Source organism: Thermobia domestica, chromosome 2 (genome assembly GCF_964235325.1).
Source record: "Thermobia domestica chromosome 2, izTheDome1.hap1.1, whole genome shotgun sequence".
Lineage (NCBI taxonomy): Eukaryota > Metazoa > Arthropoda > Insecta > Zygentoma > Lepismatidae > Thermobia > Thermobia domestica.
Genome location: NC_137455.1, coordinates 50,088,420 through 50,149,367, shown reverse-complemented (window position 1 = coordinate 50,149,367; position 60,948 = coordinate 50,088,420). Strand labels below are relative to the sequence as shown.

The following is a 60,948-nucleotide window of genomic DNA, read 5'->3' as shown; positions in this document are numbered from 1 at the left end:
ACACATGAATTGAAAATTCATGCAATCCTTTTTACAGAAATCCCTGTGAAATCCTCTGACGCATCTCCCATGTATTTTTGTGTGTTTCTGTTATTGAAACGAGCATTGGGCCGGCGAAAGCCGCGCACACTAAACAGTCTTCGGAAGTTTGTCTAGAACAATGATCACCACTGCACAGTGGTCCAAAAGGCATGATTGTGTGAGCGAAATTCAAATCATGGTGTATGTTGTTCCTATGTGGAAAACATGATACTATAACATAAACCCAACAAAAAAAATCGTAAATTATGTCCGAGAACCAGATCCGTAGCCATGGGGGAGGTACGGGGCACGTGGCCCCATATAGGCGAAATGAATAGAAATAAACAGAAATAGATATATATGTATTTAAGAAGTTTGGACCTACTTACTTTACCTTAATCACTCTCACTACTGTGAGAACTGTTTGCAGAGAGGTGTGTATCTATTACGTCCACAGAACTGGAACTACATGCATATGTACTTTTCTGCTGTGTAGGTGAAATTAGTAGCTGAAGGACATCAGAAGAAAGTGTAGCAAGCTTCTTATGGGGTAGCTTCCGAAGAATGGAAATAACAGGATCTGATGTTAAAAGCAACCGATGAAAGAGGTCCATATTTCCTTCCGTTCTTGATGTCTTTCTGATATGGTCTTCTCTGAAGCTTTTGACATCTTTGAGTCGCGCTGTCAGAAGCGTACAGATGATGGCCTGTGATTTTGCCAAATGATTGTTTTCTCCTTTGCGTTTGATGACGTAGCGTATAACAGCAACGGAACAAGAGATGTAACAAATATATCACTGTCAATTATAGTCCCTTCAACACCTTTCTGCTTGTACGCAGACTGTCCACTACTACCATCGAAGCCCCATTTACAAAAAATGAAATGAAATCTTTAAGTTTTACGTCCCACGGTTATGCCGGTTAGGCTAAAGGAGACGGTGATGATGAGAGATGAGTGAAATGGTGGAATGAAGAAAGTGGGAGGAAACGGGAGAACCCCGAGAAAACCCACGAGCGCGGTGTTTGTCCACCACAAAGTTCACTTGGCGGGGGCTGGGATCGAACCCGGGGACCCCAAGCACCAGAGGTGAACGCTCTACCACTGAGCCACCGCGCCCCCCGCCCCATTTACAGAAAAGGGTGAGATTTCTTACTTCACTCTCTTCCATCTGAGTGATAACAGCCATCTGAACTTGCAAAAGTCGATTAGCTGTGTGATCTAAAAGATCTTGTAGACTGACTTCAATTGCAGTGTCAGTTGCAGAGACAGACGGAGGATTTTTTTTTTCTTTCTTCGAGAACTTGGTGGTAGGATGGATACAGGTCAGCAGCTTTCGCCTTAGCTTGGGCCCGAAGTAAGTTGTATTGGTGTTTGGTGAGCTTTGCTTCTACTATTAGTGACAAGGCTTCATCTGTGGTATACGATACCATTCGCTGATCAGCCGTAACAGTCTTCCAAGCTTCTTTTATTTTCTTTCGGTCTTGTTGTCGATGATGGTGTTATTTCTTTCACCAGGTTTGATGGTGTGACCTTTCCTTCTTAACGGAGTTTCATTTGTGTTGCATAAGACAGAACGTCAGAACCATACGACTCACGAAGTTCAACGGTTTTCCTCCTCTTAACAGATTCACTACTTTCTTGAAAACATTTAACAGGTCTCCCGCTGCCAGACGTAGTTGCACTTTCTTCAGCTTCAGTTGCTAGCTCCAGAAATGGTAACTTTGCAGGTGCATTAAGCCAATCAGAATATCGTTCAAGAAACCAATCAACCATTCTGGAACAATTATCTAGTCGCTGGAAAATCTTGGTGCAGAACAATTTGCACTTTTCTTGCACTGGTCTTGCACTCCTTGCACTTTTCTTCATTATCCTGAAAAAAGTAGATAATAAACATCACTTTCTGAATTTAACAAGCACATTGGGTATAATCACAAAGGCTAGTGTGTACAATATCACAGCAATTAGGCCTGAAAAGAAAATCTGCGTTAGATTGCGATTTCCACTGTTGCACGTCCTATACATACTGTTCTCAGACCATTCTCCCTCGAAAGTACAGCGAACGACGTGCGGTTTAGTAATTCACCTATCTTCCTTCTGATAAAGACCAAATGAAAAGCGAAACGTGTCAAGACAGTACATAATGCGGATCTAGTATGGGTCCAATTATGCATTGTTTTATGTACTGACCCATGTTAACAGGTGACTAGTCTGAAAATGTGCAAACATGTGCAACAATTTTTGTTATGTACGTTACCTACACATATTATCCTTTACACCCATGCAGGAATCTTACTGGTACCTCTTGGTACTTTTTTTGTAACTCAATGATTTATCACCACTACAGTGCATTTCTCCTACTACTTATATGCTAAGATTTTATACGACATTATTCCTCCAGGTTTGTTTCTGGAGAGCAGTTATATACTTCCTCTCATTGCTACTTCCCTGTAGTTTCTGTTTCATGGGGTTTCCCGTTTCGTTCACTTGTGTTCTCAAACGGAGACGCTGATTGGTGCTGTAGTATTGCTTCCAGTTCCTGTACAGCAAACTTCTAATTACACATTACACAAACTTTACTTCTCTACATGTTCGTTCTATTCGTATTTAAAAAATACTTAATGCTGTTTTTGAATGCACTATTGTATGGACTAAACGTGTATGCTACTCCCACTCCATACTCCAATACTTGACATTTTGGATTTTTGAGCAGGTTTTGCGGCGTTTCGGACCACTGTGCACTGGCGTATTTACGATTTTGTTTCGGGGGGGGGGGGGGGGGCTTCGCTAAATTTATTCCTCGAAATGTGAAAACTATGCAAGATATTTTATTTACTTTAATATAGTAAATAAAATTTCGGGGGCTTAAACCAGAAAGTCACCCCTTAAATACACCACTCGTGATCACCAAACCGTGGAGCTACTAGTAGCTCGCGGAGACATTTTCGGTAGATCACGTTAATACTTCGGTTGACTAACCTTGGCTCCTTTAAGATGAATTAATTGATTAATGTAAGATTTTTTTTTTTCAAGTTGGTAGTTCTTTTGGTTGGTAGATCAAAGTAGGATTTTAAAACGCTACGGTAGCTCCAAAGCTTCGTAAGTTTGACGAACACTGGTCTAGAAGAATGAAACAGACTAGATCAAATTGTGCTTCAAAACAGTCTCTTTCACTCGATACTGTGATATAGGGCACTAGCCAACAGTCAAGGGTTGCACATCGAGCACAGCCGCTGGTGGCGCCCCAGTGTGTCTTAAGCTTATAAAAGTGCCAATTTCGTTATCATAAATCCGAAATAACCTTCTGTATATAGTAAATACGTCACTAAAGAATATACATAGACTAAGAACATTTCAAAATACTGTATTCCGTGTTTGAACTACTAAAGTAGGGGGCAGTTCGAAAGAGAACGAGAGCGGAAATATTCCTTGAAATTTTATCGTAAAACAAATTACATTTTTTTTCTATATCTTTGAAGTTGCAAGAGATGAATCCTCAAGGAAAAGAGAGGTAAATTTACCAGGAAAGGGAAGATCATCATAAAATTCTTGGCCATACAATAGACTGGCTATCAGCGATTGTTTTTAATTATTGAACGTTTTCTAGGAGTTCCATTAGAAAGCAATTTGTAGTGTATAGAGAGAGAGAAAATAATTTCAAGTTCAATTTTACAAATGATTTCCCTCCTGGCTCTGTAGATAATGTTCGCGTCTTTGGCGCGGGATACCCGGGTTCGATTCCCGGTGAGAGTTCATGTGGACCCACTAATCTGTAAATCCATGTCTCGTATAGCCTCGCTGATAAAAGGGACAATAAACTCAAATCTAGAACTTTGAAAATGTTTTGAGTGAAGGTTCACTACGTTACTGGCTTATGACTAAGACATTTTGTAGGGATATTATTGTTTACAATGGTGTATTGCACATTTATTTTGAAATTCGAGGAAGTATTTACTGTACTAAATACATATGAATAAAAAATTTTTCTACTTTCTTAATGGGTCACTAAAGCATTGAGCGAGGGGAGAGAGAAGATTTCCGAGTCCGTTTCTTCTCGAGTGTCGTATTTCATAATAATTAGAGACCGGATGTTTAGGCACTAAAAACCTGTAAAATAGGCAGGCAAATAGGCACTAAAAATTTTAAAAATAGGCAGTAAAATAGGCACTGAAATGCAACTCGAAATAATGAAGATAAATACTCAATACCATTAAAAATAGGTTCAGGTCATAGATAATGTTCAAAGAATATAGAAACATACCTGTTTGTTAATATCTTATTTTATTGTACATATAAAAACGAAGCTTGTTATGCATTCATACATACTGGGTGAACCTAAAAGATCTGCACATACTTCAGGAGGTGATTCCTGATATCAAAAGAAAACCTGTTACATGATGCATATCAAAAGAAGGCAAAAAGTCCTGTTGCATGTTGTGGAATTCCGCGTCGTGTACGAGTGACAGGGGTGCCATCTTAAAATTGAAAATCGTATTCTGACAATTGGAACGAGACATAAAAGTGTGCACATACTTCGGGAGGTGTTTCCTTACATTCAAGAGGACTTTTTGTCTTCTTTACATGTCACGAATCATCTGTCGAAGTATGTGTACGATTTTCGATTCCAAGTTGGCACCTCTGTCACTCGTACACGACGGGGAATTCGACAACATACAACAGGACTTTTTGTCTTCTTTTCATGTCACGAATCACCTCTCAACGTATGTGCACACCTATCTGTTCCGTTCCAATTGTCAAGATTTGATTTTCGATTCCAAGTTGGCATTACTGTCACTCGTACACGACACAGAATTCGACAAAATACAAGAGGACTTTTTGTCTTCTTTTGATGTAATTAATCACCTCCCAAAGTATATGCACATCTTTGAAGTTCACCCTGTATGTACATTGTAACGTAGCACGTGTTTGTATTTACAAACACTTATTATACGCATGTATGCGTCTTTATTTATGTTGTATAAATTATATATTTTCCCAATAAAGGCTTATTTTAAAGAAAATCCATAAAATAGGCAACATTAGGCACTAAAGCAATTATTTAGGCAGTAAAGGTCGAAATAGGCAAAATAGGGAAAATAAAATTGGCTTAAATCGAAACTATAACCCCCCACATAAACTTTGAAACGTTGTTTTTGATCATATCTTTAATATTAAAGAATAGGCATTTTGCCTAACATCCGGTCTCTAATAATAATCATAAATTTTCTGCGGAGACATTTTTTGTGTAAGGTCGTCTAAAAAATATTGAGCCTTTCGCACACGAGATGGCGTTATTATCTCAAATCTCTAGGTATGAGTCGCAGCGGGTTCGGCATAACACCATTTGACAGCGAAACCAATAGACGTGAAAAAAATTAGTATTCTCAGTATCAGCTATAAGATATTCCGCAGTGAAGTTGAGTAAATTTCTGAAACACTCCGCTATATTTTATAATTTTATTTCTTATAAAGGCACAAACGCTGTGCGGGTTTGTAAAGAAATTTGCGTTGTTTGTGGGCGAGATACCGTACCGATGTCCAAGATGCTTCTTGCAGCGGGCGAACAACCACAGCAAAAGTGAAAGAGATTCAGGTAAAAGTCGAGGAAGACCGGTATGTATGCATTCACGACATCGATAATGACGTAAACATTCATAATCAAACATTATTAAACTATTTGGAGATAGCTGACTACATAAAGAAGTTCGATGTTTGGGTGACACACGATCTACCGAAAACCATTAAATCGATCGAATTTCCATCTGCGAATCTCTACACTGAGAAAAATTCGTTATCCGGACAGCAGTATATTGTACAAATATACGGAATCCTTATGTTTACTACATAAATCAGTATGGAGTATACGATCCATATGTTACATACGCACTGCATTTTATCCCGCTTAGATGTTACATCATGCCATTGCAGGATGTTTCACAGCTAATAGTCTTCCGTATATTACATAAGTATACATATGTTACATACGTCAGCTATATGTTACGTCCATCTGAGATCCTGATCGCCTATACACAGTTCTTTTATTCGTAAGAAAAGTAGGTTTATTTGGAACACTTACGCGGAAAGTACGTATAAAATATACTTTTTTAGTTATACGTTTGCTGTACGTTAAGTCCAAAAACTTCAGGATTTACACATGTAGCCTAAGTTTTTACGTACGCCACCAGGGCCGTACTGCGCTCACCGGAAAAGTACTTTCCAGAGGGCCCACTCACATGTAAGTACTTCCCCCTCTACCGACAATAAAAGGAGTCCGGGAGTGTGACTCGGATCAAGTATGCTGAAAAGTCTTAAAATGCAGATTTAAAACCTTTTTTAGGCAGTAATTTCTCCCCTGACACTGACTGATCTGACGTAATGCCCAATCCTCCATTCTTCTGTTGCAAGTGTACAATCATCTGCACAAGCTCGATTACTTCATATCTCCCCCTAAAATAACAATGCCTTAAATTGAGGTAACATGACGGTAGGTTTCAAAGCACCCACCGTACAGTCCGGAGGTAGCTAATATAATGATAAAACATTTCAAATATCAGTCTTTTTAATTAAATAATATACAAACAAACAAACAAATTAATTAATTATATTGAAATTCCAGTTAGTATAAGTTATGTTGATCCTGCAAATAATCAATTAAAAGTTGTTTATATTTTGCTACATTAATCTTCTCTATAGCATTTATATTAGAACTTCTTTGGGTGTTATTTAAATAGTCAATGACTACCATTCCTCTAGTGATATTTCCTTGAGTTTCAACCATTGCGATGTATGGATTAGAAACCTGCACAATTTCTGGCTGAATTAAGACAGCAGCTGACATAGGATCTGCAAATAACCAATATTCTTCGTTTTGCATCTTCTCCAATCGTTCGACTCTATTCAGCAACTCTATCTGAGAACTATTCACCTTTCCCAGCACAGTAATTCTCCATTTCTGACAAAGTAATTTACAATAAAAGTAAGTAATAAAATACAAATATATTAAAATAATCTTAATGATATAAATGTCAAAGTATCAAACACAGTAAAGCTAAGAATTTAAGAATGGACAGAACCAAACCAGGTGTACCGAAATTCCAACTTTACTTTTGTGCTGGTTTGGAGAGTTTTGACAATAGTACAATACTGTACATGTATACGAATATACCTGGTAGCTACAGTCTAGGAAGAGTTACACAAACATTACGGGCAACATTACAACTCAATATATTATATAAGAATCAAAATGCAATATTTTTCTTGTTCAGCATTTACCAGCAACTGTGAGTAGAACAAAAAGCTTCAGTTCAGATACTGGAGTGTTCTTTCGGTTGAAGAACTTGATTTTTTTTAACCTTGCATGTTTCTGATAAATTATTGTACATCTATTATACTATTTTAAATAAATGCTATGGAATAACCTAAACGTACCGTACATGCTAGAAAAACTATGTCTTTATACTGTACATCAAGAAATATTCATTGAGGAAAACACAGCAACAATACGATTAATAGTAGAGATGAGTTTGTCTGGTTTCTAAATCTTTAGTTAAATTAGATCACTAGTTTCCAAACTGGGAGTGTGAAGAGTAGTCAAGGGGGCCCGAGCTGCTGACAGAAATAAACAACGAAATTATATTTTTTAAAAAAACTATTTGTTCTGACCATTTATAATTTAGGTTTAGCAAACCTTAATAGGCACGACGGGCTTGAGTACTAAATACTAAAACTGACCACTGGTCTCTTTTTACATTATCTGTAACTCCTAGTTTTTAAACTTATAGTATTGAGGAAGTATTAAAAAATGTGAGTTATATATTATCAATGCATAACGGATTTACAAAGATCCAGGGATGAATAATTAATTACGCTGTTTCTTATGGGTATTTAACAAATACTCTATTACGAGTGTTGTAGCAAAGAGGCCATAAATTACTATAAATGCCATACAAACATAAAATAACTATTGAGTTACAACTGTAGTTCTATAAGAACCACACTCATAAAAATAATACTACAGTGGTATATAGAAGTCTTACTGGAAACATTTAAATTGGTGAGATAAACTTAAGCACCTGGAATAAATAGTTCGATGTCTATATATGTCGATGACGATTTTGTATACGTCAACACCATCCGTGGGTATGTAAATGATTCGAGTTGCAATGATCTGTGACCGTTAGAACGCCCAGCAGAGTGCATTAGTGCTCTTCCTACGTGATTATATTATTTCAGCATTCCCTCTGACTTGAATGCATCACAAATTCGAATGGAAAGGGTGTTATATAACGCTGTTGTATACTCTCCTCTCCTGATACAAGTTGACCCTTAACCATTATAACTGGTCCTCAATATCCTGGGTATTGGCATTGGTGTGGATTTCATTTTCAACCTGATCCCTTGTGTGTACTATTGGGGACAGATTGAAGGATCTTGTTGGTCAATGAAGTACTTCAATATAATGCACGTAGCTCATAGAGACACGTGATGTGTATGGACAAACGTAGTCCTGTTGAAAGATTATACGAATATACTGTTTTATTTTAGGTAATACAAGGACGCAGGATGTCCGTGACGTACCATTGCGCCGTCAGAGTTCCCTAAATCATTACCAGAGGTGACCTGAGTGACACGAGTGACATCAGTACACTAGTGACACCAGTGTGCCTTTGCCCTTGGAGTAGTCATAATCGCAAACAATGGTCATCGAAGTGGTGCTGAACCGACATTTAGAGCTGAAAGTGCTACATTGCTGGTCAGCAATCATGCTTCCCAGGTATTGAACCGCTCCCAATGTAGCCACGTGTGTTATAGCGTTAATAGCAACCTACGAATGGGACGGTAATTCAGTAACCCGGTTGCTCCAAGTCATTCACCAGTAGTGCAGGATGCCTCAGAGTGTTGTATTGAGTCCACTACTTGTATCTAGAGATGCAAGTGCTCGGAAAAAAACCCGGCTTTTTTGGAAAAAAACTTGGTTTTTTCTGCTTTGCTTTTTTGCTTGGGAAATTTTGGGCTTTTTTCAAAATACTGCTTTAAATTAATAAAACAGACTGTGTATCGCTTCTCTATAACACAAAAAATCATTTAATTAGTGGTTGATGCTGATAATAATATAAAACATCGAAAATAAACTATGTATTTCGAAAAAATATTTCAAACAATTTTTCTTCAACATATTTACATTATGAATTCCACAGGATTAACCAATGTATATAATAAGAATTTTTTAACCTCCTATATACAAAAGTAAGCAGAGTTTGTAACAGTATGGATTGGCTTGAATTTTTGAACCAACCCTCGTATTATTTCAACGTCAATTCTTGGAAATAAAATGCGACTAATCAACAGTTGAAGGAGAACAAAGCTCAGGAATTTCTCTCCCAAAAGGTAGCTCATTTTTCCAGACAGTCTTGCTTCCCCCCGCCAACCCATATATGGTTGAGGTATTTAGCTACTCTCGTGGTATCCGCCCACGCAGAAGCCCTCATGACGATGACAGATTCTTACGTGACAATGTGAAGTCTATCAATAATCGTCGATTGTACTACTTATTCGAACAATTAGTTTTTTCAATGTGATTTCTATTAACCTATGGACCATTCACTATATATTATTAGCAATAGAATAAAGTCAAAACTTAATGTTTTCTACGAACTATATTTTAGTTTAGTCAGTGTATTCTTGCGCTGTGAACTGGCAACTATGTGAGGCGTGAGGAGAAGCGTGTGTGTTTTTCTAGCCACCATGTGAAGTACAAGGTACCAAGTTTCTGTCTTCACTTAAAGTATAGACATACGTAAAGTTTCAGTGTTTAACTTCCAAATTAATGTAAAATAATTTGTGGAACACAACGTTCGAATTTAAACAAACAAATTAGTGTCTTTTCACATACTAGTGAATAATGAAAACCACATTAAAATCAACGAAGAAACTTCTCTTTGATTCGTCGTGCATTGCAGAAATGAAACCATCGAGCTGTTATCTTCAAGTAGCAATGCAAACGAAATCTTCCTTATGAACGTGTGTGGATGTTCGTTGTTACGTCCGTCAATATCGTCGTGCGCGTTTATAGATCGTCGCGAAATCGCGCATTAGGGCCAATTTATCGTTGAACAAAATATTATTTACAATTTGCAAATGTTATTATTCTTGAATCATATGTAATCCGTACAGTGAAAGTGAATGATAATATAATGTTCGATTACAATTCTTGTTATTTTTTTAAAAAGTGAAGATAGTGTTAACCAAATGTGTTTAATAAGTTATTTTTTTCTTTTAGCGGTTCAAATGTGTACAAGTTAAAGTGTATGTGGCATAAAGTGTTTGCCAGAAGGTAAGGTATCAATACGCGGTGAAGGGCAAATATTACTTTCGTCTCCCACTATCCATCTGGCGTAAATCATCGCATGGCCGTCCTACCTTGCACTTTTTACAGGTATTGACCAGTGTATCTTGAAGCTGACGCAGCAGCGACGGTGGGTAAACGGCAAATGTCTCTAGTTAGTGTAACGCCCGAATCTTAGGACCGTGGAGGAGTGAAGATACTTGTTTATTGCCAGTCTCTTACGTCACTTTACTAATTTGTGCATTTGAATGATGTTATAAAGGAGACTTTGAGAGATCCAAGGTTCGAATCCCAATATTATTATTATTAGTCGGTCTTCTCGAACTGGAACAAGCAAGTATCGAACCCCATTCCCCTTATATCTGACGCACCGAACAAAGACAGATGCTTTAGTGGGAAGAAAGCGAATTTTTGAACTTCACTGTTTTATATTCAATGCCACCCCAGTGATTTTTGTGTTGTGTTTTGTAGTATAATATTTTACAATGTCAAGTCCTAACGAAATGGAAATACTGCTTGAAGCAGTACAAAAGCTGTCCGCAGATTTAGCTAACACTAACCAAGTGATAAAAGATAATCATAATGAGTTAGTTAAACAAGGTAATAGTGTAAAAGCAGAAATTACAGAGTTACGTGAAAAACATGAATTTTCAACTCAGGAACTTACGACTGGTATACAGAGAGTAGAAGCTGAGTGCAATGCTTTTAAAGTAGAAATTAAAGTTGAAATTGAAAATTTGAAATGTGAAGTTAGGGATTTTAAGGCAGAAGTAAATGATCGTTTCAATGAAATGAAAATTCAAATGAACAATCAGCTGATTGAGACACGGAATGAGTTGTCATTAGCTATCCAGCAGGTTGAAGCCCAAAGTTGTAGTTCACTAACTCAAATGAAGCATGATTTTCAACAGATTTCTAACACGTATGAGTGTAAAATCGTAGATCTTGAGGAGAAAATACGTAGCAATCGAAATTCGTTGGTAGACATTGAAAGTAAAATTCAAGCTCACCAAGCACAGGTAGTCCAGTGCATGCAAAAGGTAACTCTAAATGAAAGTAGTGTAAACAATTGCGGCATGGAAGTTGATCGAATTAATCAATCGTTACTTTTTCTCAAAAATACAGTAGATCGTTGTAATAACATTGTAGTAGAATTAACAAATGATAGGGAAAAAGAATCAAAACAGTATGTTCAAATCCAGAGTACTGTTTTGGAGGTTAAAAGTGAAATTGGTAACCTCAAACAAGAACTGCAAATGTTACAAGCTCAACTAAGCTTGACGCAAAAACAAATTCTGAACTTGCATGTGGAATCTAGACCTAGTAGCATTGCTAATACTCGTAGTGTAATTAATTCACTATACAGTAGTGTAGCTAACACCTCATCAACTCGAAGTTCCACTAGTCGTAGTAGCAGTAGCGGCACTAACACAAGTTATGAAGCTAATAGTAAACCAAAATCTAAAAGCAAAAACCGTAGTCGCATTCATCATAGAAAACCAGTTCAGATTACGAATGCTAGGCCCATTAAGCGTAGTGATATTGAATCGTTTGAAAAGTTCTTAGGACACGAAAGTGAAATCACAGCTTCAAACTTCTTGGAACTGTTTGAGAAAAATGTCAAATTAATGCAAATTCCTGAAGAGCAATATTTAGATATTTTAGATTTTTTGATGCAAGGATCTTCCAAATCTTGGTTCCTTACTCGTAAACCTGACTTTAGATCATATAGTGATTTTGTTTGTGCTTTCAAGCAACAGTTCGAATCTCCGCAAGTCGTAGCTGGCAAAATGTCAGTATTGCAATCCAAAAGGTACGACCCCAAAGCTGACGGTACAGTTTACCAATTCGTAGCAGATCGCTACCATAAAATTCGAGAATTGAATGAAAATGTTAGTGAAGCTTTTATTTTGAATACAATTAAATTGTTATTGCCTAATTATTTTCAGAAACAATTGGTTTTGTTACCATCTTTGGATTTGCAAACTATGTTAAATGTTGTTCAAAATCTTGAAACATTGTCAAAAAACAGTGACAATTTTAGAACAAATAGTGGATTTCTTAAGAAACAGATTCGTGTAAATCAGGTTAATGTCCAAGAAAATGAAAGTAATGAACATAACCTTAGAGAATCACAACATCAAAGCAAAAACAAAGGTAAAAAGCAACCCCACAGCAAAGGTAAAAATCAACATCTTAAGAATAAGAACAAACCTAGGAACATTCATTCTCAGCGTAACCCTGAAAACGATAATCAGTATGATAGGCAAGAAGGTATACATTACACTGAGACTAGGCGCGCTGATGATGGTGGGCATACGCCTCAACCATTTCCAACTTTTTATTCTGGTAACCAACCACCTTTCATTTCAAATTTTAATCAACCTCGTACCTTCCCTCCTCCTACATCATCAGGTAATCAGAGTAGACAAACACCGTTAAACTAGAAACGCTCTGCCGAGAGAGTGCTTCTGGTAGAGCTTATGAAAACTTTAGTAATAGTCACGATTTTAGTAACGAAGATGCACTCACCCCAATTTTTCCTGTGGAATATGTAACGTTGAGTAAAAACATTAATAATGTTGTTAATTGGGACTTAGATATTTCTGAAGATGAAATAGAAATTGATGAAAATGTAAGTAAGGGTAATAACACTCGCACTGCAGAAATTTTTTGTAAAGTATTAGATACTCAGTTGAAAGCATTGTGCGATACAGGGGCATCAGCATCCCTTATCAGTTTTGATGCATGGAAACGTATTTCTTCCGTAATTTCACATCCGCAATTAAAACCTGCACCACATATTCTCTTGGTAGATTATTCTGGTAAAAGAAAAAAGCAGGTTAAGGGTGAAGTAAATATTTGTGTGGAAATAGAACACTTGATGTTCGACATAAGAGTTCTGGTAGTAGATGAATTAAACACAGGTCGTAATTTCCTCACAGTCGCCCATGCGATGATAGATTTTTCGAAAAACGTAATTAGTTTTTCTGACGGAAAAGACATCATTGTTGTTCCTATGCTAATTGAAAAATCACATAAGAAAATAGTTGTCAACCTAAGAAGATTTTGACTTATGCTGATCGAATAAATAAACCTGTTGATACTGAGTTAGGTATTTCTGTAGAAAATATTAACTTGTCAGATGACAGTTCAGAGTTCGAACCCAATCATGACTATACATCTTCAGCATGTCCTGTAATTAATAGTTTGGTTTCACAAAAAGGTAAATTAGAACAAGAGTGGATCCGTGTTTTACATGAACGAGATCAGGCGTATTCACAGTTGAGAAAAGAGTCGAAAAATTTTCGAATAAAGGATCGTAACATAAATCAAGCAGTGGAAGAGAATTTTTTACTCGAGTATTATGGTTTACAAATGTCAGAGATTGATAATGAGATTCAAAATGCTCATGGTAATATCCAAAGTAAACAGGAAAATTGTGGGGACAAGGTATCAAATGATAATGTTATTTTTGAAAATGTGTGTGCTGTAGCAACAATAAACGAAATTAGGGAAAAGGTACGTGAATGTGATCATTTAAGTAATGAAGAAAAACAGCAATTATTTGATTTGTTGGTAAAACACCGTGATATATTCACAGATTATCCAGGCAGGTGTAATTTATATGAATATTTCATAGACGTTGACACTACTAACCCCATAGTAAAACGGCAATATACGTTACCCTACCATTTTAAAGAAAGCATTGACAAGCAAATCGATGAATGGTTAAAAGTAGGTGTCATTGAACCAGCAGTGTCGATACATAGCCACCCAATTTTCTGTGTACCTAAGAAAAACACAACTAAACCTAGAGTTGTAGTTGATCTGACTGAGCTGAATAAGCATGTTAAATTAAAACAATTGAAAGTAAATCGAATTGATGATTTATTGTTGAAATTTCAGGGTGCTAAGTTTGTAAGTTCAATTGACCTTGTGTCATCGTATTCACAAATTCCCGTGTCTGAGAAATCTCGTGATTTTATTGCCTTCTCTTGGAACGGTCATATGTACAGATTTACTGTTATCCCATTTGGATACATAAATGGTTCTGTTGCTCTCATAGATGCATTACAGAAGGTGTTAGGTTATGCATTGTATAATAAACTTGTTTCATATATCGACGATTTAAGTATTCCAACTTCTTCTTTCGAAGAACAATTACATTTATCAGATCAGTTATTTACTAAGTTGAGTGAAGCTAACATGACTGTTAATCTTTCAAAATCTTCATTTTGTAAGACTAGTTTTAATTTTTTGGGTTTTGTCGTAACACCTGAAGGTATTTGTAAAGATCCTTCTTACGTAGAAGTTATTCGCCAACTACCTCGTCCAACCAATATAAAACAATTGCAACGAGTTTTAGGTCTTTTCGAATGGTGTTCCAAATTTGTACACAAGTTTGCTGAACTAGCTGTTCCTTTATTTGAACTCATCCAGAAAGGGAAAAAATGGATTTGGACTCCAGAATGTGAACATAGTTTTCAGTCCCTTAAAGACAGTTTGGTTCAAGATGTATTACTCACTCACCCAAAACTTGATTCTGATTTTTCATTGATCACCGACAGTTCACAAGTGGCCGTGGCTGGCATACTTTTTCAAGAAATTGATGGTAAACGTAACATTATTGGATTCTGTAGTAAAACTTTAAATAAAGCGCAGCGTGCGTATACTACAACTGAACAAGAGGCGTTAGCAATAGTGATTTCTATTCGTAAATGGGGACATTTACTGTATGGTAAACATGTTAAAGTGTATACTGACCATAACTCTTTAGTGTACTTACATAAGATTAGAAATTGGAATTCTCGTTTAGCTCGTTGGAGTCTCGAATTACAAAGTTTTGATTTAGAAATCATTCATATTCGTGGAATTGATAATAAAGCCAGTGACGCCTTGTCACGTATAGTTTTAGCTCCTAAAACTGAAACTCATACGGTGAATAACCTTGAAGTGTTACCGTCATTTTTCGGAAACATGACCATACAGGAACTAATCGAAAAACAACGTGAACATACAGAATATGATTCAATAATAAAATTTCTTCAAATTCCCAATGACCCATACTCTAAGGTGAAAAACCGAAATCTTGAAAAATTTTATAAACTTGACAATGGTGTACTTTTGAACAGAAATTTCCATTTCCCAAATTCTTGGAGAATTTGCATTCCACCTTCATTAGTTCGTACTGTTGTAGAACACATGCATTGTCAACGAGGTCACTTTGGAATTGAAAAAACATTTGGTTTTGTAAATGAAATTTGTTACTGGAAATCCATGAGAAAAGATATCAGTAATTTTATCAATGATTGTATTGTATGTAAAGAAACGAAAGTAGAAACATCACCTCCGGCTAGACCAATGGAAAGTATTACTGTTAATGGTCCTCGTGTACTCGTTTCAATCGATATTTTAGGACCATACGTTTCTTCTTCCTCAGGTTATAAATATGCATTGTCAATTTTAGATGTTTTCACTAGATATTACACTTTGTATCCTATGCGAAATGCTACCACCAAATGTGTATTACGTTGTTTAGAATCGTTATATTTTTTGCACTTAGGTATTCCTAGTGCTATTCTGGTTGATAATGGTAGTTGTTTCATTTCTCGAAAATTCAAAGAAAAAATGTCAGAATATGGAATCAAAATACACTATGTAACAACATATCACGCTTCTTCTAACCCAGTTGAACGAATCCATCGTGAGACTAATCGACTGTTTAAATTGTTTTGTAGTGAAGATCATACTGCTTGGGAAAAATTCATTCCTCAAATTGTAATTTTGTTAAATTATTCTATTTCAAGTAGCTTAGGTGTAAGCCCTGCCAGCTTGCATTTGAATGTAAAACCCTCTGAAACAGTATTTAAGCATTTTGGTATTGTGGTCACTGAAAAGGACACAGATGAATATGTTTTGTGGGATAACAACTTAGTTATGGCAGATCTGAAAAGAACTGAAATAATTCGTAAAAGAAATGTTAAGCATAACCTGAAACAAAAAAGTAAATATAAGGTAAAAGAAAATGATTTAGTTTTCTTGAAGCAAACGAATTTGAGTTCAGCCATAGACAAAAGAATTTCAAAATTTCTTTCTCTGTACAAAGGTCCCCTGTTGTGTTCTAAAAAGGTCTCAGAAAAGGTTTTTGAGTTAACGGATCCACTCACTGGTAAATGTTTAGGATTACATTCAGTTGACAGATTAAAAGTTTGGAAACCTACTAAAGAAACAAAGAGCATTTGGCTTAATTTAGCTACTAAACACTGTGGAACCAAAAGTGATGAAATCCTAAAAGAACAGAGTAAAAGCTCAGAGTTGAATAGTTGTATTGAAGAAGTAACCTATGATTCTATCAATGCGGTAAAGGTAAATCTTTCAAACCAATGTGATTCCAAAATTAACTCCAATAGAATTGGTAAAATTCTTGATGAAATGTTAGAATTAGATTCATATTTAAAATATCTCACTGAATCATCATGGTGTAACGTACATAACTTAGAGTTTGCATTGACAAATTTTATTAATCCTCTCGTTTTGTTTAATTAGCATTCTGGTAAGATCACAGTGATCAACTTAGAATGACTGACTCCTACTGATGTGGTGGGCTACCGCAGCCTTGTTTTCCAACTAAACACGCCTACGTGGTGAACCACTGAGTCACAAAAAAAAATCACAGAATCAATGTTCAAACGCAAATGTGAGATTAGTAAAATGAATACTTACGTGGTAATTGTTAGCAACTATTGTTGCATTTACTTTGTATTAATCTTTTCGTTGAATACGAAAACATTTCAAGTAGTACTTGAAGACATTGAAGCAAAGGTCCCTCCACTATTATGGGTTATCCATATTATGTAATGCCCGGAGTAGGCAATTTTCTTATTAGTCCCCTCTATATTATTTTTGAATTTTAACCAAACATTCTATCTTTTCACTTTGCTTCGGGGATGGAAACCTATTAATAAATAATTGGGGTAGGGTCTTGTGAATTTAATGCAGGCAGTATATTTTCATATACTTCGAGCGTGACGAGCTCGCATATGCCTAGTTTATTTCATTTCATAGTAAATGAAATATTTTTAGTGTTATATTTACTTATGTGCCTTTACCATGTAATTTTAATAAAATATGAATTTGTTTGCACTATATCATATGTTTTAGTTGTGTTGAATTATTTTGAATATTCTTAGTGAATAGTTTGTGTTGATATGTCAAAGAACATATACTTTTGAATTTTACGAATAATATTGGTGTTTCAAATATAATAAATTTTTATGCATTTAGGCGTAAGGAATATTTTATCTTTATGAAAAGTAAAATCATAATAAATTGAATTACTTAGTGATATATGCTATTTTTGAGTGATATTATGTGTTTATCTGAAAATTAAGAAGTACTATTGCAGTAAATTTACCATTTCAAATTTATTGGTATACATGTAGTTTGTATTGTGTATTTTTAAATATGGCATTGAATACGATACCTTACCAAATGTAATGCTTTATTGAATATATTATTGTATTGAATATATTAATATGTTTGTGTAATTTAGTTTGAATTTTGAAAAGACATTATGAAGTATAGTGTTGAATAGTACTTTGAATTGCTAGTAATTATTGATTTATATTCAAATATTGAAATTATATTTGTGTTTACATTTCAAGGAATGACTGAAATAAATGTAAAATATAAACAAATAATAAAAATGAAAGGACTCAAAAGACATTTACGAAATGGCCCTCGCGTTATCGTAAATGGCCCTCGTGTTCGTTATTCTTCGAATTTCGCGATCATGTGCGTTCGAGTGAAGCTACAAACTGTTATTCTTCAATGTGAACGAACTTAAAATGACATTAACCCTCTATAGACTAATGAAGTGCTGTGATTGCTGTTGTGTTGCAATGTGGTTAGGAAGATTTGGATTCCAGGGTTCTTGCCCACTTCTGTAATACCTTCAGTGGACAGTCCGTCGGCCCCCATATGTAACAGTATGGATTGGCTTGAATTTTTGAACCAACCCTCGTATTATTTCAACGTCAATTCTTGGAAATAAAATGCGACTAATCAACAGTTGAAGGAGAACAAAGCTCAGGAATTTCTCTCCCAAAAGGTAGCTCATTTTTCCAGACAGTCTTGCTTCCCCCCGCCAACCCATATATGGTTGAGGTATTTAGCTACTCTCGTGGTATCCGCCCACGCAGAAGCCCTCATGACGATGACAGATTCTTACGTGACAATGTGAAGTCTATCAATAATCGTCGATTGTACTACTTATTCGAACAATTAGTTTTTTCAATGTGATTTCTATTAACCTATGGACCATTCACTATATATTATTAGCAATAGAATAAAGTCAAAACTTAATGTTTTCTACGAACTATATTTTAATTTAGTCAGTGTATTCTTGCGCTGTGAACTGGCAACTATGTGAGGCGTGAGGAGAAGCGTGTGTGTTTTTCTAGCCACCATGTGAAGTACAAGGTACCAAGTTTCTGTCTTCACTTAAAGTATAGACATACGTAAAGTTTCAGTGTTTAACTTCCAAATTAATGTAAAATAATTTGTGGAACACAACGTTCGAATTTAAACAAACAAATTAGTGTCTTTTCACATACTAGTGAATAATGAAAACCACATTAAAATCAACGAAGAAACTTCTCTTTGATTCGTCGTGCATTGCAGAAATGAAACCATCGAGCTGTTATCTTCAAGTAGCAATGCAAACGAAATCTTCCTTATGAACGTGTGTGGATGTTCGTTGTTACGTCCGTCAATATCGTCGTGCGCGTTTATAGATCGTCGCGAAATCGCGCATTAGGGCCAATTTATCGTTGAACAAAATATTATTTACAATTTGCAAATGTTATTATTCTTGAATCATATGTAATCCGTACAGTGAAAGTGAATGATAATATAATGTTCGATTACAATTCTTGTTATTTTTTTAAAAAGTGAAGATAGTGTTAACCAAATGTGTTTAATAAGTTATTTTTTTCTTTTAGCGGTTCAAATGTGTACAAGTTAAAGTGTATGTGGCATAAAGTGTTTGCCAGAAGGTAAGGTATCAATACGCGGTGAAGGGCAAATATTACTTTCGTCTCCCACTATCCATCTGGCGTAAATCATCGCATGGCCGTCCTACCTTGCACTTTTTACAGGTATTGACCAGTGTATCTTGAAGCTGACGCAGCAGCGACGGTGAGTAAACGGCAAATGTCTCTAGTTAGTGTAACGCCCGAATCTTAGGACCGTGGAGGAGTGAAGATACTTGTTTATTGCCAGTCTCTTACGTCACTTTACTAATTTGTGCATTTGAATGATGTTATAAAGGAGACTTTGAGAGATCCAAGGTTCGAATCCCAATATTATTATTATTAGTCGGTCTTCTCGAACTGGAACAAGCAAGTATCGAACCCCATTCCCCTTATAAGTTGGCAAGAACCGTGGTTGTTTTTGAAAATGCCAAAAACCCGTTTTTTGGGGGATGTTTAAACCAGGCTTTTTTGGTTTAAACCAGGCTTTTTTGACTTAGATTTTTTGCTTTATGTATTTATATTACATATTCACAGAAATAAGTTTGTTTCGCCTTGATGTTATTATGCAACAGCGGGGTTATGCCGAAAGAACTCCCATAAGCTTAAAGAAGTGCGGTCAGTAAATTTCTTAAGTTGAGAATCTCCCGCCCTAGCCATTGGGAAAATCTCGTGATTACTTGAAATGTAAGACAATAACGGGAAAATCCTGTTATTGCTTTGCATGTAAAATTTAAAGGTCAACGTACCATAATCAGTACGCTAAAACTGAGGTATTAAATTACAAATTTAGTACCGGTACGTAGATATCATTGAAAGTCTAATCCAAGCTAATGTTGGAAGCTACGTAGGCAATCGATAAATTTTGCCAATTTCTATCAATATATTTAAGCAATATTGGCTTCTTTATAAAACAACACGCATTTAGGCATGCAGAAATATACAATTTGATTTGTTTCGTATATTTAGGCTTAACATCCTTACGAAATACCGAGGTTATCAAGGAGAAGACTTTCGCTTAAACTGACATCCGAACCGCTACTTGGGTTACGCATGAAAGAAGGTTTGTGGTTCGACCGAGAATTGAACATGGGACATCTTGATTAAAAGGTGAAAGGGAAATAAAACTATTGCAGGTGGTTTGATATCTGGAAACGTTACCATGAAATTCACACGATTCGCATTTTTCATTCTTTTTATTTTTGTGGTTTAAACCAGTTATTAAAAAAAAAAAAATGGTGTAAACCAGCCAACCCTAAAAGTAAACACTTCTTTTTAAAGAATACACAAATAACTAGCAAAATAGTATGTAGTATTTTTACTTCAAAATATTCCATACCCTCTTTTTGAAACAAAATAAAATTAAAATAAAACATAAGAGAAATACTTAGATTTATATGATACACTTAAAGGCTGCACATCTAGAGCTTTTGGTTCTGTATATTCTTGAAATTCTACAGTTAAGTTTTATAGAACCACCATCACAGTTTACCCAATCCTCAAGTTTTCTGAATTTTTAACAAGAGGGATTCGACATATCATTACGGAACTCCCCCCCCCCCAAAAAAAACTACGGAATATATTTAAGTTAAGCTAAATACAACTCCACAACAAACATGACTGAGTGATTAGCTTTTGCGCTTCTATCGGGAAGTCCGGGATTCAACCAGCATTCGACCATTCTGACAAAGCTTTTCTTCATTCCATCTGTGAATGTAGAAATAGTGCGTGTACTGTGAGTTGGGCGACTTCCTTTTTTATTGTTTTTAAATCGTTATTATTACTAATTACCAGCAGTGACGGTTTTGCGAAGGTTAGGGGGGCGGTCTTTCGGACTGAAGCCCGTTCCCCAAAGTTACGGAATGTCTGCAACAAACGAAATATCTATTATTTATGCCTTTACTCATAACTTTAAGCTCCCGTCAAATAAAAATTACGAATGTTTAAAAAACTAAACATTAGTAAGAAACCCTTCCCAAAATACTTTTCTAAATCCGCCACTGATTCTCAGTATAAAATGATTTTTAAAGTTGTATCCGGAAGATTATTGCTAAACATATAAACGAAACGAAATATTATGCCTGTACTCATAAACTTCAAGCACTTCCCAAATAAAATTAGGACTTTTTAGGAAACGAAACAATCAGAAAAAAACCCTCCTAAAGTACTTTTCTAAATCCGCTACTGATTATTTGTATAAATTGGTATTCAAGGTTGTGTCCGGAAAATTATTGATAAATCACTTCACAGCTACAGTATAACAGAAATATGGAAGTACGGCTTGACGGATATATTGAAAAACGTACGCTTTGACGGATAAATAGAAAAACGGGCAAGTTTAACTTTTGCGCTAGAAGCTAGAGTACTAAAAGCTCTTAGAAATGAAACACGGATGACAAACTAGAGAAGAAAAGAGATGTCGATAACTCAAAAGTTAAAATAAAGTTAAATAGCCTCTAAAATTACCCTCAAATACTACATTCTTCATGTTAGCTTTAATTCGTAAAACACGTGCTCCATCCATCTTGATGGTGAATTTCAGAGCGAAATATCACATTCAGGTCATGGAATTCTTATCTAACTATAGAATATACTATAAGAAAGCTATTTAGATAGAAAAATCATGAAGTTGAAAAAAGCCAAAATTTCCAAAATTCTCGTTTTTTTTCCCAAAAAGCCGGCTTTTTATGTGAAAAAAACCATCGATTCAAAAAAACCGGCTTTTTTGCATCTCTACTTGTATCCGAATGGCAGGCGTAGATGTGAAGGAGTTACGGTGTGCTTGGTGGCCAGTACACAGATCCTACCTTGGTATGATCAAACTTAGTCGACCGGAACCCTGACGATGCGTGTGGTTTCCGACACGTTTCCATTCAGTCCAACACTGGACCACTGTCACATCTGAATGACTCGATATTGCACAATTCGACCAGCCAACCACATGCAGACCCACAATGAGACCCCTTTCAAATTCTATCAATTGTTGATAATGTCGTTACACAATTGATAGGCTTTCATAGTACTCAATAACCGGGTGATTAATGAAAGTGAATAAATGTGAAAGAAATTGATAGAATGAAAATGTAGGAGGAAAACGGATAACCTCGAGAAAATTCATGGACATGATATTTCCACCACGAACTTACTTTGCTATGGATGTTACATATATATCAAAGCTTAACCGAGAGACTCTGTAAAACTCCTCGTTTAGAATAATGTCTTTGAGAGCTTTGTTAAATCTCTTTGTATAGCCTTCATTCAAAACACTGTATTGTTTCCATTAAGGGAAGATGAATAAATATGAAATAACGTTTGAAATGTTTAGGACATGGTATCTTGATTAAGAAGTGTCACACCAGGAATCAAAGAAATGAATTGTTGGAATTCAAGTAGTACTATTGAATATCATCAATCAACTATAAAGTTCTTCTGTAATGCTGCAGAGATGATATTTTGCCTGTTTATGGGTCGCTGGGACCGTCTGGGTTTGTCTGGGTCGCCGAGCCTGTCCAGGTCAAACCCAGTCTGACAAGCGAGGCATAGACCTAGATGACCCAGACAAAACTCGTGACCGATGACCCGTTCCATCTCTCTGCTAAAGGGTGTTCCATAAAGAATGCAGCTTTTAAAATGCCCGCCATTTCTGTTCTAGTAAATTGGCAGCACTGAACGTTACACGATTTCCCATCTGTTGTCTTTGTGGTTAGTTGTAACGGAGTGCTGATTGTCATCTGTTTTCTGTACGGGTAGTCATGGAGCGGTTGACGACGTAACAGCGTGTTGTCACAATGAAACCTTATCACTAATGTGGTGAATGAAGTGCAGAGACAGTTTACAAACTCCGTAGAATGTGTAGTCAACGTAAAATGCACCGAATAATTTGACTGATGAGACTGATCGCTAAATTTGAGAAAATCGGTTCGGTTGTGGATATTAAACCCTTGGAGCGTTCTCTTGTTAGTTAATTGTTCTGGGAGAAACATGGCATTTATCCCGAAGTTGGTCGTCCGCCTGGTTTTCGACAAAAAGCATAATTAACCCTACACCACTCGCGCGGTGTTAGATATCAACAACCCTCGCGTGGGGTCACAGTGACCCCACTTTATATTAAACGTATTTTTTGTAAGTATTGTATTTGTAAGTACGTACGAAAAAAGTTAATAGCATATTTTTTGTAAGTATTGTACTTTTAACATGATTATATAGTGGGGTGGCCGGGTCAGAATTGCCAACTTTCTAGGAGAGCCAAAAAAATATCCCTCTGGGGTCACATTTACCCCGCGCGAGGGTTGCAGGGTTAAATAACAACTATGAAAATTTAAAAGTCGTCAATTTTTAGGACCGCTTTAAAAGGCTATAATAGAGTATGGTAGGGTGGAGTAGAGGAAAGTAGGAATAAGTAGGGTAGGATAGGATCGAGTTAGCTTAAGATTAGGGAAGTTTGAACCTATTTTGTTAAACTTAATAGTGTAGTTTCTCGTCTCTGTGTAAGGCTAGTAACTGGAGCGTCTCTGTACATCTGGAGCCATGTTCAGAATGCAAATGCTCGTTACGTTCCCACAATCTAAATGCACGTTACGTTCCCACGATGCGGTAACCTTGCGCGAAGTAGTTCCTTCCGCATGCCAAATAGTTCTGTGTTTAAAACTGCTTATAAAGAAAAATAAATACAACTTCCCTTCTCCTTACATGATATCAAGCGCACAAACGAGCAAATGATCTATTTCTTTCCGGTAAATTTTCGAAATTTTGCCAGAAACGGATGACCAACTTCGGAACTTAACGCGGGAACATCGCCATCATGAGTGATAATATTGCTGTAACATTAATTTTAATGTTATGTTTAATGTTTAACATGCTGCTAACTTAGTTATTTTTAGAAATTTAAATTGACAAACCTATTGCAAAATTCTAAATAAGTGTAATAATATAAACCATGTTAAAACAAAACCCACATTATTCAAAACCATGTTATCTAAGATATTTTTGTCCAACATTTTGAGGACTTTTGCTCTGTTTAATTCCACCATATCAATATCAGTATATGCTTGTATGAGATTATGTTAAATTACTCGCACCCTTCGCCACAACTAATTACGAGCTATGAATAAATCGTATATACCTACCATTGAAATTAGATTTGTTCGTGCAGGTGTTTCCCATGGTAACATATGAATGATTTGTGAACTCTCACTTAAGACAATTTTTGCAGCTTCAACATCCTGGTAAAAGTTAAATTCTGCTCCAGGAACAACGTTGCCCATTCCTGAAAGAGTTTTCTTTTTTTATTTTCACACAAAAGCAAACAAATTGGATGATAAGAAAGCAACAACACATCAAATATTTCATCCAGATATGTGTATTAAATAATTTTGTATAATCGTAAACTGTTTAAGGCCAGGTGCATATTGACGTTAGGAAGGTCAGCCAAACAGAGCAGCAAATTATAATATTAGTCACTCTATTTTGTGTCCAAATTTAGGCCGCCCGAATATTGACCAGAGCACAGGACAGTCGAGAGCCAAAGGTCAATATTGGGAACCTGCTCACCCAAAATTTCGACAATTTTGAGGTTTTAATATTTAAATTGTAGTTGCATATATCCAAATTTCGGTTGTCCCATAAATTTGGTGAGATTAGTCTATCATCTACTTAAATTTTAACAAGATTCGCTTTATTGCGTTCTGTTGTTAAATTGTATATTTTGCACCCTAATTATAATAGACTCACCTAAATTTGATACCGGTTATCTATATCATACACTCAATTTTAGGCAATTTTAATCCATTCACTAGATGAAACAGTTGGAGCTCCTTCGTGGCTAAGCGGTTAGCGTACGCGCCTTTGGCGTGGGAGACCCCGGTTCGGTTCCCGGCGGGAGCTCATGTGGTTTGGATTCCACGTTAATCAGTAGGTCCCTTCTCATATAGTCTTGCTGGTGAAAGGGAGTTAAAATCAAATTAAACTCAACATTAATTGTTTCTTAATGCAAATCTTTAAAAAAAAAATCTTGGCAGTTCTTGCACCCAAATTTCGGTTGACCTACCTAAATTTCATTCATTTGAAGTTTAGCGATTTTATTGCCCTTATAAGATTATATTGTATCATTACAACTCCTTTTGGACCATACATTTGGGAAAAAGTAAAAGATAGAATGTTTAAAGATAACTTCTAGTCCTAAAATTTTAGCTGTCCTATTCAAATTCCAAAATTCAAATGTTAGTTGTTCTGTTTATATTTTGGTTGGAGTTCGTGATTGGCCAATCTGAATTTTGATAATTTTGTCTTTCATGATTCGTAAGAACTATACTTAAATTTTGATGATTCTAGGATTTATATGTACAAAATTTAATTTTGGTGAAACTAATGTTATTTTTCAGATGTGTTTTACATTTCTGAGATATGTTAACCCTAAAAATTTAAAAACTTAAAACTCTTTATATTCAGACTATGAAACCTTATATGCATGTTTTTTTTCAATATTTATAATGAAGTGTCAGACTGATATATATATATATATATATATATATATATATATATATATATATATATATATATATATATATATATATATACAAAAATTGCGTTAATTTGACTCTATCCGTCACCGTTTCTGAAATACGTATTCTTAAAGATTTAAAAATTTTGGTTCTGAAATTGGCAGTAAGAAAATTGAGAACTTCGATAAATTTCAAAATTTTTATTTGCTATCTTTAACGCGTTGCCAATAGCATTTAAAATGTTTAAAGGATAAATTATAGGTTGTACAATATCTAAATTCTGCTTTTTAAGAATTTTTTTGCTGTTCCATACTAACTGAATTGTTAAAAGGATAACACCACAAACAATGTGTAAAATGAGTTTCTTACCGAGAATATTTCCTCCCATAATGTGAATTTCCTTCAATTTCGACGTAAATTCAGGATCCAATTTCATTGCCAAAGCAATGTTAGTTAAGGGACCTAAACCCAACAACGTAATTCTTCCTGAAATTAGAAAAATATATATGGTATTTTTCTCACAGTCAACACTATAATCTCAAGTTCTTCGTAACTTGAATTTATATGATCATGCACCAATGAACGCAAAATATAACAAGTAAATTGCATTAGACGCAAATGTTAAAAGAGTTCTTGAGAATACTATCCTGATTGTTAAAGGGAAATATGTTGTTCTGTTACGCTATCCTGGAATGTTATACAACTATGAGTAAGAGATTTGTAATGTTGGTTGTAGAGAGACAAGGGGCATAATAAGAATTCCTTACAATAAACAGCAAACCTCTTAGTGCGTCACAATAGTTTCTAACAGTAAACAGTTACCTTAATAGATGTCGCTACGTGCTATATCACTTACCTGCCTGACGTTAATAGGTGTAGTATTTGTGGGATTGTTGTGTATAATGCATAAGATTACCACCTTTCCTAAACAAAATGTGGAAACACATAATAACCCTAGTGAAAGGAAAAAGAGGGAGAAGAATGTATCATTGGTCCTTTATTCGTAAAGTCTGTTGCGAAGAGCGAATCATATTATCTAATTGAAAAAAGGAAAGCAAGTCAATTTAGAACACACAGGCGTTGTATCATATAATAACTGGTAGTCTAAAAAATATTGAGCCTTTCGCACACGAGATGGTGTCAAGTGTCCCAAATCTCAGGATGTATGAGTCCAGACAGGACAGGTGTAACGTCAATTGAAAGCTGTCAGATAAAACTAGTAGACGTGGGAAAAGTGTTGGGGTTCTCATAATCAAACGCAAAGGTATTGTGCCGTGAAGATAAGTTATTATTATTTTTTTTTTCGCAAAACGACACTACATTTTAAAATTTTATTTCGATAAAGATGCAAATGCTGCACATGCCCGTGAAAAAAATTTTATTTATGGTCAAGATTCGTTACCAAAAGATGGTTCAAATCTCTTTTCGTTCTGGATTTCGATGCCAAATATACTCCTCGCAGTGGACTAACAATCACAGCAAAAGGTGGATAATATTCTAGCAAAAGTTGAAGGAGACCGGCATGTAAGCAGCTAAGACATTGCCTATGATCTAAACATCGATGACCCGTGTTAAACCATTTAGAGAAAACATGCAAAAAAAGAAGAAGAAGAAGAAAAAGAAAACAAAAATTGACGTTTGGGTGACACAGGATTTGAGTAGAGAACATTTACTCCATCGAATTTGCAATTGCAAATTTCTATTGAATCGTGACGAACTCGAGTTATTGATCAGAAGTGATGAACAAGGAAACCTATGGTCACAATGTGCTAAAAAGTCGTGGTCAAACTGAGGAAAATGTTCACAGCCTACACTGACGCCCAGAAAGGTTATGCTGCGTGTTTGGTGGGATTGGATAAGCATCGTGCATCATAAAGTGTTGCTGGCGGACAGAAAACTAGATTCGGACCTGTACCTCGACAAATTGTGCTAGTGCACCTAGCAATTTAAAACATACGGTCGGAAGTGGTCAACAGAATGGATGTAGTTTAACACGCTTACATTATACTACGTATAGTTTTAATAACCCGTCAGAAATTGAGACAATTTGTCTGGGAAGTATTCATGCATCGACCGTATAGAACGGACCTAGCACCGTCAGACTATGATTTGTTCCCATTTCTGCAGAACTTCTGAATGATGTAACGTTAGTTTCAAAACAGGGCTGTAAAATCTACGTCTAACATTTTTTAGAACACAGAAGATCCACAGCAATGGACGGGATTATAGTTTACAGCACTTCGTTATCTCAAATTGTTCCATAGATATGATAAACATTGATAAAATTGGCAACACTGCTGAAAACAGCGTTGTTTTAGTTCTCTTTTATAGCATTACAGTAATAGCTTTCAGCACCTGTAATTACAACGAGTTCTTGCAAATACATGATTTAAGCAGTGTTCCTCTCTCCTTATAGTTGTTTTGTGCAAAGTTTCGCTTTTCTCCCTCGTTTTCTTACTCCGTTATCACGGTTGGGCATTATAAATGATGCACCATATATATATGCCTATATAATGGTATATATGGAGGATAGTTCTTACTTGGTCTCTTGCTACCTTTCTTTTTCTATTCAATTTATCTCTATATACAACGCATTAATCAGATTTCCCTATCCATTTCAATTCCTTCCTATGTAGATTTCCCTTCATTCACAGTTCAACTTTCTATAAATTCTTTCACCTTCTCTCTTCTTCTTTCGTTACCAGTCATTGGTTAAGCGATAGCAAAAGCGGGTGGTTGCAGTCACAGACTACTTTGACTTACCAGGTATTAGTTTTGTATTATCATTCGTCAAATACTCGAAAAGAAGTGGAAATACAATACAGAAGTATCTATTGATTTTAGAAAGGCATACGACTCACTTAGGAGAGAAACATTCTACAACGTCCTTACAGAATTTGGAATACCGAAAAAGCTAATTAGATTAAGTAAGGTATGTTTAAATGAATCCCAAAGTAGTCCGGGTAGGAAAATTTTTGTCCACGAGCTTTTACGTCGAGAATGGCCTGAAACAAGGAGATGCATTGTCGCCATTATTATTTAACTTTCTCCTGGAATACGCTATAAGGAAAATCAAAGTTAGCAACCAGGGCCTAGAGTTGAACGGTGTTCAACAGGTTATGGCATATGCTAATAATGTAAATTTAATAGGGGATGATAAGAGAACAATAGAAAGAAATGCAGAAGTCCTATTAAACGCTTGCAGTGACTTGGGGTTTAGAAGTAAATGCATACAAAACTAAATGCATGGAAGTGCGCAATACGGCAAATTATGAATGAGTTAAAATATTAAACAATACTTTTGATGAAGTGGATAGTTTCAAATATCTAGGATCAATATTAACAGATAAAAATCATATTCTCGAAGAAATTAAATGTCGACTAAAAGCAGGGAATTCATGTTATTATTCAGTTCAAAATCTCTTGTCGTCGCGAATTCTGTCGAGGAATTTGAAGCTTAAAATATACAAAACGATAATTATGCCTGTTGTTCTGTATGGCTGCGAAACATGGTCACTTACTCTGAGGGAAGAACATAGACTGAAAGTATTTGAGAACAAGATCCTGAGACGAATATTCGGACCCAAGAGGAACGGGAATGGGGAATGGCGGAAACTTCATAACGGCGGAACTACATAATTTATATGGTTTACCAAACATTATTAGGGTCGTCAAGTCTAGGAGGCTTAGGTGGGCGGGTCATGTAGCTAGGATGGAAGAAAGTAGAAACGCTTTCAAAGTTTTGACTGGAAGACCAATCGGAAAACGACCATTAGGAAGGCCTAGGCGCAGATGGGAGGACAATATTAAGATAGATCTCACAGAGATTGGAATACAAAGTAGAAACTGGACCCAGTTAGCTAAGGATAGAAGTCAGTGGAGAGCTTTTGTGAACACGGCATCACGGCATTGAACCTCCGGGTTCCATAAGTCATAGAATTAGTTAGTTAGTTCAGGTATTAGTTTTCTTTATTTTTCTTTACTTATTTACTTATTTATTACTTTGAAAATAATACACGTCAGTTGGATATTTCAGTCACACCAACCCAATACTCTACAACACATATAACATGCGGCCTATGTAACTGTTCAGCCTATTTCTTTCAGCACTGATGCGTTTCCTCTCCTAGACAAAATATTTGGAGGAACGCATCCTCTCCATCCCGACCCAGAAATATGTATGCATGGTTTTGCTGCTGTCTGCCTCTTCGAGGGTGATCACTTACTTAGACCATCCATAATCCCGCTCAAAACTTCCATCACAATCAAAGAATGGAAGGGGCCGCCGTGGCTCAGTGCTAGAACGTTCGCTTCTGGTGCTTGGGGTCCTTTTTTATCCCATGTCGCGCGAAGTGAACTTTGTGGTAGACAAACACCGTGTTTGTAGGTTTTCTCGGGATTCTACTGTTTCCTCCCACTTGCTTCATTTCACCATTTCATTCATTACTCATCATCACCGTCTCCTTTAGCCTAGCCGGCATAACCATGGAACGTAAAACAAATATTTTTTCAAAGAATGGAATAACATAATGCTTGGTTTCGTTTGTTAAAAGGCATATTTCAAGAAATTGTTGGAGCTTACAAAAAGTAGTAGAATTGTTAATTAATTACTTGAACTCTCTGATTATTTTCATCGTTCCAATTACGCACACTCAGGCACACCAGAACTTTACAAGATGGAAGCAGGAAAGCAGGCACATACGCCGGAATTTATTTCGGGGGTCCAAAATCAATATGAAAATAATTAAAATTTGTAAAATCAGCCCTAAATTTGGAGTAAATTTACAGAAAAGTTGGAACTTGGGGGGTCTGAACCTCCATCATCCATCCCCTGCGTATGTCTCAGCAGAGCAGTATAACCAGGTATTGAAGTGACCAATCTTACGAAAACAATCTCTTATACTCATAAGAACATTACTTAAATTTTTCTCTAGTAACTTTAAACTAGTTAAATTACGAATGTATTGATACTATAATATGTAATAAAGCATCACAATAACATAAAATATTGTTCCACTCCTATATGTCATAGTTTAGAGAAGTACTCACCAGGGTATTCCTTCACCAGCCTAATAAGGGCGCTCACTGCATGCTCCTTTTCAGTTTGATGATAATCGACAACATTGGGTTCCTCAATATCTCCAAATCCATCTTTACCAAAGTAATGCTGAGGAGGTGGTGTGTGGACAAGGGACTGTGCAGCTCCTCGATAAACGGGAATCTAGTAAAAATAAGTGCATAAACATGCCTATTCGATAGATTCATTTACACATGTATACAATAGTTAGCAACTTTCCTGTTATAGACTTTAACAATTCGATAAAGAATTGTTACTGGTACATTACGCCTCGAAACATCACAGAATCGGTAATATTACGGGTGCAAACATGCCTCCCGAAGTCTAATAAAGCCTGTAACTTCTTATATGCGTACAGTCTATTTCGAATTTTCAATATATTTTGTAGAATTACTGTATTACATATTACGCATTCACTGTCATTTTAACCCTAAAAACCGATCTTTCTGCTTCTTAAATCTCTGATTGTGATTGTGTTTACCTAGGTATCAATCAATCGAGGTGACAATGGCTTCAAAATTAATTGGATGATTCTATTTTGTGAAGTCTTAAAATGCAAGTTCAGAACGCTGGATTCTAGTTCATTACCTTATAGTAGTAATAGAGTGAAAACTTATCTTAACTACCATACATTATTAAGTTTTATTACATCGTGGTAAGGTTATAATGCTGATGTTAGTATGTCCCACAACACTCGCGGCACAATGGGCTTCTATTGTATATCGTTAGTAAAGTTACTATCGTATTCCTATTTATATCGGAGTTTATATTTTGAGAGTATATATATATATATATATATATATATATATATATATATATATATATATATATATATATATATATATATATACCTTGAGAATCTCATATCCACATCATCAAGAAAGACCTGAAATGACACTACTGGACGGGATTTATTCTCTCATTCTATCCCCGTTCAAATAAGTCTCAGGGATTCACTCAGCCTCTGGACACCTGGAAAAATCTAAGAATATAGACAACCAGAGCGTAATGTTGGCAACTCTATCCCTCCATGTTCCGAGGTCATGGAAGTAGTATTACCTCGGTAACCTCCGTGGAACAGAACGACTTGTTCCGAAAGAAGTTTACTTTAACCTTTTATACGTATCTCGTTTGATTGTTTATTGCAAGTGCCAGAGTAATTAAATACTTCCTAGAGAATATTTTAGTTGTTCCTGGTTACCTTAATAGAATTAATATGCTATTATAGATTATTGTAGCAAACCATCAATATTGAAGGTTGCATATGCTTTATCTATATACTAGCAGAATACTACTTTTTCACACGTGGAGAATACGTTTCATTTTGAACATAAAGAGCTGAATTATGATTTAAATTGCTTCGAAAGTGTCATTGTTTGTCTCAGCGATCCCGAAAACTATATATATATATATATATATATATATATATATATATATATATATATATATATATATATATATATATATATATATATATATATATATATATATATATATATATATACCTCTGCATATAGATTAAAATGCTAGCCAATTCCTTTCGACAATGAAATCTCGGAAACCACAAGCTCTACAAAAGTACTGGTTTCGCTGGTCAATTCCAAATTTTGTGTTATTTGCCAGTACTCATTTAAATTTTCCAAAAAGAAAAAAGAAAGTGCCGTTATTTTTGTTTGAGGTATAAGATAACATTTCTTAGGGTGTTCCTAAGGTTGATATGCTTGTGTTAGAGAACCGAAGAAGAGTTACGTTTAGCTGGTTGATGGACATCGCATGGGCAAAACCTATTGTATATTGGCAACTTTAAAGGCCTGTAGAGGCTTGATGAGAAGTACTCGGATATGGATTTAGAAGAAAGAAAAAATTAATTCATTTCACTTCAGCTATCATTCCTCCAAATTTGCCACAAACTCATCCCAACATCTATATATTAAAATTCACAATGTTTATCAACAGCAACTCACTCCCTTCATAAGTTATCCCGTTCTTCACTTCTGTCTGTAAAGGGATATGCACAGATATAGTGAGGAAATGAGAAGGAAATTGATGCTCATATTAGAATGATGTGCTGTGTTGACAGCACAGATTCAGTTAGTATCGTATAGTTTTAAAAGGGGGTGTTTAAAGATCGTCCTTCTTTCACTTATTATAGTCATAAAAAGTAAAAATGTTTATAAGAGCCAGTATATCGTATGTATATGAAATTCATGTATGTATATGTTATATTTCTGAAGAAATATATTAAAAATATTTTATCAAATCACATAAAGAATCCGCAAAAAGACGTGGTTGTTGATACTCTGACAGTTTAGACGCTTTTTCGAACTTGCAACAGTAATTTTAGTATGAGGTGCTTCATGAAGCACACTATAGAAATGATTGTTGATAAGTTTATTAACTCTAGTCTTCAAAACAAGAAATATAATGATTCATGAAGCGCGTTGCAAGTTCGAAATAACATGTAAATTGGCAGCATGTTGCAAGGTCTACATGTGCTTCCAACACCACGTGCTCGCTGTAAACACACTTCAGACGACAACCACGAAGAAGAAATCGTCAGTCATCGTCATCGATCGTCAAGTAACGAAGATCAACGAAGTCAGCCGACATTTCAGTATAAAAGAAGCCCACACACCACAGAAGGCATTAATCTCCATCGATTGATCATCACTTCCACTCTCTGGAACGCCTGGCCTCTGAGAATTCCTTTTGCTAGGATACCTGGTCCCTATAAACACCTCACCACTATCTAGGACGCCTGGTCTCTAAGAAGTACCTATGGCCGTAAGAGCCTTGGTTCCTGTCTCTCTAAGAGGCTTGTTCATTGAGCTCCTACAAATTCACAGTAAACCATTAAGATATCCAAAGGATCTTATATTTTATCTGTAATATTTATTACTTCTGTACATAAGAGGAAACTTGTATAGTAAAATGTAATTGGGAAAATTCCAAATTTCCGTGTACCACTTTTTAGCTCTACCCTGAAAAAGACGGAGTTTTACAATATAAAATATTTCTTTGCATGACTTTCTATAATATGCTTCATGTGCATCTTACGTAGATGTAACATTTAATGCTTGAGTTTCATATCCATACAATATACTTTCTTTTATGAACAGTTCTGCTTTCTACAGTATGACTATCACAGTCAAACTATCACTTTCTACAATAGACGAAAAAAGGTCGATCTTTGCCCACCTCTCTTTATCACCCCTATGAGATTTCAAGAGCTTCAGAAACATTCTACACAGTGACGGCTCTTCAGGGAAGTCATATTGGTAAAAATAAAAATTTTAAGTTTCCTTCCTTTACAAGGAAACGTTCGGTTTGGGCAGGGACTTTTTTATTCACTGATTGTATTTAGCATATCAAAATAAATAATAATGAAGTTTTTCCCAAATTGACCGCCACCGGTTTTGTAGAGCAGTTTCCGGTTTCAACGTTGATCGCCATAGAACAAAAACGGTAATAGATAGCGATAAGCGTTTATTTTGAATTGATTAAGGGTCTCAAGAAGTATATTATCTTCATCTGCTCTCTCTACTAGAACCAGAAGCGGTAGAATTTTACTATTACTTTCGGTTTCACTATGGATTTTCAGAGAGCAAAAGCGGCTAGAAGCAGGGGCGGATCCAAGACGGACTTCTGGGGGGGCGGTGGAGTGTAATACTGCTACTTACAAGGGACATGTTTCGGTTCGAACGCGAGGATCAACATAAAACTTGGTAGACATATACGGGACTAAGTACTGACCACTGTATGGTAAGTCATTCCCGTGTAAAACTCGTTTTCCGCCGATAGCGCCACCTATCCTTCGAAACACTAGCGGTTAGATTCCGCGTTATAGGCGCTGAGTGAAGATCAGTCAGGTGCGTCAGTGTGTGGTAATAAGCTCGAATTAGTGTTAGGTGTGGTAGTCAGTGTGGAAAAAATGGGTGAGCTGCTGTCATTAACCCACTTCATGTAGTTGAGCTGTTAAAAAGACGAACTAAAGCGCAGATTTAAGAATCAAACATCAGTTGGAGCAGAAGATGACTCATTTGCGACATTTTGGTCCAATTTAATTATCAATGAGTACGAAAATGAATTAGAAATGATACACACATCGACACTCGCCAGAGATGATAAAAAAAAATGACACGGCACAGCAAGATATCTATGATAGCAGTTCAGAGCGGGAAGAAGACAGCAGTCCAGAGCGGAACCGGTAATTGGGAAATGAAAATTAAAACGGTGAAATGTGAAATCATCAGATTATTTGATGAAGGTCGCACTTATTCGTGAAATAATACCTGCTTGTTTCTAAAGATTTTCAATGAAAGTCGGCTACGTTTTGAAATCCTATAAGCCAACTTCTTTTGCCGCTTGGAAAGCCCAGCACTGTAAATACAAGTAATGCACTGATGTTCCATGCTCTCGCGCCTCGTCAAATAATCTGATGACTTCACACTTCATTGTTTGGAGTTTCATTTTCCCATTCCCTTTAAATGAAGCGAAGTTCGTAGACAGCGCGTGCCCATAACTCCAAAATAGGTTTGCAGTTACTTGTGTCGTGCCAGAAGCTTCCTGTACGAGTTGTATTCTCCTTCATGATAATCTTTATATATACTCCGGACTTCCTCGTCCGTAAACTAAGATAAAATGTCTATTCTTTTCAGTTTTCATGCTGAAGATACGTCATATTTGCTTTGACTAATACCTTGTTCCTACTCTGGACTGCTGTCTTCTTCCCGCTCTGAAATGCCATCATAGATAATATCTTGCTGTGCCGTGTCATTTTTATCATCTCTGGCGAGTGTCGATGTGTGTATCATTTCTAATTCATTTTCGTACTCATTGATAATTAAATTGGACCAAAATGTCGCAAATGATTCATCTTCTGCTCCAACTGATGTTTGATTCTTAAATCTGCGCTTTAGTTCGTCTTTTTAACAGCTCAACTACATGAAGTGGGTTAATGACAGCAGCTCACCCATTTTTTCCACACTGACTACCACACCTAACACTAATTCGAGTTTACTACCACACACTGACGCACCTGACTGATCTTCACTCAGCGCCTATAACGCGGAATCTAACTGCTAGTGTTTCGAAAGATAGGTGGCGCTATCGGCGGAAAACGAGTTTTACACGGGAATGACTTATCATACAGTGGTCAGTACTTAGTCCTGTATATGTCTACCAAGTTTTATGTTGATCCTCGCGTTCGAACCGAAACATGTCCCTTGTTAGAGCTACTTTTAAGAGCTCCAAACTCTTGGGTGGGTTTTATTTATATATAAAATAAGAAAGTTTCATCTTCTGGGGGCAGATCGCTCCCCTTCTGGATCCGCCCCTGGCTAGAAGCAGCGAGAAGCAGTTTTCTGCAATCGATTAAGCGTCCGAAGAATGTGTTCCATCTCCGATATTATTGTTCTGGTGCAACGGGAAGTGGTAGAAATTTTCTTACAGCTAAACGGTAAGGGTCGGCAAGAAATTACTTTTAGATATGGTTTCAAGTGTCCCACGAACGGGTTTCGTTCTGACCTTATTCCTATATTACAACTTGAAGTTATAGTTCGGCTACGACTGGTTTCAGTATTGAGCAGTGTTGGAATTAATCAATAAAAATTTAATTGCAATTAAACAATCGATTGAAAGTAATTGTTGTGGAACTTAATTGCAATTGAACTAATTGTCAATTATACATTCAATTACAATTGATTAACTGAATTTAACTGCAATTACTTTGAATAGATTGATTAATTGCAATTGATTATCATTGATTAATGGTCAGCAGCAATTAACAATTGACCATTACTTATTTCAATTGTTAATTGCAAATTAACAATTAAATGTACAGATTAATTGTTAATTCAATTAAAATTTGCCTAACATAATTTACATAATTTAGAAGTCTACGGTAGTTTTTATAATGCGGAACGAATCTCATCTGTGTTATTACGGTATTTGAATAATAAACGTACTTCCTAGTGAATTGATTAAGCCAAAGTTACACGAATCCCAAAGTAGCAAGCAAGTAATTTAAAACTATCTTACAGGGTATCCACATAAAACCTCCCTTATTACAAATATTAATTAAATAGAAACTGTCAGTGCCAGACAATAAGGATTTGTGGCATCTTGAAGACCAACTCAGTTTTTTGTTGTTGATTGTTAATTGTTGTTATTTGATGCAGGTGTTCGTGAATATGCCAGAGATAGCAACAAAATGAATGTGTCATGTGCTTCGGGACGCGACAGGATTATCGGACAATTTTTCTTCATGGAGCACACAACAACTGGCCCGTTTATCTGGACATGCTTGAATACTTCGCTTTTCCACAGCTACTACCTTTGAAACCAAACGTGATATTGCAACAGGATGGTGCCCCTATGCACTGGTGTTTGTATGTTCGTAGGGCTTCAGACCGAACGTTTTCACAACGATGGATTGGACGCAATGGATCCACTCCTTGGCCACCGCGATCTCCCGACATGACCCTATGGATTTCTTCCTATGGGGCTATGTCAAAGATAGAGTTTACTCCACACCTGTATGTGATATTCCTGCTCTTCATCACAAAATTGAAGAAACCATTAACTCGATCACACTGGACATGCTACCCAACACATGGAAGGAGATTGAATATCGACTGAACATTCTGAGAGCTATTAAGAGGCTCTCAGAAATATAGAAGCAGAAATATAAAAGTGCATATATTTAGAAGTCTATATTCCAGCAGAAATATAGAAGTGCATATATAGACCAAAAAAAAAAAAAATACTCTTCATGATGCCGCAAACCGTTATTCTCTGGCACTAATAGTTTCCATGCAATTAATATTTGTAATCAAGGAGGTTCTGTGTAGACACCCTATATTCTATTTTGTAACACCATAGAAATAATGTTTTAAATAATTTTATTTAAAAATAATTTTCCTCGATGTTCATATTATGAAACTGGTAAATATGCTCGAATATTGGGACATAAATCTTGTAATCCGCGGTTTTTGTCAATGGCTACAACCGGAATTTGAACAGCATATTCTATTTCATATATTATTATTATTATTATTATACTTACCTGTATAGCTTGTACAGTATCTAATGTCATAAAAGTATTTCTGATAACATAATCAATGTCTGTGTTTCCCATGACGCATGTAATGGCAAGTATATTTGTTAATCCTATGCGATTAGCTGCAACCAACATCATTATAGCCATCGCATCATCAGCTCCTCCATCTGTGTCAATGATCAGCATCTTAGGTTCTTTGGTAGATCCAGCAGGAACATCATTTTCTTTTTCAGTCGAAATGCCATTTCCATTGAACGAACTTTCTTTTATCATAGACTTCAAAATGTCTGTTCCAGTAACTAACCCCTCTAATAAGATAAGAATGAACAATTGTAGCCCTGAAAAACATATTTGTAGATGAAAGTGCAATGTTTCTAGGAATTGTATTCAAGAAACGAATAAAATCAAAAAATATCTTTAAAGACAATACGAAAAGTTTTCGAATATTAACCATTCTGTAAATACCAATAACAACGTGAAAGCTTAATGGTTATTGGTCTCTGAGGATGAAGGAGGTTCTCGAACCTGTTCGCACCTCCCTTGGCTACGCCACTGCTGTACATCAACTGAAATTGTACATTCCCGCATTTTGTGTTAATTTTGCACATAATCAATGTTCTGCGATATCTTTGTTTAGTAATTGTTCTTGTTTTGTAACAGTTGGTTAATAATATGCCTGTTGTTAATAGGTATTTATGTGTTTAGTTTGTTTCGATAGTATTACTGTATATTTGTGTTTAATATGATCAAATAAAGAATAAATTAAAAGAAATTAGTCATCATCTCTGTTTTCATCCACTACTGGAACAATTTCGGTTTTCGTGAACATTTTACAGAGTATTTCAGCTGGTTGAATGATTTACGATAAGTATCTCGCATATGATAAATAATACACAATAGCAGCAACGTGAGAACAGCAGCCAACAGTTAAATCACAACTTAAACCTGGAGTAGTGCTAAATTTCATCCATCTCTGATCTTGGTAGAGTGTCGTGGATAGTCATGAAATATTGTCACGCTGAATCTTTTTTTTTTTTTTTTTTAACGCAACTCGACATTTGTTGCCATTTTCCTGCTATGGCGATAAATGTTGCGACGGGAAGTGGCTAATTCGAACTACTTCCGGTTTGAATAGGGCTTCAGATTAAGAGATGGGATATATTCGTGGGATGCTGGATCGATTGCAGAAAACTGCTTCTTAATATATTTTATTGTTTTTGCTCTACGGAAATAAATATTAAAGCCAGAAGTAATAGTAAATTTGAACCACCTCTAGTTTTGGTAGAGGATTGCGGATAGTCGCGATATGCTGTATTGAGACAGTGAATCTTTACTCGGAAATCATTTCTCACTATCTTTTACCGTTTTTGTTCTATGGCGATAAAATTGAAACCGGAAATGGCTAATTTGGACAATTTCCGATTTGAATCTTCAGATGAAATCTATTCTTCGGACCCTTGATTGATTGCAAAAAGTCGCTTCTTAATTTTTTTTTACCGTTTTTGCTCTGATACCTGTCAATAGACGGACGGACGGTCGCACAAAACCGTTCTATAAAACTTCCAACACTTGAAAATGAAATGAAATCTTTGAGTTTTACGTCCACGGATATATCGGCTAGGCTAAAGGAGATGGTGATGTTGGGAAATGAATGAAATGCTGGAATGAAGAAAGTGGAAAGAAATGGGAGAACCCCGAGGAAACCCATGCACACGGTGTTTGTCCACCACAACGTTCACTTGGCACGAGCTAGGATCGAACCAGGGACCCCGTGCGCCACAGGTGAATGCTCTACCACTGAGCCACCGCGGCCCTTCTTCAACACTTATGCATAGCATAGTTTGCAAGTGTAATAAGTAACAAGTGGGAGGTTACACGTGTACACCACGTGAAGGAGTTTGCTTTATATGGCGTGGTATTTTCTCAATTCATATTGTAACCGGAAACGGAAGTGGATTTCTATCACTTTCTTTTTTCAATAAAGAGATTAGAGTAGAAATAGAAGTCATACTTGGAATGCTGAATTGGTTGCAGACAACCCCTAATTCCTATTTATCATTTTACTTTTTTTTTTTAAACCTATAGCGATCAACGTTAAAACCGGAAGTAGTTGAATTCAGTCACTTTCTGTTTGACTAGAAGTTAAGAGAGAAGGTTGCATCTATTCTATTTTGTTCGACGCTAAATCGATTAAAAAACATTTCTTGCTATCTCTTATCAGTTCTGCTCTATGTAGATCAATATTGAAACCGGAAGTTGTGAAATTCTGTTACTTCCGGTTCTAGTAGAGAGTTAAGGATAGAAATTAAATGTATTCTTTGGACGCTTAATCGGTTCTCGCTATCTATTACCGTTCTGTCTATAGTAATCAACATTCGGCAAAAATTGATATAGAGATTTTTTTTCTGTCTCGAACGGACAGATGCACGAAAAGGCAGGTTAAACATGTATAAACAACTTTTATCACATTAAAATTGTCATAATGACATTCGAATTACGTATGAAATGTCTATAAATTTTATGTTGCAATCGCTACAAAGGCACAGGCACTTGTCATTATCTCCAGGAGGCACAAGAATGTTTATCTGCTCCGTTCTTAAGCATCACTAGTTGAGTTGACTTTAACATCCCTTTCAGCAGCGACGATATATATAAGGGGATCTACTGATTAACGTGGAATCTGAACTACACGAGCTCCCGCTGGGAATCGAACCCGGGTCTCCCACGTCAAAGGCGCGTATACTAACCGCTTAGCCACGAAGGAGCTCACGAGTTGATTTGACTCCCAAGAGTTAGTAAGAAATTGACTTTTAAAATTGGGCCTGAGATGGTTGAATTGCTGTTGGGTTTGGGTTGGGATAAAATTGAACGCAGATCCTGTCAAATAAACAAAAGAGAAACGCTCTTGTACAAACGAAACTATTTAATTGCCATTAAACTTTATAATTTATACATGATTTTGCGAGATAGCCGGGCTATTTTCCAATTAGTTAAAATTACGAAAATATAACCCAGTCCCTATAAATCAACTTAGAAGACCGTACTGTTCTATATTTTATAAGAATAATGTTAAAACTTTACAATGAAAGTTAAAACATACTGTAGTGGATATTACAATAAACCACCGTAAATATTGTAAGTTGTTCCTACAACTAAAATTAATTGATGTAATTTTAAAGAATTTTAAAAAAAGAAGAAGAAGAAGGTATCCTCAAATGACCGAAAAATAAGAAATAGTTTTCTACTATGGGTTGTCAAACTGCACGATTTAAGTTAGTTTAATTACAATCACATTTTAGCAAAATGCAGAGTAACTTTCTAAAATTAAGATTTCTTCAAATTCTCTAGGTTCTGTCTAAAAGACTCAACAGACACAAGGCACTCATAAATTGATATATTTTTTTTCTTTCTGGTTGAAGCTATCAAAGTGCATAATCTATGTGATTTTGATTAAACGTTAGAACATATTTTAAAAACTTGCATGTGTCAAAAAGAGACTATTAGTTTTAAAGCTTTGTGCCTATTTGGATTTCTTTCCATCAAGACCTCGAAAACTACAGCCCCAGGCCCGTATCCAAGGGGGGTCTAGGGGGGACGGGCCCCCCTTAATTTTTGCTGGCCCCCTTAAAGTTTAACAGTAGGCTTGCAAAAGATCTATAATATGGTGATGAACTATCATATGGTTGGATCGGCCCCCCCTAACTTCAGCCGGGCCTTCCCCTACAGTTCTGGGCTGGCTACGGGCCTGTACAGCACATATTATATTAATTTTTACAGAGTTTGGGTTAAAACGGACTTCTAGATTTTTTAAATCAGGCAAATTGTACATTTTGCTATCCCAGCAGAGAAACTATCAGGTTTTTGAATTTCAGACCATTGAGACTTCTTAACCCCTTCAGTGTGGGTGGCGAGTTAACTCGTGTCTTCAAAACGCACCTGCTGTGCGGATGGCGTATATATACGCTTTCATTTTGCTTTGGCTATTATGTATTGCGTATGGAGAATATACTTCCCATAGTATGAGTAATGTTATTCCCGACAATATTCAGCGAGTTTGCGCTTACCTAGGAACCCCAAGAGACCACGTAACCTAACCATATCATGATGATGATGATGATGATGATGATGATAACCATACATACGACAATGACATGTTGTAGTAGCTAATTAGAAACAAAAAAATCATAATGCTGAAAATTTCATTGTGATTGCTTGAGAGGTTCAAAAGTTATTAAAAGGTAAAAAATTCCAAAGTTCTTAAAAAAAAAGAAAAGAAAAAAAAACTACATTTTCTTACAGTGGTTCGCATCTGAAAATTACGCACTGAAGCGGTTAACCACTTTCAAGATTTCTTAACTGCAGCATATCTTAATTTTAAATGAATGTCAATCTTTTCCTAAGAAGATATTTCAGGATCTTTTGTATATTTCTAAAGTAGTGCACATTTAGAGTAAAACAAATCTATTTCACTTTTAAAAAAAAACTTTATAATAGAACCATAAATAAAATAGTAAAACAAATAAAACAACGAAATAAAGCACAAACTAGTAAACATAAAAGCTAATAAAATCAAACCTGCAAGTAACAACAAATTGTCAGGTCTTCTCATAAATAGGTTATTAAAAATTCATGTACTTACCGTAATAACTACGAAACCGCATTACTACAATAACAAAGTTGTCGCGCTTCTTGTTTGACATTTCAATAAATATTACTTCCAGGTTGTGTTTAGTTTAAATATTATTTTTGTGCCCTTGACGTAATAATTATGTTTCCGTACCTTATCGTAACAATGCAGAGTTGTAAGATAATTTGCATAAAACAGTGACTAATAATTACATATGATATATAAATAAGCAGTCGCCTGTATCTAATCTTTCTATTTTATAGCCCAGAACTTACAACCTGCAGTTCCTGTACCTTCTTTACATGTATTTATTCGATAATCTGTTGTCATGAAGGGTTTTCTCTTGGTCTACTTTACTTCCTATCTCAATGGTGTTCCTGACACTGACCTACACACTGCTCTTTCCTTTGCTATCAACTGGAAACTATACAGAAAGATCTAATGAGTCGTACCCCACTTTATAAACGAGAGTAGGCATGTTGTATGAATTAAAAGTTTTGGTTTAGCATGGTCATAAACACTTTTCATTATATAGGCCTATTTCGGGACTGTGGAATTTATTTTATTTATTTATTTATTTATTTATTTATTTTATTTATTTAACAATCATCAGATACAGCTCAGAGGCCATTTTACACTGGATATCCAACAACAACAATAACAATGGAAAGGATTTGGGAAGGTATCGGCCAGGGCCTGTTTAGTAGGTACCATCCCGGCATTTGCCTGGTAGGACTAAGGGAAACCCTGGAAAACCTCAGTCAGGATGGTCGGCAGCGGGATTCGAACCCACGACCTCCCGAATGCGAAGCTCTACCACTTGAGCTACTTCGCTCGCTTATTATTATTATTATTATTATTATTATTATTATTATTATTATTATTATTATTATTATTATTATTATTATTATTATTATTATTATTATTTTGTGCAATATTAAATTCTGAACAATAAAGTGTTATTGCAGCTGTACAGATAGAAGCATCATGCAGCATTTTAAAGTTGAAATGTATTATATTAATAAATTGATTTCTTTATGGAGGTCTCCAAATCTACGTCTTTACTATGCAAAATACTAGCAAAATGCCCGTTCTTCGGACGGATAAAATACGTTTTATTTTGGACAAAAAGGGCACCAAAACTGTCACCAATCAGCTTAGGGACCCCAAAAACTATCAATTCGACACTAATAACGGTCATTTTCACCTGTTTTTACATGTCACCATCCCCCTTAGGAGTATTAATGGGGGCTAAATTTGGATTTAAGCGGCATCGGAAGTGTCACTGCTCGTCTCAATGACCTCGAAGATTATGAATTCTACACTAATATCAGTAATTTTCGATCATTTATATTCCCTCCCCCCAAGTTGTGGGACTGAATTTGGATTTAAACGGCATCGAAAGTGTCACTGTTCATCCCAGCCACTCTAAAAACTATGGACTCGACATTAATGTCAGTTATTTTCGATCATTTTTATATATCTCCCCCTCCCCTTTCCTTAAGTTGCACCATCAAAGTGATATGATAAAATCCATCCCAGGTTTGAACCTCATCTATGTTGAAAATTTGATCGAGATTGGTCTTATGGTTCAAGAATTATTTTAAGCCACAAACATAGTCACTTTCATTTTTATATACTTATATAAGATAAAAATAAAATGTAAAAATGTTTGGTGGTTAACTGCTCCTATAGTACAGTCAAATTAGACCTTAACTCACATATTTAATATAACAAAGTGAAACCTCATGAAATATGTAGTACTAGTACTATTTATGTCGTATTTCCCACAAAAAAAAAAATCCCCAAGAATCCCCTTGCGGGTTATGAATAATGACATTAATATAGCTGCCGCCAAACTTCATAGTTAAATATTTAAATGCATATAGGCCTAACTTTTCACATAATGAAGTCAGAATGTTCTTGTTTATGAAACAATGAAGTAAATGGATTGGAAATCTTGGGGAGTAAACTAGAACATCTAAATGGGCGCTTCCATTGAAATAGTTCAACTTAAGCTGCAAGCATTTCCTTTTTTAAATATATGTTTTAAGGTTTAAACGTAAATATCTCCCTGACTAAAGAAGACTATGAAACGGTTGTGCATAATATTGTAGGCCATTCTAGTTATTTCAAAATGAAATGTTCCATTTATCCATCAATAAAAGTGAGACTGTTAATTGATTTTATGTTGTAAAGAGTGTGGTCAGTAACATGTGCTTAATGAGGTATCGTTTTTGTTTGGTTTTAAGATCAAAATTCTTTAAAACGTAATACAACTGTTTCGAATTACAGTGAATCAAAAATAATAATATCAAACATAATAATATAACTTAGCGCAGATGAGGTAATACACTAAGCTTCGAACATATTATACGATACGTACAATAACTGCCGTTGTTTCATATTTAGTTAGAAAGTTTGCGCTACGCAGATGGAAAACTTATTACAGTGCTCTTGTCAAGCACTGTTAGAGTAAAGTTTCCACTGGTCCTCTTTTTGGTATCTGTCTTCAAATGAACAAGATGATATTGTTATGTCAATGTTTGTTCATTCTTTTATCCAATACAGAACTAGGAAGCGTTTTTTACCCACGGCATCAGTTGCATCGGGGAAGATGAAGGGCAATTGAAGACATCCATTTGATGATGAAATTCACTGTGTCTTGAAAGTAGTTTGTAAGCTTTATTTTTTTCTTTTTCGAAAGGCGCAGAAATTGAATCACATCCGACGAATGCATGAAATAAAAATATTCATACGTTCTAATTGGCACTATATCTGTCGAATGTTTCATTTACGAGCTTCCTCGCTAGTCTTGCCAGATATTAATGCGAATACTTGATCTGCTGGATGAGCAATCAATAGTAAAAATAGATCCATATCTTTCACAACAAGTCACAGTTAACTTGTTACTGTTACTTCAATGGCTTTTGCTGCAATAGAGATACCTGAGTCAGCAACTGTTTGATACACGTAGCATACAGTAGCGTTTTAAGGAAGCATTTTAGAAGATTCATGAAGTTTGCTTTACTCGTGTGGTTTGGAAGAAAATCATCCTCAGACATGTAAATTTCAACATAGTCTTCGACATTACCTTAATAGAAATACGAAACTTTGTGAATGGGTCGTTGAGTTGAGTTGATTTTAGTTTAGCGTCCCTTTCAGCAGCGAGGCTATATGAGACGTGGACCTACTGATTAACGTGGAATCCGAACCACATGAGCTCCCGCCGGGAATCGAACCCGGGTCTCCCACGCCAAAGGCGCGTACGCTAACCGCTTAGTGTGAATGGGTCGTATCTCATATGCTGACAAGGGAACATCTTATATTGATAGTAGGCTTGCTCAATGAAACAATGTGCAATCGATAGAGGAGTGAAGAAAAGTGAGAAATCCAAAGTTTTACGGGCCGTCACCCAGAAACACAGGAGATACAGAGGAAAGAAGTATCTAGAATCATGTGAAGATAGCAATGCGAAAGACACACTAACACAGAAAGAACTTCAAAATGGTTAAAGTAATCAAAATGACATTTACACAACAGTATAGTAAGCAGCGGCGGTCCGTGAGGGTAGGCTGCAGGACTGCAGCCCCCCCCCCCCAAAGTAATTCCATATTTCCGATCCGAGACTTAATATTCAATCTTTATATGTATGCTCTTTTAACGCGCGTTTCATTGTTCAATTTTTCGCCTGCTTTTAGCAAATTTGTTGTTCCACTTCACTCCCTGGGACTGTCAGTACAATCTCCTGGCCTTTCTTACGATGTTGTGATTCCACTTCCTCCCCTTTCTAGCATGTCTTTCCTGATAACGTGTGGACTGCTTTCCCTGCAGTCCTTTCGGAGTTTTGACAGTTTGCGCAAGCGCGTTCTTCTCAATTTGTATCCGTCTGCTTTGTTTGACGATGCGCGCGTATTCAGACTTGCCAACTCTAGGGAAATCTCCCCTGGCTAAGCCTAAATAAAATATTCAGTTTCTGATTTTTAGCTGCGAGTGGCATAATTTCCCTTTCTTTGATTAGCAACTTTGAGTATACTTGTGTTGTTTGTCTACTGGCGGGGTGTTTCTAGTAGGCAAGTGATTTATTCTGTGCAATAGTGGATTATATTAATTCTTTGAAAATGCGGTATTCCGTTCCGTGAGTATTTGCGTTGCGTCGTGAAAGTGATCTAGTGTTACTTGTGAATTTTGTCTTCTGTATCAGTGTTCCCAAAAGGCAAGTGAAACTATACAACTATACAACTATACAACAACTATGAAAGTATACAATTAGAATTCCTGCAGTTCTTTTAGGGTGGTCTGTTTCATCCTTGTCTTCTTGTGAGTGCATTGGTGTTCTGTGACGACGTGCGTGTATTTTTTCGTGCTTTGTTGTGGTTCCACATCTTGTGTTTGTATAGGGAAAATGAATAATTCAGTAGAATATTTAAAATCTATTCGATTTGGTAGTTTAACATTGGCAGAAAAGTGTGAAATTAAAGCACATGGGAGACCGACTCCTGTATTAAACATAACGCAAACTGCCGTAAGTCGTCAAGAACAATACACTAGGTGTTTCAATACTGAAATATAATATATAACAAATATGAGTGGATATGTGAGTATGAAATAAGAAATGCACTTTTCTGTTTCCCTTGTCTTTTGTTCGGGATTGACGATGAGGCAGCGAACATCGCGTGGGTCGAAAAAGGGGTATCGGATTTGAAGAGACTTCATGACAAAAGCCATAAACATGAAATATCAAGGAAGCATGTTAATAATATGTTAAACCTAGCCACACTTGGTTCTGTGAACGTCCAGACTTGTTTAAGTCAAGCCTATAAAGACTCGATTGAACGTCATAATAGTCAGGTGCAAAAAAATAGGGACACTCTTTCAAAAATCGTTAACTGCGTAAACTCTTTCGGTTTTCATGAACTAGCGTTAAGGGGGCATGATGAGCGTGAAGGATCGAAAAATCAAGGCGTGTTCATGGAGTTGATTAAATATACATCTGAACTATATTCCTTATTGAAGTCTCATCTTGACAGTACATCAGCATTTAAAGGGACTTCTAAAAGTATTCAAAATGAGTTACTTCAATGTATGCTAGAAGTCACCAGGGAAAATATAATAGAAGAAATTAAAGCTGCCGAATATGTTTCTCTTATGGCTGACGAAACAACTGACATTGCAGATATGTTTCAGCTTGTTATTGTCTTAAGGTACTGTACTGCAGAAGGTGTTCCTGTGGAAAGATTCTGGGGCTTTTTAAATCCAAATGGCCAAAATGCCGACTCCATTGCTGAATGCATACTTTCTGAAATTAATCAAATCTTAAAACAAGAAAGTAAACTTATTGGCCAAAACTATGATGGCGCAGCTGTAATGAGTGGGGTTATAAATGGAGTTCAGGCCAAAGTGAGAGAGGTATACCCTAATGCTTATTTTGTGCACTGTTTTTGCTCATCAATTGAATCTTGTGATGGAAAGAGCCACCAGACAAAACACTAAAGCCAGAATATTATTTTCTAATCTTTCTGTTATCCCGGCTTTTTTTTCTCGCTCTAATAACAGAACAGCTGTTTTAGATTCCTGTGTTGCCAAGTGGATACCCACTGGTGGACCAACTAGATGGAATTTTAAATCTAGGACTGTTAATGTAGTGTATGAAAAGCAGGAAGAACTGAAAGAATGCTTCCAAATTTTGTCAGAATCCGAGACCTCAAGCACCGCAACAATAAATGAAGCATCTACCTTGTTGGGTTATCTCCAAAATGAAGAATTTTGTTTCTGGCTAAATTTTTTTCACCTAGTTATGCCACATCTTGATATTCTACATAACCAACTACAAAGTCGTCAAATAGATGCAGCAAAAGTTCAATCATATTTATCTGCCTTTACTACTGAAATTAATAAAATCAGGGAATCAGCAGGACTAATTGATACCGAAACGCAAAGTCAAAACAAAAGGAGAATTGATTCAAACGCACAATCAAGAACAGCCGCAGCCAAAGAAGTGTGTGATAGTGTGATGTTATTTTAAACGAAGTGAACCTGCGCTTCCATTTTACAGACCACTTATCCATATCTTCACTTCTGCAGGAATCTAATTTTGATCAGTTTAGTGCTTCCTTTCCCGAAGAAATCTTCAATAAATGTACAGAACTCTTTCCTGTGTTTGATAAAGATAAACTTAATACAGAACTTAGTGTAGTTTATGCAAGAGAAGAGTTAAGGAAACTTGGTGGTGCTGTGATTTTCCTCCAATATATTATAAACAATAGTCTTGCTTCCACTTTTTCTGAAGTGCTAAAACTTTTGAAAATATTCATAACGTTGCCCCTAACTACTAGTGAACCTGAGCGATGCTTTTCTACCCTTAAAAGAGTGAAAACTTTTCTGAGAAATACAATGGGAGAAGAACGGTTAACAGCACTTGCCATGTTATCAATAGAAAAGGAAATGGTTGAAAAGATCCCTAACTTTAATAATACAGTTATCGACAAGTTTGCTACAAGGAAGGACCGTCGTATGGAATTAATTTTTAAATAAGGTAAGTGTTTTATTTTATGCAGCCCTCCTAAGTATAAGTAGCACGATCCGCCACTGATAGTAAGCTAACATTATACCCACAGACATGCTCAATAACATCGTATCTAATCCAGTGTTGCCAACTGAGCACAAAATGAAATTTTGTTAAATGGCACGGAACACAAATTATAAGGTGTAGAAAGTCTAATTATGACTAGAACCATACCTATGAAGTCATGATGTTCAGTGTTGCCAACGTTTGAAGATAGGCCTATATGAATTCCTGAAGAATACATACAGTACCAACTCACTGCGGAGCGCTTTATCAACAGCAACACTGAAAAATTGACTACTAGTAATGTGTAAGGTGATACAATATTACGTGCATGAGAAACGTGAGCCTGCTAATCAATTGTCAGTCCAAGAGCATGCATCATTTCAGTTTTGTGTGTTGTGTTTTGATTTTCCATTTGGTGTTTTGATTTTGATACTATTTTGATTTTCCATTTGGGCAAACCTGCTTCGACACTGTGCTTCGTCTCTTATTTTCGTACTCAGTGATTATATTCTTGTTTGTGCCCTCATATTTTGGTTTTAACTAGTTCGAATCCTGTACTGTATGTACTCTTCTACATCCGAGATTCATATAAGCCTATCTTAAAACGTTGGCAACACTGTACATCATGACTTCACAGGTATGGTTCTACTCATAATTAGATCTACATGTGATAATTTGTGTTCTTTGGCATTTAACAAAACTTCATTTTGTGCTCAGTTCGCAACACTGCATTACATATGATGTTATTGAGCATGTCTGTGGGTACAATGTTTGCTTACTATACTGTTGTGTAAATGTCATTTTGATTACTTTAATCATTTTGAAGTTCTTTCTGTGTTAGTGTATCTTTTGCATTGCTATCTCCACATGATTCTAGATTCTTCTTTCCTCTGTATCTCCTGTGTTTCTGGGTGTTGGACCATAAAAATTTGGATTTCTCACTTTTCTTCACTCCTCTATCGATTGCACATTGTTTGATTGAGCAATGCTAACAAGATAAGATGTTCCCTTGTGAGCATTCCTTCGTACTTGGTTTGGTACATATAATTATTACTCTAAAATAAGAAACCTTTATATTTTCTTATATAACCACAAAGATAACCTTACATAAGGAAACCTAAAGGTACTACAAAACAGCCTGTGTCTAAAGCAAAGATATGCTGGGGTGAGTTCATTAGTGCACAGCTTACCATGAGGCAAGTGGCGGTTGAGGAGCTTCTAGCTATAAATTGCTTAGGGCCGCAAAATGCCTCAATCCTCCGCCACTGCATAGCATGGAGAGGAAAATAACTACAGAATACAAACACAAGGAAATGGAGTGCGTTTGTAAACTCCGTTTACTTGAGCACTGAGCGAGATTCCGATTTGATGGTCAGGTATGTACACTGTTTCTCAAGGGCAGTCGTTCCTAACTGTAAAGCAGTGGCGGATCCAGGGGGGGCGATCGGGGCGATCCCCACCAGAAGAGGAAACTTCCTTATTTTATATATATAAATAAAACCCATTCCCTATGACAACCCACCGCCCCTCTCCGAAGTCGGTCCTGGATCCGCCCTTGCTGTAAAGATACTAATTTAGTTATTTAGGGTGTTAAATGTCTCCAAATTGAAACTTTGATTTGGATTCTTTTCTGTCACATTTTTGGCAATTGGAACCACTGTGCGTCGAAATAGACTAATAGACTAGAGGCACAAATGTTGAGTGCAAAATATTAATGTATTGAATTGAATTGATATTAAAGCCCAAATTAAGCTACAAACTTCTAATAACCCAAATCAAGTACTTGGTCATTAAAATTAAACCTGAAGGTCTAAAGAGACGAGCGTTCTAAAGGTGATACTTTGTTTTCCCAGACAGAGATTGAACGTAAAACCAGATCATGTAGTGGATTTTATAACAATAGTTTCAAAGCTAAGAATATACTGCTCTATAAACAAAGTCACAGAGAACATAGGAAAATTTTTACTGATTTGACACAATATAGGGGGGAAATACAGCATAATCTTCATTTTAAAATTTAATCTCCAGATTATATACTTCTTGGTCATCCTAGGATAAATCAGTTCTATCGTGATAGCGTTATTCCACGAGCTGCTTGACGTCTCATTTTTGCATTCCCCTTCTAGTATTGCCGCCATATGGAGAATATAATAGATTCATATGTAGGCCTATTTTCTAAAACGTTTTACACAAAGTTTTTAAATCTGGTTTTCTTTGTATTAGAAAACAGAAAATTCAGAAATTGTTTTACTTTTGTTTAGGACATTATGTTTCAAAGATTCTGTAAAAACTGCTCATAGCCTACTAACATTTGTCAGCATATTTCTTATGCTCTTAAATTTGCGCCTCTTACCTGGATTTAAAGAGTGGTTAAAACGATATGTGCAGATTGCCCATGGATGTTCTTTTAAGATACGAGCCACAGCAGTGTTTACCACACCTACCATTTTAAAACCTCCATCACCCACTTCCAAACATCTCTGGCCACTTCATTCCTAAACACAACGTTCGTAATGACTTTACCACTTGTTGAATCCGGGTTGTATTTTGATAACAAAATCAATCAAATAAAAAGACCATATTCAAACAGTCATTAGCTGTTTTGACACAGATAAAAGAATAAACTTACACCGGATTTTTCACTTCTTGGGCATTGTAACTTTGCCAACACATGTTATTATTTAATTTTGGACAGTTTTGTTGATAAAAAATATAACTTCTCTTGTTGAATTCAGTCTTCAGCAACTAACTTCAATATTAACGCACTTCTGAATATACAGAGTAACCCAGTTTCGGTTTTCCTAGTTTTGGCAACACTGGCAAGAAACGGGAGGGGGTGAGTGATATGTCTATTTGAAATTAATTAACTAGAACCAGAACATTCTTGATTCAACTCTCATGACAGCTGAAGAGAACTTCTTTCTAAAAGAGTATCTAAACAAACAGAACTTTAGATATTGGACACCTGAAAATCCACGTCAGTTACCTGAAAAGCCCCTCAACAGCAAAAAATTTGTCGTGATGTGTGGTGTGAGGGCTATGGGTGGTGTCAGGCCATATTTTCTCGAGGATGAACGCAAGTAATTTGTCACTGTGACAACGGAAAGATATGTACACACATGTTGACAAATTTCCTGCTTCCACAGCTACGACAAAAAACGTTAATCTGTAATCTGTGTGATTTCAACAAGATGGTGCAACGGCCCACATGGTATGGCATCGTTGGTAACAATCAGAGCCATGTTCCTTGGAAAAGTGATTTCCAGATTTGGAAAAGTTCCTTGGTCACCAAGATTCCCGGATTTCCTAACTTTTTTCTTCATTGTGGAGACATTTAAAAGACAGAGTGTATAGAGTTTGGCTGCAGACACTGGAGGAACTGAAGCACAGGATTCGGAAGGAAAATTCTTCAATCATTCCGGATCTCTTACACCGAGTCGTGGGCAATTTTCGTGTACGATTGATCAGCTGCGTTCAGACAGATGGAGGACACTTAGATGATGACACATTCAAAAAAAATTATAGCTCAACTAAAAATTCAAGTTAGTATTGCAGTTATCAAATGTAATTACATATATTTATCTATGAAAGTATGTTTTATTTCAACATGAAATAGGAAAACCGAACCTGGACCTCTCTATATATTCTTTATTAACTATGAGGCGCATTTCAAAAGAAAGGGCCGATATTTAATTGAAAACAGGTAAGTAAGTTTAGCAACATTGTTTTATTGGGTAAAAACAAGTACATATCCACTTTACTTTTCAACATAGTCACCATTATATTCCAAGCACTTTCTGTACCGTGGCACAAGTTTATATATATATCCTCTGCATAGAAGTTCGCCGCCTGGGAGTTCAGCCACTTCAACACTGCCTTTGGGGAATTTGAATGACGCCACTGCATCTATTGTTGTTTCAACTCGACATTGATGTAAGAAATCCATGTTTCGTCACCTGTAACAATGTGGGTCCATCACCCTCTCTGTCGTAGCGATCCAGAAATGCACGTGCTGCAGTCAGTCGGTTCTGTTTGTGGACGTCTGTCAACATTTTGGAGACTCATCTGGCACACAATTTCTGATATCCTAATGTTTCTGTAACAATTCGAAACAATGTTGTTGGTGAAACCTCTGGAAATTCGATGTGTAGAGCGGTAATGGTGAAGCGACGATTTTCTTTAACTTTTTCATTCACTCGCTGCACCAAGTCGTCAGTCTGAATGCTTGGTTTTCCACACTTCTCTTCGTCGTGAATATTTGTACAGCCTTCTTTGAATACACGACACCAATACCGTACCTTTCCTTCACTCATTACACTGTCGCCGTACACTGCACACAATTCTCTATGAATTTCAGCTGGCATGAAGAAATATAATCACAGAGCGGACCTCGCACCTAGCGGGATTGTGTATGCGCGCAGCTATTTTAACACTCTCCAGCACACACGAAAACAAACAGATGACTGGCAAAATTATGGTTGTTTGATAGCCAATGGACCAAGTGATGTTACTGCGCAAGCGTGATCCGATCACTATTGCCAGTCGGTCATTTATTTATTTATTTATTTAACAATTACCAGATACAGCTCTGAGGCCATTTTATAGTGGATATATAACAATAACAATAACAACAACAATGGAAAGGATTTGGGAAGGTATCGGCCAGGGCCTGTTTTAGTAGGTACCATCCCGTCATTTGCCTAGTAGGATTGAAGGAAACCTTGGAAAACCCCAATCAAGATGGTCGGCAGCGGGAATCGAACCCGCGACCTTCCGAATGCGAAGCCAACGCTCGTGAGCTATATCGGCCCTTTCTCTTGATATGCGCCTCGTATTTCATGATCTGTCAGTGTGAGGAAGATATAATTTTTCCAGTGAAAAGTTGAACCTTACAAGGAAAGGAAAAATCTATTCCTTTATACAATTGATGACATTAATATTCCCTCTTTCTTACGTAAACATTCTGTTGTACACGTCATATTGTTCAGTTAAAGTATAGTTATATTCAATTTTATCCATTAAATTTGGAGTTCAAAGGATTATTATCCTTATAAAGATATTCAATGTGTAGGACTGCGTCAATAGAGGGGGAAGTCAAATGAAATCGAAATAGAAGAGAAAAATTGGACGAAAAGAACAGAAGTTCTTTGAGATAGGTTGTCAGCTACGCTAGACGTACGAACAAATGGCACAGTAGTCAAACCAATATAATATTTGGTTTAGAAATAGTAGACTTTATTTCGTAACTGTTTGCTACAATGCAACGCAAAACCTGCGTTTTAGTTCACCATATAATTGATTTCTGCAAGTTTTACATTGCGTTACGCACAGTAATTTTTACGAAGGCTCGTACGGAATGGGGTCGATTATCCTTGGATGTAACGAACTTGATAAAATGACGGCAAACATATGGGTGTTAAATGTTGTATAGGAAAAGGAAGAAGAAGAGACAGGAAGAAGATACAAGATACACGACTGAGTTGGTTTGATCATGTTATGACAATGACGATTAGTTCTTAAAAAGAAAAATAATGATGGAAATTGAAGAGAACTGAAGAATAGGAAAATCTAACGAAAGACGAAGAATTTTGATCGGAGAAAATAATCTCGATGTAGAATGGATGAAAGACAGGACCTTTTCCAGCTTGTTCCACTGCTATTACCATCACGAATACCAGACGCAATTTTCCCTGCATTTGTAGGGACTTATCCAATGCCTCAGTTCGAATACAGGATCCTTTTCTTTTAACCATAAAAGAAAACTGTACCTCTACCTTACAGTTTCTTTTCTAGACCTTCCTTCTGTGCTTTTTCGAATATCTTTATAGGAAATTTGTTTTATGTAACTCTTGCCATTCTGGTAGTTAATTTTTCTTTCGTAAATTGTCTACAATGATACTTAATCTCCACTAACACGAAATTTTCACCCATATATTCTTAAGTAAAAGTTCCGCACTGACAAGGAAAGCTATCCAACTTCTCGGCGAGTATCGCATTGAAACTTGCACAAGTGGAAGAACATATTGAAAGATGGAAATATGCTTACTCTTATCATTCGCAACGTCGTCGAACCGGAAGTAGAATGATCGTTCAATCATAGCCCCTGAAAGTTATGTACTCTGGTCATACACGCCAGAATGTGTTACACTGGAACCTGTTTTCTCACGAATACAAATATTGCAAACTCAAGATGATAACAGTCGGTGGTAATTGGGATCTCTAGTGCGTCATGTCAAATGGAACACGATACACGATCGCAAGTTCCAAACGAAGACTACCCGGTGGAGAAAAGGGACGTGCTGTAACCACAACGCAAAAACTGCTTTCTATCATTATATTATTATTAGTAGTAGTAGTAGTAAGAGGAGAAGGAGGAGGAGGAGTGGTAATAATATGATTAGCATTATTAATATCAGCAGTATGAAGAGTAAAAATAATAATGACAAGAAAACAAGAAATAGACTATATTGTTGGGCTCGTTAAGTAACGAAAGACTTCAGCCCGTCTTAAGTGTCCTCTAGCACTGCTATAAAGGTTTAAAATCCACAAACAACCATAACCCAGTCGGGATTTGAAGTCGGGACCCTTGAGTTGCTGGCTTGACGCCTCAACCAACACGAACATGAGGTCGGCAATAAGACGAAGAAAGTGACAAATAATAATAATAATAATAATAATAATAATAATAATAATAATAATAATAATAATAATAATAATAATAATAATAATAATTATTATTATTATTATTATTATTATTATTATTATTATTATTATTATTATTATTATTGTCTTATACCAGTGGTTCTCAACCTAATTTCGATCACGAACCCCATATTATCACATCCTCTTGCCAGCGACCCCCTTATAAGTTGTGGCTTCTAATAAGCTTGTGTCTGATTTTTAATATACCTATTGCGGAGATCTCACTGTTATTTCTATAATAATAGAATCCATTTCTTGTATATAGTGGACACAGTAACTTCCCTAAAAGAGAATGGATTAAAACGAAATTTGGTCCATTCATTCATATTACAAATATGGAATCCGATACGTCAAACTGTTTCAAAATGGAGGCCGTTTGAAAATTTTCAAACTTCATAACTCCCTTAATTTTGGGTCATATGATAAAATAAAGTGCATTTGCATTCTTCTGGTATTTCAATATGGAGTTCTCATTAGTTTCATATCGTACTCTTTCATTTAAATTGATTTTTAACCAATTGTCCACCAGTTAAAAATGTTTAGTAGACCATTATTTTTTCTTGGCAGTATGTATATAAATAGGTAAAAAATTGTCTATTAGAACAAAATTCAAAATAATAATAATTATTTAAAATATTTTCCGGTATTAGATTCTAATTATATTTCTGTCTTTCGCTTATCTTCACGACTCCCAGGTTGAGAAACCCTGTCCTGTACAGACCTCATGTTCCTGTGGGTTGAGGCGTCAAGCCAGCGACTCAAGTGTTCAGAATTCGAATCCCGACTGGGGCATGATGATTGTGGATTCTAAAGAATTTTAGCAATGTTAGAGAACACTCAAGACGGGCCGAACACCTTGGTTACTTAACGGGTCCAACAATACATTTGTTGTCTTTTTCTTCTCATTATTATTATTGTTACTCATCATACTGCTCATACTAATAATACTAATCATATTACTGCCACTACTATACTACTACTACTACCACCACCACTAATAATAATAATAATAATAATAATAATAATAATAATAATAATAATAATAATAATAATAATATTAATAATAGTAGTAGTAGTAGTAGTAGTAGTAGTAGTAGTAGTAGTAGTAGTAGTAGTAGAAAGCAGTTTTTGCGTTGTGGTTGCAGCGTGTCCCTTTTCTCCATCGGGTAAACGTCTTCGTTTGGAACTTACGATCATGTATCGTGTTCCATTTGACAAGGCGTACTAGAGATCCCAATCATCTTGAGTTATCATCTTGAGTTTGCAATATTTGTATTCGTGAGAAAATAGGTTCCAGTGTATCACATTCTGGCGTGTATGACCAGAGTATATAACTTTCAGGGGCTATGATGAAACGATCATTCTACTTCCGGTTCGAGGACGTTGCGAATCGTAAGAGTAAGCATATTTCTATCTTTCAATATGTCCTTCCACTTGTGCAAGTTTCAATGCGATACTCACCGAGGAGTTGGATAGCTTTCCTTGTGAGGAAAAAACCGTATGTGGTGTACGTAAAAACGTAGGTTACATGTGTAAATCTTGTAGTTTTTGGACTTAACGTACAGCAAACGTATAACTGAAAACATATATTTTACACATTCTTTCCGTATAAGTACTCCGAATAAACATACTTTCCGTACGAATGTAATATACGGAAGACTGTTAGATGTCAGACATCCTGCAATGGCATGATGTAATAACTAAGGGCAGCGCGTATATAGCATTGGGATAACGTATGCTCCGTACTGATTTCTGTAGTAAACATAAGGATTTCATATATTTGTACAATATACTGCTGTCCGGATAACGATTTTTTCTCAGTGCATAGTAGTTGATGAAGACCATCCTCACGATGGACTCAAACCACTGGTATCCCATATGGTCTACTAGATTTCTGTTCTTCGTTTTGTCTAAGACTACCTTAATTTCCAATTTAGAGTTTCTTAGTCATCTGTTTATTTGATTCTTACCTTCACTGTTTCCTCATTCCTCTGCGTTTCAACATTCAGATTTTTTTCGAAATATTTTAAATCAAATTTGTATTTGTTTTGTGTGAAAACGTTTTCCCTTCTCTTTCCATAATCTACTCCAGTAATGTAATAATACTTTTATTGTTTTGAAACGACGTTTTCTGACACCGTAGGTTTTCAAAAAAATAAATAAATAAATAAATAAATAAATAAAGATCTTCGTCTTTGATTTAGCTACAATCTTCCACATTCTTCCTTCTCCTTAACATCTTACTCTAATTGTCTTAGCGCACTTTTTCTTGTCTCTCTTATTGCTTGAACCATTTCTTGTAGTTTCTGTCTAAATTGCAAGCTTTTATTTATTTATTTATTTATGACTTCTTTTACGTGGCGAAGTTAAGGTTCTGCAACCTTCTCCGAGCACTTAACCACGTGCATACATTAAAGGTACACAAGGTACTTTCCCACCTTTTATTTATTTATTTATTTATGGGTACATATAGATCACAACAGTTATATTACTTGATGATAGTGACCTAGTCAGTTTGTATATGGTTAGGGCATGCATGAATTCACTTACATACTTACACATTCACATTTATAGATATGGCTATTTCAATTAATGAATCTTCAATAAGATTGCACAATAGTTCTTAGAGAACGGTCATTTATAGTAAATATGTCAAGTTCAGGATTACTTTCAGCATAGGAGTTAAAAATATAACACATTCTCCTAATAGGTGACATGTATAGCGTATTTGTTCTTGCAGTAGGTAAATGAAAAGTAATATTTCTAGGGCGCGTGTGTTTACCTGGAACATGTAATTCTAACTGGGATAGTAAATACTCAGAGTCTATATTATTTTGCAATAATTTCATTTAAAAAAATCAAAAGTTTATGGTACGTCTATCTTTCTATCTATCTAGAGATGAGATATCGTGCTTACGAAGAAGGTCGGTATATTTTTCGAATTTTGGATATTGTCCGGTTTCCTTATAAGTTAAGTACCTCACAAAACGAGATTGAATCGCTTCAAGACGTGCTTTGTTTTTCTGACTGTTGGGATGCCATATGATTGAAGAGTACTCGAGTTTGGATCTAACGTAACTATTGAACAGGGTTTTAAGAACATTCGTATTTGAAAAGTCAAAGACAAGTCTGATTACGAAGCCGAGGTTTCTGTAGGCTTCACTAACAATGCGATTAATATGCTTGTTGAAGGAAAAGTTGGAGCTAATAGTGACCCCTAAATCAGTTACAGTGTCCACTCTTTGTACAGGAGTGTTGTTTATACTGTAATTAAATTTTAAATTATTAGTTTTCTTAGTGAATGTAATAACGTTGCATTTTTTAATGTTAAGATTAAGTTTGTTCGATATACACCAAGTATGTAGTGCGCTTTGATCTTCCTGTAGTGCGAGAGCATCGGAGGGCTGGGAAATTCTTCGATAGAGTTTTACATCATCAGCAAATAATAATTTAGTACAATTTGGTAGCACATTTGGAAGATCATTTATAAAAATTATGAATAATAATGGACCAAGGTTTGAGCCCTGAGGGACCCCTGACGTTACAATGAAACTTGGAATTGTTATATTTTTATAAACTATATGTTGTCTGCGATGAAAGAGATATGACATTAGGAATTGTCTAGCTTTGAGAGTGAAGTTGAATGAAATAAGCTTGTTCAATAAAATATCATGATCCAGTGTGTCAAAAGCTTTACTGAAATCCGTATATATTGCATCAACTTGATTTCTACTGTCAATTTGTTCCGCAATGAAGTGTATGAATTCAACGAGATTAGTTGTTGTAGATCTCTTCGGCAGAAAACCATGCTGATATGAGGATATTAAAGGATGAATATGGTTAAAATATCTTCACTGATATCTATATCTTCACTTATATCTGTCCTAGTATTTGTTTTCCACAAGTTATAACGACCTTTGCATAATTTCATGTACATTTCCTGTATCTAAAAACATCTTGAAACTAGATCATTCTTTCTACTGCATTTTATTACGTTGGTGCGATTGAAATGTCACACTCAAGCCCGTCATTTTCAAAGGGCAAAAGGTGAAAACTACAGTAACTGGTTAACCGAAATTGTCGTCATTTAAAACCACATATTTTACCATCGCTCACCCAACGATTGGATTCTGTATCGAAATAAGTCGTAATAGTATAGACATTAAGTTCTATATCGGGAGATTAATTTTCTGTTTTGAGGATAGCAAATATCTGCCAGGATCACCGCGGGTTAAGTACACAATAGTATAGCCCACAAGACAAGAAATAACATTTTCTCGTCACGTCTCGTAAACTTTCAGAAGTCTCGTCTCATTTCAATTCTCGAATAACTCTTTCTCGTCTCGTCTTGATTTTTTCTCGTCTATGTTATTTATAAATTTATGTTCAGAATTTATGCCCTGATCTTTTAACCCTTTCGGACCCAGGAGGCCAAAGTGGCACACATGGGTATGTCATTTTTTTCTAATCTGCTCCTGTGTGGGCACTAATTAAGATATCAGAATAATTTGGGGAGGGCAAATATGGTTGAACCATAGTGTATCATATTAGTTTCTTTTTCTTCTGGGTGTAGAATTTCTTGCTCAACTTTCAGCCCAAAATCAAAAATTCGAGAATTTTCGAATTTTCTTTTTTTTCCTGTAGCTTCCTTCGTTATAGAGAGGTCTCCTTAAGACTTGTCAGGTAAATACCTCGGATAGGTACCTAGTTGTTGACATGAATTGGACCGGCCCGCTCGCAGTGTTGCCAACTAGGGAAATTAAAGTTTCCCTAAATTTGAGCAAAGAATTCGAAATTTTCGAAATTTTTGTTTATAAATCCGTACCTATACATCCGAGCGCAAGTCGAACATTGGTCCTTACTGAACAAATGCGGGTACAGATCGTTACAATGGGGTAATTAGGGGCGCACGAAAAATTCGAATTTAGGTTCTAATCTTGATTTTTTACTTTTCTGTTTACCATAATCTATTTTTTTAAACTACAAGCTTTGTTTCTAGATATCAACATGAT

The 60,948-nt window shown here is 35.9% G+C and overlaps 1 protein-coding gene across 1 annotated transcript; it reads right to left on the bottom strand.

Moving 5' to 3' along the window:
- Nucleotides 1-6,572: 6,572 nt before the first annotated feature.
- On the bottom strand, nucleotides 6,573-51,729 carry LOC145672000 (inosine-uridine preferring nucleoside hydrolase-like). The gene is made up of 6 exons (XM_081741182.1): nucleotides 51,588-51,729; nucleotides 38,043-38,374; nucleotides 30,949-31,120; nucleotides 26,269-26,385; nucleotides 24,526-24,665; nucleotides 6,573-6,971 (listed from the first exon to the last, which is right to left on the bottom strand). The coding sequence occupies exons 1-6, from the start codon at nucleotides 51,679-51,681 to the stop codon at nucleotides 6,636-6,638; spliced, it is 1,191 nt and encodes a 396-aa protein (XP_081597308.1). The 5' UTR covers nucleotides 51,682-51,729; the 3' UTR covers nucleotides 6,573-6,635.
- Between the last annotated feature and the right edge of the window lie 9,219 nt (nucleotides 51,730-60,948).

Bases quoted from the DNA above. Each gene is read 5' to 3' on its own strand.
- LOC145672000 (XM_081741182.1), bottom strand. From the start codon at position 51,681: ATGGTAGGTGTGGTAAACACTGCTGTGGCTCGTATCTTAAAAGAACAT. The intron at 24,666-26,268 runs GTAAGAAACTCA...AAACTCTTTCAG, and splicing joins TATGGGAGGAAATATTCTCG to GAATGGGCAACGTTGTTCCT. The intron at 6,972-24,525 runs GTAGGTATATAC...TTACTTTGTCAG, and splicing joins GAACAAATCTAATTTCAATG to AAATGGAGAATTACTGTGCT.